Source organism: Fulmarus glacialis, unplaced genomic scaffold (genome assembly GCF_000690835.1).
Source record: "Fulmarus glacialis isolate BGI_N327 unplaced genomic scaffold, ASM69083v1 scaffold747, whole genome shotgun sequence".
NCBI classification, from domain to species: domain Eukaryota; kingdom Metazoa; phylum Chordata; class Aves; order Procellariiformes; family Procellariidae; genus Fulmarus; species Fulmarus glacialis.
The window spans coordinates 7,639-69,629 of record NW_009224843.1 but is presented as its reverse complement, the minus strand read 5'-3'; the positions used below and the strand labels follow the sequence as shown (position 1 = coordinate 69,629).

Below are 61,991 nucleotides of genomic sequence, written 5' to 3'. Positions count from 1 at the left end.
GGCAGGGTTGTTGGACTAGATGACCTTTAAAGGTCCCTTCCAACCCAAACTGTTCTATGATTCTATGATTCTAACATCAGGGAGAGGATGTTAGAGGAGATAACGGGTGAAATATGCTCATTTGACCCAAGCATTTATTTTTTCAAATTTACTATCCCACCTTTAAATAGTCAAAAGTTTTGCCATTTTCCTGAAATGCTCTCTGTATTCTAGAAATAACAATGCTATTTTTGACCAAAGCAAATGCCTAACAATTTTTTTTATTAATTAGTTTTTAATAAATAAATAATAGATACAGATGCAAAAGAAACTTATAAATATGCAGAGTTTGGAGGAGGAAGAGAACAGTTAGGCTGCTCACTGTAGGTTGGTCGGAGATGGATCCTGGAAAGACAACAGGCTTTAAATTCTATTTTAAGTTTTATTACATACAAAGGAACATTAAAAATTGAGCATTTAAAAGTTAGGAAATGCTTTATTTATGGCTGCTGTGGCATACTTAATTTTATCCTTGCGTGCTAACATCCTGCATGCTAAATGAGGTAAAAGTGCTATGAAAAAGATTATATGGGATGATGTAGTTGCTGACTGTATCATGTTGCACACACACAATACAATATAGTTAAGGATCTGGCATTTCTTAATTATTTATTGTGAGACATGCTTTGAAACCAAATAGTATTAGTTTAATAATATTTAGTATTAAGTTCTGTTAATGCTATTTAAATAATATTACTCACAATTTGCATATGATGGCCTCTGATTTTGAAAAGGAAACAACAAATTTTTATATGCTTTTCTGCAACATTTCGTTATAGCTTCTTATGATATGCTGAACTTAAGCCCTTGAAAACTGAGCTACATATCAGCTGTTAAGCCTGAGCCTTCCCATCCATTTTCCTCAGCAATAACAGTCGCTGGTTTCAATAGAGAAGGATCCAGTTTTCCACCAAAGCACAGAGAGTTCCTCTTCCACGTGGAGCAATACGGGGAGAATGTCTGAGGAACGATCGCGTGATTACCGAGGGAGCCAGACCCATGTGGCTTGCCCTGTCTGTGGCTGTTCCTGCGTGTGTGGTGGTGGGCAGGGGGCTGCTGCCGGTGGGCAGTGCATGGCACGGTACTACAACGTCCAATGATTATTTCTGAAGCAACCTCCTTTTGATGTAAATGGATAAAATGAAAACACATTTTTTCCAAAGTTTATCCCCCTGTAAAATTTGAACTTTCCTGGGGTGGACATGAAACTCTGTCCTAGCTGGAAAGTGTTTGTACTTAGTCGTGGCACTGTGCTAGAAACAATGGAGGAATTAGGATTTCTTAGGGGAAGGAAAAAAAACCAAACCCCACAGTCTTAGAGAATGAAAAGTATTAGATAATGTAGCATAGAGTGTTGCTGCCAGCTCTGCCTGTATGCAGTGAGTAGTAGTAAGCTTGACATAGATGTTTACATAATAAATTGTATTAAGGCTGTTATTTTTTTTTCAGAGCGAGCTAGACTCTTTTCAGTGGTACCCAGTGACAGGACATGAGGCAACAGGCACAAACTGAAACACAGGAGGTTCCCTCCTTTACTGTGGGGGTGACAGAGCACTGCCACAGGAGGCCCAGAGAGGTTGTGGAGTCTCCATCCTCGGAGATACTCAAAAGCCGTCTGAGTACAGTCCTGGGCAGCCTGCTCTAGGTGGCCCTGCTTTAGCAGAGGGATTGGACCAGGTAATTTCCAGAGGTCCCTTCCAAACTCAGCCATCCTGTGATTCTGTATTTTTTTTTTTTCTGACAAACTAATAGGGAGTTAGTTCCCCAATGGGAGAACTGAACGGCACTGGTTCTGATGGAAGGGAACTAGGTATATGACACACTACGTATATGCACAAAATCAGGACTGTGATGGAGTTTGGGCAAGGACACATATAAAAACTTGGTCCATGAACCATGAATCTTTATTTTAATATCAGTTCCTATTTATCACAGTTCTTCTCTGAAGGTAGCATTAGGAAAGAAAGAACAAGGGTGCCCGGATGCTATCTTAAATTCATGATGAGTCATTATAGGAGAATGATTTGTGTATCCAGGTGCAGGCTCATGGGAAACTAAGACAGGTAGTCTGGCAGAGGGGTAAGAAGAAACTGTGTAATGCCTTCAGCTTTCGAAAGCTCCCATTCAGGCAATGATAATCTACCAAGGATACCGATCATGTCTGATAAAGGCACATTGGTTGGGTCAGGCTCAACGGTAATACTATCATCATTTCCTCCATCTAGAATTAATCTCTTTCTGTATGCTGAGCAAAGGAATAGCAATCCTTGAACCCATTTTTAAACTAGCTAGTCACAGCCTGTGTTTTCTCTGGTGAACCAACCTAATGTCAAAAATGAGTGTGAAAAATGCTTTTCTCCTTTGAGAAATCAGTCACAATTCACACATGGAGTTCAGAACCTCATTTCGCCGATACCGCTTTTTAATCCTCAAGTTTCCATTTTAGATTTAAGACTAATTAGAACTAGTTGGAAAATGAGTTGGAAGATTGGGCTTTTGAAATTGTTTTCCCATTTTCATCAGTTTTTCTTGACAAATTACCTAACTTATTTGACAAGCCCAAAAATTAATAATTAAAACCCTTGCAGCTAGGAGAAACCCGGTAGCTGAGAAGAAAATTAGCATGATATAAAGCTGAAGGAAAGAAGAATATCTTTTTAGTGTTTTTCTAACTATAATTAGTTCTGTTTTTTAATGTTTGAAGGATTTCAAATATATCAAATAAGCCTGAACAGGAAATGTAATGATACCCATTATGTTTCCTCAGTTAATAGGGAAAGGTAGGATGTAATTTAAGCATGAAATTGCAAGATGGAATTTACTTCCTAACTCTGAATTTCACTTGCAGGCCCTGGAAAGTGAGTTTGTATCATGTCAACTTCATCAGTGGATTGACCTTATATTTGGCTACAAGCAACGAGGACCAGAAGCAGTGCGTGCACTCAACGTTTTCCACTACCTAACATATGAAGGCTCTGTGAACCTGGACAGTATCACTGATCCTGTCCTCAGGGAGGTAGGTGTTTACTGCCATTTCATTCTAAAAACTGCTGTCATCTCACAAGAAATGATACTTTTTCCATCTTTCACTGCTGGAGAAAATTGTTGTGTGTGACTTGATTCAGAACTTAGGCCCTAGATGACTTCAGAAGCAAGTATTAATAAACTAGCAATGTCCCAAAGTATTTTGTTTGCTTGAAGTTACTAATATATTTAATGGTCAGTTATGATATGGGAAATTATAATGTAATGTATATTCTGTATATATATTCTGCTACTTTTTATAATTTACATTTATTAAGTTCACTTAGTAGAACTGAAAAGCTGAAAGAAAAAACTGCATCATAGTCATAGGGAAAACAATCTAAACTTTTCAGTCAGATAATGTTGGTGAGAATATGTATCTAAAAAAGAATATATTTGCTAGAGTGACAGTAGCAATTATTCAGATTACTTTTGTGTTAATCACGTAAAGTATAAGCAAACTGTTACCAAAATAGAAAATGTTTGCTATTTGTTGTGCATACAAGTATTTATGTTTGTATATATGTATGCATGAAATATGTATACATGCACATATATACAAGTGAGTGTTTTGAATTTATCAGTAAATTTTAAAAAATTTGTACTAGCTATCCTGATACATGTTTCCTTCCAGTAACTGTATTTGTTTTTAGTAAGACTATTAATTTGAATGATCATTTTCTAATATCATCCATTCGTTGGCTAAAACAATTGAAATTTGGTGAAAAGTGTGAAGAAGCAACAGCTGCTAGATGAGTACCGCTGTGATGAAGCTGTACACGCAAGCTTCCATTCCCCCAGATAACTGCCATCTGCTGTATGCAAAACAGTAATAATTTATACATTGCCAGGCAATGGGTTTTTGTTTGTTTGTTTGTTTTCCAATCTTGGAGACAGAAATCTACAGATTTTAGAAAGAAATAGATTGTAGAAAGCATTAGTATTCAGCTAAATATTGGGTTTGGCATGTTGTTTTTTAGTAGTGCATTGTTGCATCTTGTTACATTTGGTGCTTTTTGAGGAGCAGAACTAAAAAAACATTCAGACCCCTAGCTTCCTGGAGCTGGATTTTCACACCATGCACTGCAAAGCTTATATTTTGTAAACAGTTAGTATTTGCTTAGTTTTAAGAATGGCCAGAATTGCTTTGGTTCTACTGCCTCAAATATTTAATGTTAACATCTACATAATGGTTTTCTGGATTTAAAACTTTGAGCATGAGAAGAGTCAGTAAGGTACAAAACTGGAGATACTAAGGAGCAATGCTTTTTAAAGTATAAAACAGGTGTCAAGCATCATGAATACAAGGGATTTGCATGGCTTAGGGTCCTGATTTGCATGGGCAGACTCCTACGTCTTGACTTTAAGGGTCTACTCCCACAGGGTAGCTTGTAGGATTGAGGTTGGTCTGTCTGTCTGTGCACCTTATTTAACATCCTATGACATGATGAGACTCTTCACTCTCCTGTGGCTCTACTTACATGCATAACTTGTCATCGGAAATTTCAAGAAATTCATGGAGATGTTTTTGTTCACTCGCTTGTACGTCTAACCCATGCCCTGTCAGTCAATAGCATATAAATCTCTTCTTAGGCTATTTACACTGTGTAAATTTCTAAAAGCACAATTTTATCTTCATTGCCACAAGTCAGATTAGTAAATAAAATTAATTGTTAGCAATGAGAAGGCAACATGTCTAGAAAAGAATGAATCCTCCTAATTTTTGTTACATGTAAATACATAAAGTTATATGCATGCATTTAAAAACAGTATGCTTTCTCCTCCAAGAGATCTCAGACATTGGTGATCTGTGGTTTGTCATAAAAAGGTTAAAAATTACTTTTTATTCATTTTTAATCAGAAATTACAATACATGTGAAAATATAGACAGATTTCGAGCTTTCTTCTGTTTCCCTGCGTTCTATATATGAAACTAGCAGACGTTCTATGGCCAGTAATAAAGCATTTCACATCTGGATGATCTAGTAGATCAGGTATTTGGATGTCGTGTTTCTGTTACAAGTATATATGTTCTATATATATTGTTTTGTTGGCTTTTTTTTTTACTTTATTCTGCCTTTTACTAGATATTCCAGAAAATAAATTAAAAGCAAAAAGATCTTTTAAAAGCCTCTGAAAACTACTTATAAATACAGAAATGTGAGGATAGGAACACTAACACCTTTAAAAATAGTGATAACAATTGTTTAGTATGTTTTACAGTGGCAGGTGGTGGTGTCTGGCATCTTAACTTAGAAACGCTGCAATTTAAAATTAATTGAGCTTTGCAGTTATCCAGGAAAATGCATCTCTCAGTATCCAAATGCTCTTGATGTTTATTTTCTAAATAAACTGAAACATTTTTGTTCTGTCACATAGAAGATGGTGAATGGTCTCAATAAATGTCTGTAAAATAAGCCAACCAATACAACCTTATTGGCAGGAGCCGTTATCAAACCCCTTTATTGGCACCAGCCGTTATCAGACCAATGGGCTCGAATACGGCAGTAGCCTCCTCAAACTGTGGCCGTAACTGATTTCATATTGAGCTGAGTCCCAGCAGAACCTGCTCAGTGAAATGAGGCTCCAAATACAAAACCTTCCCATCTAGGTCTGAGCTGATTGAAAGACATCATTTAATAAGGCAGATCCCTGTGACCTGTTCATGCTATACCTTGGCCCTTTCACATTCACCCTTTGCCTGAGCACCTCACTTAACAACTGAGGATTATGTTGTTCTTAGCTCTCTGTGAAGAATGATAAAGGAGTCACTTCAGTAGCCTTCTAGCTGGAGCAAAAATATATTCAATGGTGGGATAACTCATCCCTGCCATTCCTTACATCTTTCTCACGTGCATGGGGGAGCCCTCGAAGAACTCTCTACTGTTTAACACTGGAAAAATGGCCATACTGTGCTTTTGTTCTGTTTGGACCTATTTAGTAGAAGACTCTCCATCTGGCTTACTTTCTTCGTTTTCTATTTTGCAAATTCACAATGGGTGAAACCGGAAAGCTGGGATAGCATTAAATTTTAGATTACTAAAGTCTATGAAACACATATATCTGCCTCTGTAATAAGTGTTTGGCAACTTAAGATCTGCACTGGATGGGTAAAATATACTGATTTCATTTAAAGATACTGATTTTGATTTTTCAAACAACTGTAATTTTCTGATACCACAAAAGATATTTGATCACTATAATTTATTTCAAGTAGTGATGAGGACAACATGAAAGTCCTGACTGAAATGCTCCACAGAATGTATAAAATTGAATTTTGTTGTTTAGATTTTTTTTTATTAGAAATTGGGAAATTCTCCAGTCCTATCAGTTCTAATGGTCTCTCTTATTCTCCACATTGCAAAATTGTTTTCATGTTGTAATATGGAGGAGAAAAAATGTGTAACAAAATAAACATTTTTAAGGCCCCAAATTATTCTTTTGTTTGTTGTTTTTTTTTTTTTTATTATTGCAACCTTTTGTATTCTATTTGTAAATTTTTCCTTTTTTAAAGTAAAAGCAGTGAAGTGAAAGCTAAAACTTGAAGAACAGCTTAAGGATATTGATTCATTCTTACTTGACAGGTGAAATCATGGTTGCAGCACTAACCACAGCAATTACAGCATTAAAATGTCAAGAAATTAGAGGTCAGAATAACAGATAATTTTCTTCCTTTTGTCAGATTAAAAACTGACATTCTTTGACAGCACAAGATCTCTGGCTGAGAAAATTATGACAGCTTAACTCATCTTGTACTTGTAAAGCAGTAATTGATAATGAACTTTACCATGACAGTTTTCTCCTGTGGAGAAACATGACAGAACATCCCTGGTACAAAGCCTGTATCTCTTTTTAATATGTAAACAGTAGTTATATTGGACATTAGATGTTATTTGGAATTGTCTTTACTGTTAGTTTACATCATAATCCAAATCCTTTCCACTGGACAGATTTGGCTGACTTCAGGGGGTTGATGCTGAGAATGCTAATGTGTAAAGAACAATATTGGAAACGTAGTTTATTTGTGGTGCTTTGATATTATTGGTTCATTTCTTCAGGAAAATATAGTTCCTCCCCTGGTTTCTCCCAGAATGTTTATAGATTTTAGGAGCCTCATTTCTCCCAAACACCTGGAAATTTGGACACTCAGAAATCAATAGAGTTGTGGGTTTTTCAAGTTAGGAACTTGTCTCTGTATGACACAAAGTGTTGTGGCTGAACAGCACAGTTATACTGGTCATTAGAAAATGCAACAGAAGAAGAGCTAAAATTATTTTCAGTACTACCACGTAGATTAAACACAAAATAATTAAGAGGGCAGTTGGTGCGTAATAGATTAATTACATGTAGTACTGAAAGCACATCTAGTGTGCAGAAAAGTACTATTTCAGGTTTTCTGTTTATTTGTTTAAAATCATAGCCAGATCTCTATTTACTTTTTTTTAGACCTCCAGCTTGTTTGTGATTAGAAATGTTTTGAAAAATCAAGTGAAACATTATATTACACAGCTATTGGTCTGCACTAGGCTTTAGGCTAACTTTGTGTCATCCTTGTGTTGTACGTGAGCTGCAAATAGAGCTTAGCAGCGCAGTACAGTGACTTTCCTGCAACTGCTGCATCTTCACCAAACACTTGCGTCCCCCCAATCCGACAGGAATTGCAAGCGCGTAGGAAAGCAGGGCGGTGTGAAGCTACTGGGCTCAGATATTTGTTCCGAGCAGCCACCTGTCAAAATACCTGAGCATACTCGCAACTCACACAGCAAATTGAAAAATGATTAAAATTGCTAGTGTTTGACAGGCAGTTGCTGCGCCTGTAAACTAATCCTAGTAGGACAGTTTTGCTGGCAGCTAACAGAGCATATGGCCTATGCAATATTTATTTCTTTGGTGGTGACTTGATATTTAGCATATTTAAATAATTTGAAAAGTCGTAATGATGCAGTAGTCTTGCAGTGCTTTTCAGTTACCCTCATTTCTGGGTTTTATTTTTCCTCTTATATTTTCTTCTGTTATCTCTTTCTTTGATCTGACAGGAATAACAAAGCATCCCTCCGGATCTGCTATAGTGAAATATGCCCACAGGAAGCAGAATAGATCACATCAGTTTTCACTTCTTTTTTTTTCTCCCTTCCTTTTTTTCCCCCTCCTTGCTGAAACACTCTTTGCTACTACAGAGGGCTGACATGATAGGGCTGTCAAGGCTCAGCAAGATAGATATATCTTTAACAAAGGGAGCTGGAATGCTAGCCTTTCCCTGGTGGCTGAACCTGGCAAATTTATGAGGAAAAAATTAACACGCTATTCTAATAGCACTGTATAATGCTTTCAAGGTAATGCCAGCCCTTGCAACCACATCCTTGTTCTTGCTTTCACTCAGAGTTATTCTTATTTATTCTGATTTCATTTTTAACTTGTTAGATCTTTTTCTTCTGGCTGCCGTTTCTTTGATGTGACAGGAATATCAAAACCACCCCTATGGATCTGCTTGATTGAATTGTACCCACAGCACTGGCCACTTACATGTTCAGTTGTGCTTAATTGCCTCCATACAAGGGAGGGTCTTTGCTTCCTTTCTAGGAGCAGTCCTGCTTAGGCATGAATACAGATAGTGGTGAAATAAGTAGGAAGCTGCAAGTGGATATCAATATCCACTTTTTTCGAAGTTAATTGAAGGAATCTGTATAGCAAGAACAGTTATTCAAATAAAAGCCATCATCAAAGTGGAGTTTATTTTCTTATATGCAAAGGGCTCTGTTCTTCTCTGAGAAATGTGTACTTGTGTTCTGTTGATTTTTGTCGAGAAGTCTACATCTCTTTCACTCCCAAATACTGTGTTTCCCAGACATACAAAACAGGGAATTTTTTTCCAAATTTATACTGTTTTTGGGAAAAACACCTTGATTATTTTATAGTATCTTTGGTTTGTGAGTCTGCTCTGTATGCATTAAGAGATTATCAACAGAAAATTAAATGGATTTTTATGTTTCACCCTGCAAGCATCTATGGACATAATAATTTTTATGTCTTTCCAGTGAGTTTCAGAGCTCAGTATCCTCTTCTGTAAATGGGAAAGGAAGAGTTTTTACTTGCTGTCACTTTGTTATGGTATCTCTCTGTAGATGAAGAAGAAAAACACAGGGATTTTTTGAGGCTAAGATATTTATTTCTGTAGGTAAAGATTCCTGCAGAAGACACTGAATGTAGAAGGAGTCACCTTAAATCAGAATATTCAATAAGGAATTAGTGTAAATTGCATGAGGTCAGTTGCCACACAGTAATTGCCCAAAGTATAGGCTTTTATTTTGAAATTAATGTGTGCTCTTTTACTTGTGTCTTGTTCAGGGGAAAGGGCTTTCAGAAGGTGTTTACTGCAGAAAAACTGAAACATTTTAACTTATGCATCCAATTTTACTATGAAATAACTCTTCGGGAGCACCTACCCCAAGTAACACAAGCCATTTATGACAAGGAGTCAGAAATCATAATCTGATCCATAGGATTCCAAATTAAAAACATCCTCCTACCATTGCTTAAAACAATTATCTACAGTTAGATTAATTATTGATCATGATATCTCCAGTTAATTAATGTATTAGGGATGATCACATAGTCAGTATTTTAGTGAATCTGTGCTGATCTGAATTCATGGCCTTTCCTGGATCGTGCTGTTATGTGTTTATGGGAATTCAGAATCTTTTCATAGTCAAGAAAATACACAGTTCCTGGAAGTAAAACAAATTTTGGCGTACAGGTGGGTTTGGGTCCAAAATAGCATACTAGAAATTCTGGGATTTGTTTATTATTAATTGTACTTGTGATTAAAAAGCTCAGCATCCAGACAGAGCTAAGCACTGCCACTCAATGTACATCACCAATCATACACCAAGTTTTCAAACTGAAAAACTGCCGATCACTTATTTAGATGATGAGACTTCAACCAACCTATTTGATAAATACTTCAGATAATTCATTCATCAAAGGAATATTAGGGTGAGTTTGTGAATAACTCATAGCCCAGAAAACGTCTCGATCTACCTTGAGTATTATTTGGAATAAATTTTTTGGCCAGTTCTCATCTACGTTAAAATTTCATATGCATTTTTGTCAGAACATCCTGGAGTCTTACCCAAACTGAGTTTAATGTTTTGTCAATATAAAAAGAACATCATTAACTGCAATTGCTCTCTTTTATTGCAGAAATATATAACATATAAGTCTTACCCATGAAAATTTCTTCTTTATTGTCTGGTTATTTTGTTTTTCTCCATATGGATGACAGGTACCAATTATTGATTTTTAGAATTAGCAACAAGCATTTTAACATAAATTTAAAGTAATATTTTATGTGAGAGAGACAGAGAGAGAGAGAGATGGGGTGAAAATTACTGCAGCTGATTGTAACAGAAATAGCTGGAAGGGGCTTATTTTTTCCTATTAGCACAGATTTCAGTTATATTACGCTGTCATTACTTCAGCATAAATTAACTATTATTCAAAACATTTCACACACAGCAGTTTATTGGAACAGATATTACTCAGTCTAAGTATCTAGTCATTCACTTAGAAGGATGCAAAGCTGAGCTTTCTAAATGTTTTAAACATATTGATAATGTGCCTCTTTAACGCCATTTTGAAGCCTGCGTACAGTATATCTATATTATTGTTTTCAATTTATGTCAAGAACAAAGTGAAGTTTTGAAGAATGCGTTCTGGGAAATAATCCAAACAGAATTATTTCTTTATAAGCTAAAATATACACTGAAGCTTCATGAATACTATATGCGACACCTTTCAGTATGTATGTTTTACCTACTTCCCTGTCAGTCCGTTTTCAGCTTTTAGTTTTGAAGGTTTGCCTGTTCTCTGAGATACTTCTTGTATCCTGCAGTGGATAAATTGAAGGCTGGCAGATGGTTGGAACCTCGTCATAACCACAATTTGTAGTAAAGGGAATGCACTTTGCAAATCTCAGAGCACCTTCTTAGGGTGGGAACAAGGCAGAGGATTTGTGATAGAAAGATGAAGGTGAGAGCAAAGAGATAAGCCAGCATGTACTTTCCATTCAGATAAAAAAGAAAACCACTAATGTTATATTACCACATTCTTGACTTAATGCATTTTATTTCATTAATAAGGAAAGATTTTACTCATGAGTTTTGCTATTTTTATTTACAAAGCAGAAGTAGAACATGAAGTCACACTTAATTTTGTATAGTTTTATATTTATAAAACAGGAACAAAATATGCATAGTAGATACTTCGGTTACCGAGTCTGTTCTGCATTCCAAGCATTCAAAAAAATGTCTTCAGTGATCATGTTTTATTTCAATAATAAACCAGAAGAAAAAAAGTCACAGCTAAAATGCATTCTTTAATGATTAAGTACCCTTTCCTCTTTTATTACTGCAAGCTTTCAGAAGGTCTGTTCTGTTGTTTGCTTCCCTGTTTTCCTCATTTTCTTTTGTGTTTTCCTACAGGGGATGTTCTTAATTGTAAAATAAGTAGAAATAAATATGATGTGTATGTTCTGTGTAATGGGTTTCTGAAACATGTGTAAGTTATCCTTCTGGCAGTAAAGATTACTCATTAGTTTAGCTATTAATAATGTTTATTTTCCACGACAATGATATTCTCTAGACTTGATTCTATACCTTCATTTATTTACTTCTACATCAAAAGATGTCAATGTCCCAGTAGTTGGAAAGACTACCTGCTTATGATCATCTGAATTCCTGTCAACTACTGGCCAAATTGCCATGGGGTATGAACAGTCACTAATAGACCCTCTTTCTCGCATGTTTTGGTTGAATTTCCTCATGAGTATAGCGTGTTACTCTATATGCTGGCTTACCAGAAAGATTTGAGAGAGTTCAGAAAAGAGCATCCTAGTGATGAGAGGACAGAGAAGACTGATTTATGAACAAGATTTCAAGAGCTTGACAGGAAATAATGGAGTGAAAGGGGACGTGTAGCAGAAAGGCAGGAATATGGAGAGTTGCTCATGCCAACTGAGATAGGGATATTACTTGGTCTGATACCAGATTAACTAGCAGTTACAGGATCAGATTCAGACAGGGAAGTTCAGGCTTAAAGGCAGAAGTTTCCTAAGGTCTATAGGCTGTAATTTGACTATACAAATCTTGCAAGGGAAATTCTAGAAGCCTCATTAAATGGGTCATTTCAAACTGGAATGAGCAAACACTGTAAAAATGCATTGTTAGGAAGAATGTACGCTATGGGCACGTAGAAAAATTGGGACTTTTTCATCTGTATCTTTTATTCTGCTGTGTTCTGTTATGGCAATAGCCGTGAGCATAACGTGAACCCAACTACTTTGTCAGTAACTGCATTAGTCTGTGCCTCTTATGATTACATTAACTTCCATCATAAGTCATTGCATCTTTTTTGTTTTAATTCAGGATTATTTTTGTAAGTTTTTAATTTTTGATAAATTAATGGTTAATGTAGAAATTAGTTTTTAAAATTGCTACATTATGGGTGGAAATTTTTCAAAACAGTCAGTTTAGCTCTTTGGAGTTCTTCATTGTTTAAACCCCTCTGTCTGAGGGGTTGGTCCTTTGCTGACTTACGGAGACTAAAGTCAACAGGTTGAAAAAGTATGGTCAGTAGATGGCCTGAGCACCTACCATATATAGATTGCTATCCAGAGTCATAGTTTACCACACTTCCTACAACCAAACCCAGTTGCATGATATTTACACCAAGTCACAGAAATTAAATACTCTCCTAAATATTCACATTCCCTTTTTTATTTCTTATATTGCCAATTTTGTCAGAATGTTACATAAAATGTATAAATGTGTAGTATTTTTACAGAATACAATGCAAATGTATGAGCATTTCCTAAGGTAGAAAGAGGACACTATTGAGGAGGGAAATGTAATTGACGTGGAAGAAGAGTAAGGAAATAACTTGAGACATTTTTCTTAAAAAAGGGATAAATTCAGTTGATATTGCCAGAAAAATAATGAAAGAGGTGGGAGAATTTAAGAATTTTTGTTCTTTAAAAAACCATTCCCTCCCGAAATAAACTTGTCATGCAGAAACTTTACATACATCTATTGTTGATTTTAAAAAGTTTAACTGTGAATTTTTAAAGCTCACAATTTAGCCTTTAAAATAAAAAGCATAGTTAAAACCAGCTGTAAGCATGCACTGTTAAAACTCTTAGTCACAAAAAAAAAAAATTAATTAGAAAAGAGTGGATGAAGTTTCAAAGTTTCAGTGAAACCTCCTGCTGATATTAGTGTTGCATTTTTATGGATAGGATGCCTATGCTTAAAGGCCTCTGTGCTCCTAAAAATGACAATTAAAAACATATATGGTGTCTTAAACAAAACTAAAGGCAAGGGGAGCTAATAAATAGTATTAAACCTGATGTGGTCCCCAACAAATTCTCCCTTCTAACGGCACGGAGTAAAATTTCGCTATGTGTAAGATGCAGTGCACTATTCAGATGACATCAGCCTCCCTGAAAACCATGGGAAGTAGCATTGGCTCCGCTCCCAATTACTCCCCAAAGCACTTAACAAGTCTAGGGTACTTGTATTTTATTCTTATCCCGGTTAGTGTTTCCCTTTGTTCCGGCAGCTGTGTCGGTACCAGCAAAGCCAGGATCTTTCTGCTTCTGTGACCTTTCCTGGCTAGCAGAAATCATGAGCCATTTGGTCACCCAGCTTGAAAGTCCTTCAGAAATATTCACTCCCCCAGTTTCCGCAAAAATAACACTGCTTTTTTCGCTTGATGCATTGGCCTGTTGAGAGCTGTGAGTGGAGGTCAGGTTGACGGCCTCTGCTTTCCAGACCAGGCTATGGAATAAGGACAGAGGTGCTCAGATTTGCTGTTTTGTCCAGATTAGAGATTGCTCCATGTCTCTTTCCCCAGGAGATATTCATGAACTGTAGAAGTTTCTTCTTTATCCTGCCTCAATGGAGAGGAAAATTAACAAGAGGTTTTTCACAAGTACCTTCTCTGTTTTGTAGCATTTCTACTCTTGGACGATATCTGGAGCTTTATTATTGCAGGAATATAAAGGTATAATAATACCACTGTCTTCATTGCCACAGAATAGCTAGCTTCTGCTTTCAGCTCAGCATTCTGGTTAGTATAAATGGTGATGGATCAGTGTCATGTGACTTTGAATTTTTTTAAAAATTATTTTTAAATAATAGGAAAACTTCCAATTTTTGTCCAGAATAAAGCCCTACATGTGCTATAGTGTTTAACTGAACAGGTCAGGGTGAGCAGCTTCTCTTCATGTCTGAAGAAAAGAAATAAAAATGAGGGATCAAGGAGGGGAAATGGAACTGCATGTGAAGATGGGCATTCACACAAATCCTGTCTTCTTGAGGGAGGGAGAAAGAGGCCAAGGTACAGTGGGAGCATGAGAAGCTAGGTGAACAACAAAGAGGGGAAAAGGACAGAAAGGACATTTGGAGCTCTTGATGCAGAGGAGGAGGAAGGGAAAGGATTAGGAAAGCAGTCCTTGGGAGCCTTATAGAGGCGGTGAAGGAATTACCATAGGAACAGAGAGCTCTTGGTATGGTGAAGCAGAGAAATGATGTTTGCAACCTTCCCAGAGCTTTATGGGATTTTTTAGTCTTGGCCTTTGGGACTTCTTTTTTCCTTAGTGAATTCATTGAGATATTGTATAATATAATCTAGTTAGGCATTTCTAAACAAAAAAGACTTTATTTTAAGTACTTTTGACTTGTAAAATTTAGCAGGTTTCATAATGCAGTTGTTGGTGTTAGGAAAAATACTACTGGCAATTTTTAGCCTAACACAACTGGAACTTCAGGCTTTCTGGCTGTTTCTCACTGCTTTTCACATGTGGAAACAATTGTAGCATCCCAGGCAGCAGCAGTGTTTTTTTAAAATGCCTGTAAATTTTAGTGACTGCCAACTAAGGGATGCTAATGACAGTTTTCATATAATTTTTTTATTCCTTCACTTCCTCTTTTTAGACTGAAAATCTCTAGTGGTTTCAGCCAGAAGAGAAGGTACATTTAAAAATGCAGAGAATTTTTTGTTTCTTACTCAAGGAAATGTAACAAATTTATTTCTGCTTTAGAAAAGCTTTGAAATAACTTTTCATTATTGGAGAAAATGTGCTTGGAATCCTAGAAACCTTTTCAGAAAAGAATGTTTGTGTCATAAGTTTGCTCTGTTTCAAAAAAAAAAAAATTCCATCCCAAAGATCTCAAAACATAAATTAAGATTTCACCATCCTGGCTTGTATTTCATATGCAAAAGAGAAAAATAAATTACTTAAAGGATAACATAAATGAGAGGAAAGGAAACACTTGGCTTAAAAGCAGAAACTCTTGAGTAGGAGTGTCAAAAGTGAGAGGTATGACAAACCTAAGACTGTAATGGTAGAATTAAAAAAAAAAAAAAGAAAACGGAAAGTTGTAGGCAAGGATATCTTCAAGAGGAGTTTTGGTAATAACAAGAACTTGAATTTCTTGGAACTTCAAACTGGCAATACAAACTCAGGAAGAAAGAAACAGTTTGGCCAGAATAGAAGATGATGCTCTGAGCAAGATCTTGCTAAGACCTAAAAGTGAGGACTGTCTCTTAGTAACAGGATTTATGCAACAGGAGGCACATTGAGGCAACGGAACTGGTTTGGTTTGGTTTGGTTGGCAAATACCAGCTAGGACACATCTGCAATTCTGCATGTTGTGATGCTTTGATTACCGTCGCACAAAGGAGTAATACAAAGGAGTAGTATCAACAGGGAAATTCTATGTTGCAGGTGTACATTTTAGTAATTTGCATTGCAGAATCAAGATGTCAAAGAGAAGCTTGTTCCATAGACCTAAACACCAGATGGGAAAGATCATCTAGATTGGCCTCTCACCCAACAAATCACATAGAGCTTTTGTCCATGTAACCTTTTGAATGTAATCATAAGTATTGGTGTCTGAATAACGAAAAGAGGATATGGAAGTGTCTCCTTATATAGGTAGAGTTTAGGTGATGAGAAATTATTTCAGTCAGTCACCTTAAATGTTTATAATCCAAAAACAATACGAGGGAATGTCTTCAGACAGGATAAAATTGCCTGTCAGATCGAGAGGAATCCTTGTTTCTGAGGTTGTCCATTACCTAACAATAGGAAAATGATTTCAGGGCAATTATCGGTCATCTAAAAATAAAAAATCCTGATTGCCAAGGTTTCAAAACCTTACCTATTTATGGGATGAAGTTACATATTTAATGAATTATTGTATCATGCTATTACATCTCTCACAAAAGTAACTTAGCAGTAAAATCTTTTCTAATGTATGTACTCAGTAACTTAATGATCAAAGAAAGCAACATTTTCTTTTATAAACTTAATACAGATTTGGGAGAATGATGACAGAGCAATGATTTCATTTGGCATGACATCAATGAACACACAAGAGTTTCAGTAAATGTTACCAGTCTGTATGGGACAGGAATTATTACAAACGTGAACATAAGAAATACAATAGTTCACCTGAAGAAAATAATGGCATGAAGTGAGTCTTTATATGAGGGGCGACCTCATCGCTCTCTGCAGCTTTTTGAGGAGGGGAAGTGGAGAGGGAGGTGCTGGATATCCAGTGACTGGATGCGTGGGAATGGTTCAAAGCTGCACCAGGGATGTTTAGACTCGACATTAGGAAGCATTTCTTTACCAAGAGGGTGGTCAAACACTGGAACAGGCTTCCTAGAGAGGTGGTCAATGCCCCAAGCCTGTCAGTGTTTAAGAGACATTTGGTCAATGCCCTTAACAACATGCTTTAACTTTTGGTCAGCCCTGAAATGGTCAGGCAGTTGGACTAGATGATCTTTGTAAGTCCCTTCCAACTGAAATATTCTATTCTATTCTATTCTATTCTATTCTATTCTATTCTATTCTATTCTATTCTATTTGAAAGAGAAAAAAGATAAAATAATTTTGAATGCAATTGTAAACAAAACTATAGAAAAATGTATGACTTTCTTCAGTTCCAGCCTATGTTTAGAGTTTGCACAGCATTGATTCTACAAGCAAAGGGATGGTCCCTGTCTGACTTGTATACAGGCAAACAGTGGGGAAGAAAAGGCAGCGAAATTGCCACAGGCTGGGAGCAAAACCTGCAGTTTTAAAGATTATCACAACTATAAAAACAAAGTGATGAACTGAGCAGTGTGGCCTGAGGAGTCCCTGTAACAGCATAGACCTTGTCAGAGGAATTGGGAGTTAAAGCTATTTGCTTTAGAGCATAATAGAGTTTGCTATAGTTTTTAGTGTAATTTAATGAGAGAATTTCATTATATCAGTGGTAAACTCCTTTGTTCCAGGCAGAGTTGGAAGGATGCAAGAAAGAGAAAAACTATAGAAAATTGTTTTTTTTCCTTCTGGTATAGTTAGGAAGGGAGGGGAGCATTTCACTCCTTGACATCAGCCTTTTTCAGTGCAGGGAAGTTTTTAATGATTTTCAGGGGGATAGGCTGCTAGAGAGGAAAAGGAAGTATTTGTGATCAGGCACACAGGAACCTCGCACATGAGAGTATGCCTGAAAGAGTAAGGGAGACTCAGCTAAACCTGCCCTGGCTGCAGGACATCCATCTTTATGGTATTTTTGCTTTATCTTCTCTGTTTCTGTTTGTGAGATGTATTGAATTTATTTCCCATTTGCAGTGCATTAACCAAATGCTTGCTTAAGCTGGCAGAGTGTTTAAAATATTTTTCTGTCATGAGAGGCATATTGGGCTACCAGGGGCAAGAATGGGAGAACTATAAAGGTGAAAGAGGGAAGAACTAGGTATCACAATTAGTAGCTTAATGAGGTAAATGTGAAAGCTAAAAGGCAGCGCTGCCCAAGACAAATAAGGTCACCGATGTGACTCATGCCTGTAAAGAGAATGGGAGATCTTACCTTTCACATTTTCATTCCTTTCGTAGTACTATTTCCTTTCACAGGGGAATGAGGAAGAAGTTCAGGGGTGGACTGACTCTGGGAGGAGGCTGAAGGTCAGCTCTGAGCTATTGGTCTTCTGCTGGGGAGCCATTTAATTGCGCATTGGATCCAATGAGATACCTCCTGTGAAGGGAAGGATCTTAAGGTTACCCCCTCTCCATTGTTAAATTAATAAAGTAGTGACCTGCAGAGAAAATCCATTTCTGTGCCCATCTTTCAGTCCCTTGAGTATCCTGATTAAATAACCGATTGTATCGAAGCCTCCAGACTAGTTGAGTCATTCCTTGTCTTTAAACTACAGCACTTCTTTGCTCCAAACGTACAATAATAAAATGGAAATCAATACTCTTAACCTAACTTGTCAAAAGTCCTGAAGATATCGATGCTGTTTAACATAAAAAAGCAGTATCTCACACCACTCATACAAACCAGTAATATTTTCAAGCTGCTTATGCTACCCACCAAAAGGCTGTCAATCATGTTTGCTCTGAAGAAGACGGTGCTTGGGGGCTGTTGAGTGTGCTGGCTGCATGGGTGGGAGAGCATATAAAGGATTCCTCAGTTCACTTGGATGCAAAAATGAAATAAACTTTCAGGAAAGGCAAAGATGGATGACTCTTGCTGTGGTGCATATTTCTCAAATGCCTACGGATTTTGGCTCTTCATTAGGCTTAGTCCCCCTGCACAGGGGAAAAGGGATTGTAGAAAAACCTGAACGTGGTACATAAGAGGAACAAAACACACCAGAATTATGAGAATTAGAAATAAAAAGACTGAGTATGTAAAAAAAGTAGTAAAATCATAGAGAAACTAAGCTAATACATATTTTAGAAAGTTTAACTGGTTATGGTAATAATCAGTGAAGATTAATAAAACAAGGCTACTTCACATAAGAATAAATAATGTATTAATGTCTGCAGTGCAGTCTGGTTTTAGGAATTTCTTTCTTCCCTCCACGATTCAAAGTAAAAGTGCTCACGCTTTTATATTTCTTGTGTTATGTAGTCACCATACAGCTCTCTCAGCAAAGGGGAGTTTCCAAATGAGATGGACAATTAATATCTTCTTTGGTGATTTTACCTGCATTTCTAACGACCTTTTTTAGAGAAAAAGTATGGTAAAAATAAAAACTGCTTCATGACTTACCCTTTTTGCAAACGTATGACAAAGAGCAAACAAAACCTTCACTTTTGTGGTATTTTGGATGAATCAATTCTAGCATTTTCATTTAGATTAGGACTGTGCTTCTGAAATAAATCTGCAGGTCATCCCTATTTGCCATGCTTTCGGTCACACTGCAGAGCAGTTTTGAAGTGTGTGAACTGGCCTCTAAGCTACAGAAGCAGAGTGTTCCAGGGATGCAGCTAGTAGAGCTCAGCTGATGGAGGTCTGCAGCCCATGCTGGAGCCAGCCTGGTGGGAAAACCCTGCAGTGGGCAGGTTTCAGCATGAGTTCCTCAAAACCAACTCTTTTGCTCTGCAGCTCTGCTCCTATTGGGTTTTACACTGCTTGCTGTTGGAGACATTGCCTTTGACCACTAAAATAGTTCTTATACCTAAAGAAACAGATTGCTTGAATTCTTTAATGCAGATTTGTGTTTCTTTCAACCAGAATTAAGAAATAAAAAACAAATAATTTGGTAGGCTGCATAACGAGCAAAGCAAATGTATTGAACCCACCATTCCACAAGAAGCTGACACTAAGGACTGATCCTCCAAGTTGCAGAGGAGCATCCCAGTATCCTTGTGAATGTACAGTCTGCCTTTAAGCATAAAAATTGGAACCTAATAATTTATTTCCTTTGAGCAAAACATATTTAGGCTATCAGTTATTGTAACTAAGATTAGCATCATTCATAAGATTGTATGATTTTATGTATTGATTTCTTGGCAAAAAATGTATGTAAACATATAATATGAATCTCTCTATATTGTTAGATGGCCAATATTAAGTGCTGTGAAGTTGTATTTTGCTTGATTGCATAAATTAGGATGTGTGGGATCAACTCATTTTAAACTTTGAATTGCCAGCAAGTTTGCAGATATTTTTTCTTTCCTTGTTCTGACCTACGATTATAAAATAATAGGCTAGACCCATTTTACCTTCTGCAATACATGATCATATCCTAACAGATATGAACTCCTTGAAGTGTCTGGAGTACAAATCTCATTTTATGTGTCTAAAAACAGTAGGGAATCTCAAATCAGCTCACTAAATAGCTTTTCTGCAACACCTTATTAAGAAAGTGAAAACTAATATAATTGCCATTTTGCTGTTCCAAAAGCGTTAAATCTGGCAGCCGTTGAATTCCAAGCTTATACTGTTTCTACAGGAAGGACATTTGAAGGTGAAATGAGAATAAACTTTATTTTATTAAAATCTGTATTAAATTGACTAGAATGTGTGTCTCAGGGAGTGGTGTAGCACTTTGCACACAGTACTCAAAATCTGATGGGAGAAAAGGAATTGCTTATTTAGAATGAAATGTTTAAGACCATTAAATAAATCTAAAGTTTGATGATTTACAGTTCAAGAAAAACTGCGGTGTACACTTACCAGTTTACAGATTAGTTTCAGATACAGCCAGAGTTCTCTTGTAAACAAATCAATGTATTACATTATTATTCACAGATCTGTTCTGTACCTGCTTTTCATTTTGTGTCAAGTGATCTGATAGGAGGCAGCATTAGGAATACCCTTGGGCCAGTCACTTTATCTCTGTATGCTTATGTTTATCTTCTGTGTAAGTTTTGACAAGGTTTTTCTGTCCTTTTTAAGTGTTGTGAGCTCTAGAGAGGAATACCAGTTGTAGCTGTGTACAGCTGTGGTGTTGTGCAGACTATAGTCTCAGTGCAGTAGTTGAATATTACGGGTATTTCTAAAGAAACATTGTTTAGATGCTTTAACACTTCTAAGAGTTGTCAGTTTTACAAATGGTAATTTTGAAAGAAAAGGATAACATTACTATCCATGGGGTGGGGGAAAGGCAGTTGTCTTTGTAAGTGCAAGCCAGCAAAAATATTCAATATTCCCTGAATATCAAGGTCTTGATTCTGCATTAGTTCTGGTTACGGAAGGACTTGACATTAACTTAAATGTTTTAAAATTATGTATGTGAAACACGTAAAGTGTGTGAGTATTTACCAGGACATCTTCAGCTGTAAAATAACAGTTGCTTTTGACAGTTATGTTTTAAGTGTCCGTTCCTCATAATCTGAAAAATTCATGCTGGTTTATTATCATATTCTGCTTCTCTTTCTCTTCCCCTGTTACTATCATAAATCTATCTGAACTGGGAGGCAAAGCCAGCAAAGTTTATGTGTGCAGAATTTATAGCCAAACAACCAGAATTTGCCAAGACTGGACAACATGAAAGTAAATGTGTAAATTAGAATTGGGCTGCACTGAAAAAAAAAAATTAATAATTCATTTCAGTATGCCTGCGAGAGAACAGAAGTATTATTTAAGGGATCACTATAAAGGGTGGGAGAGGAAGAGCTGGGTTTTGTTCAGTAGTGCTGCCAAATACAATTCACACTCTTATTTCAACACAGAATTCTTTCAAAAATTAAAATTAAATTAACCTTGATAATTATTTGAAAAAAAAAGAAAAATGGAAATTACTTTTCTCAAAATACTATTGACAGATCTGCATGGAATCATGCAGCGCCTGATATTCTTGATATTAGTCTTTGTCATTTTGAAAATGAAATTCACAAACAAGTATAATTTCCTTCCCTTCTCTCCGCCAACCAAATCAGTTATAAGTACTAAATGTAATAGAAAATACTACATTTGATTTGACTTGAAGTGAATATGCCTGTATAAAAAGTGTCTGCATGAATGAAGGTATCTACACAGCATGTAAAGAGATACTGTTTATATGCTACATATAGATAGCTGCTCTATAGACTTGTACACGCATGCACCCACACAACTGCATTGGTTTTGTATAAAATTACACTATGATTTTAAAATAATTAATCATTAAATGATGTTAATAAAACCCGAGATGCTCACCAGTTCCCCGGAAACACTCTGTGCCTTGGAGACTAAAGTCCACTCTGAATTAGTCAACAAGCAAGAAATCACCTGTGCTGGGATAATTACAGCATCAAATGTGCTAAGGCTAGAATCCATTGAAAGTCCTTCAGCCGCTTGACTGGACTTTGCATTAAGTTTCTTTTTTGGCAAATGTTTGTTTGTGGTATTCCATTATATACCTGTCAATCTAGGGCATCAAGAGTGGTAGACATTAGTGACCTGTTAGGAAATCTCTCTCTAACATCTGTTCTTGCATCTATGCTGTGAAGTGGAGGAAAACACAGATTGGCTTGTAGGAATTACAAAATATGTAGATTAAAAGGATTCTTCTGTATCATGAAGTATTTATTATACTTCTTACCATTTTATGTCTGAAAGAAATAACGTAATTTACCAAGATAGTAATGTTTTTGGTGGTTTTTTCATGTTCTTTGTATGGTAGTGAATGAAAAATTCATAAAGCTCGCAAGAAAAATATTAAGGGTCAGTAGTGCAGGGTACAGTATATATATAGGTACATAATGCACAGTGCATTTCAGAATCTGCCAGTTTAGTTTTCTATGAACGCTTTATTCTCGATTTCACAAAGTCAGATAAAATAGTACCTGTCTATCTGAAAAATAAGGAGTGTTCTTTAACAGTATTGCTTTTACAAGCATCAATCTTTTGCCAAAGTTTTAAGAATATATCTTAAATGTATTTTTGTTTGAATGAACTGTTTGAGTAGTGGAAACATCTCAGTATACGGGCTGTATTCTACTCCCTATCAAATTACTCCAGATTTATTCTGAAAGTAGAATTTAGTCTTGAAGAATGCATTGAAATTGCTAAGTTTTCATTTCGAACCTGTGAAGCCTGAAAGCCCATGAAACAGTGCGATGAAATTAGGCATGAAATAAATATTCAGTGAATGTATGCAACTTGGAGAGATTTTTACATTAGTGTGAATGTGCCTGGCAAGATTTGTTTCTGGCATTTTTTTGTTTTAACCTACTAATGTTGTTGTTGAAATAGTAATTATTTTGTTTTTATTATATTTTATACATGAATTTTGTTTCTCAGTTTGCTTTTCTTTCCCCTCATTTAAGATTCCAGAGGCTTATTTTATTAGAGATCCTCATACTTTCCTCCTTACAAAGGACTTTATTAAGGTATATATGTTCTTTTTAGTGCAAAAAAAAGCTCTCTCAAGACCTGAACTGCATGTCCTCACAGGTTAACATTTTCACATATAACGTCAGTTACTGGAAATGAGAATGGTTAGTTGGTTAACTGAAGCATGCTTGAAAGGAGAAACAAAGCTTGTCTACAAAATACTAACACTTGGATGAGTCTGCAGCCTGGGAGGAGAGCACCGGGTGAATTTTCTGGACTTTTTTCATGGCTGACTTGGGATATGCCTGCATTGTCACACAGTGTGTTGACCTCTCTCCTTGACGCATATTGCTCATGACAGTCCCTCTCCCTTGCCCGCAGGCCATGGAGGTGCAGATACAGAACTTTGGACAGACGCCATCGCAGTTGCTCATTGAGCCCCATCCACCTCGGAGCTCTGCCATGCACCTGGTGAGACATAACTGCTGGCCGGGAATGCATTCCCTTTGAACCTGAGGATCCTTTGTAGGTCACAAAGTACCCATTTAAGCAACACTTTTAATGCCCTCCGTTGCCCATGCAGCTGTACTTTCTCCTGGCAGAAACGGCTCGCAGTGCTCTAGTACAGCAAGGTGGAGGTTTGAATAGCTTTAGCTTCCTATAGTCCTGGCTTTTCCTGTCTAATATTGTATAAAAAGGCCCTATCTTTATAAATATACGCTTGATAAACACATATTTACATTCTTATTTCTGCAAGTAGTGGGAATGACTGTAGGCTTTTCTTAGAGTGAGCATGTTGTTTTGTTTTGTTTTAAAGGATGCATTGTTAGGGGCTGATTTATGAACAATGCCTGCTTGAAAAAAATGAAGTATTGGAGTTCAAATTGTACTGGAATCCTCCCGCCTGTTCCCCCGGGAGAATACAATGTATATTTCGAATTTCAATTTGAACTCCCAAAATTCATTCCCAACGCATTCTTCTCTCTGCTTCTTGCAAAGATTTTTATATGAAATAGCCAGACTGAATGAGACAGATCTCTGTGCCCCTCAGTGCCTTTGATTAAATGCTTAGAGCTAGATATTTTCTTTTAGGTTTTGTAAATCTACAGTAATACGTGCAGTAGTTTCAATCATTTTATCTATCTACAAGGAAATCACTCTATCTAGTTGGACACTGTGGAAGTGGGAATTGATCTGGAAGTGTTAGCTGCGTTAAGTAATGTGTAGATGTCAAATGAACATAATATTTATTTTATATTCTTAAGATATGGATAATATATTTTCAAAAATAATTTAAAGCAATAAGTAGAAAGGATTATTTGAAATTCTAGAAATAATTCTGTTTGTTATAGCAGTGATTGAAAAAAAAAATTAAAAACAGTATTTAATAACAGCATTGTTGTCCATGTACAAAAAACTGTGTCACTTGTAGAATCATCAGACTCCTTAATAAGTATATGCTTTATATAGAATTAAATTGTCTATGTTTGGAAGTGCTGTATGTAAAGAATTCTTTCATATAAAGAATTCATTAAGGAAAATTAAATATCTGGGAGTTTTTGAGTCTCTCTTAAAATTTCTTTTTTCAACCGTTGTAGTTTATAGCATTTATATTTATGATGTATTAATTGATAAACTATTTTATTTGACTTGTATCTCTATTGTATTGATATTATAATTTTACATTTTCCTGTATATTAATTAATGCCAATGGTCATTTTGCACCCTGTAACGATAACCCTTACCATACCTATTCTCTACTTGTCCTCGTGTAATGATCCGATAATAGCTTCTGGTCTTGCTCTCCTCCATCACTAGTGTAGATGCGCAGGTAGCGTTGTTTTCCCTCTATGTGCACGTGCTTGCCTGCTCTTTTTTAACCTCGTTTTCCCTCAGACCTCCTCACTAATTGTGTTATCCCTTCTGTTTTCTTCTGCTCTCTTCTCCTTTCTACTCAACAGTGTTTCCTTCCACAGAGCCCCCTCATGTTTAAAGATCAGATGCAGCAGGATGTCATCATGGTGCTGAAGTTCCCGTCAAATTCCCCTGTCACACACGTGGCAGCCAACACGCTGCCCCACCTGACCATTCCTGCCGTGGTGACCGTCACCTGCAGCAGGCTGTTTGCAGTCAATCGGTGGCACAACACAGTGGGTAGGTTCTCATGGGCACATTTCCTTCAAATTTGAAGACCTTAACAGTACAGCTTTAATTTTGAGTGCAATTTAGCTAGATGTGGGCTAATCTCACTCACCTGCCTGTGCACAAAAATTTACTGTTTTTTCAGGTTTGTGTCAAATAATCAAAGCTTGTGTTTCCTCTGGTGTCATTCCTAGAAACACTTTCCCTAACAGCAGCACATCACCATGGCAGCCAATCGATTTGTGGTTACATCAGGATCAGCCTTTGATATAATGCTTTTCAGGAGAGTGCCGCTGTTCTTGACACAGCCGATATTAGTATGTCCCAGGTTTCAGGAATAATACCGGCATGCTAGAGAGTGTACATCACTGTCTGCTGCTTGAGAGAGATTTCAGGTCTGTCCAGGAGCTTGTCATAAGCCTTCACCTGGGTCACCGTTAGATAATGTGGGACCCTAAGCAAGCCTAAGCAGCTGGACACTGAACTATTCTGAAGAGAAGTTTCCTTATTCCCTCCCAAAAGCCCGTTCAATGAGGTCATCCCAAAATTCCCTTCCAGCCCCTCTGCTCACCTCTCCATATTGCTGCTAGAACTGTCCTGTCTCCTCACCTGGACATGTAGATTCTGAGGTTGTCCCAGGGATTGCTAAATAGGCAGTGGGGCCATGAGCTACTGCCCTGCTTGGGAATGAACAGATTTCAAAGGTGGCTTCCTGCTGTGATAGCTCTTATGTTGCAGCATCTGGAAACTTTTGAAGGTTTCTTACCACCTGGGAGAAACAAGAAGGTACCTGGTGTTTGAGAGTGTGACTCAGCAGCTGACTCAGGAACTTTGTAGGGACTAGGCAAAAAAAGAAAAATCCTCCCCTCTTTGCAGAACAGGAGGACCCCCTGGACAAAATATGTCCTTCTGCAGAGGGATTTGTGAGATTTAGCTTAGATGTCTACCTCCAATAGACTTAAATGTAAACATCTCCTAATAATCCAAGTCAGGTGAAATAGATCCCACCTCTTATGCACAAGGCTGTCCGAAGACGGGTGTTACAAGCAATAATTAGAAGAATGAATGAGAATTCCCTTATAGGCATGCATTAGAGGAACTGTCAGAGAAAGTAAAGGTAATACCATTCTGAATTCTTGAATAGTAATATAAGTTTTAATGTGACTTTTATTCTGAATGTTTAAATAATGTTAGCATGAATATTAAAATTTCACATGTATTCAGAATGTTCCTGTTCTCTGTTTACAAACAAACAGACAGGATAGGTTAATCTACAGGAATGTACACACAGAGGACTTTTACCGTTGTGGGATGTATGTAGAGCTTTATGTTTAAGGGTTTATACACAGTGAAAGGCATTTACAAAGCCATCTCACAGTAGAATCAAATGAATCTAAGTTAATTCTAGTAAAGATCTGTCCCAAACTGGTTTGATTTTGAAAGAAGAGAAAAAAAGGAGGGAAGGAGAGGTTCTCAGAGCAGTGGTTTTCCGAAGCTGGCAGGGCCAGCTGTAGCTTGTGTTTTCTTTCACATCCTCCAGTTGTCTATTGCAGTAGTAGAAAATAACAATTATTACTGAATACAAGGGTTATTAGTGGAGAGTTCTTTATGTGTAATATAAGGCAGAAACATTGAAACTAGTAAAAGCTGCGCTCATGGGAGTTCTTGTTCAGCGTAGTCAGGAAACTATGCACTTTTCTAACCTGGATTAGGATTTAACCACTCAAGTGCCCTCTAACTGCAGTTCCTTCTAACTGGGGATCAAGATAGACATCATATAAAATACAGCACTTCACCACATCTTCAAGCCTGCATCATTATCTTTGATCTACTGAAAACAGTAGAGTTAGAAATATGAACTAAGCCAGACAAGGCCCAAGAACATAACAATCTCCGTCATCAGTTTGCACTCAGAGTTTATTCTCCAGAACTCTGTATCTCTTATGGAGGATACTCTTGTGCAACATGGCACTTCCTGACAAAAATTGTGTTTTCAGTAGCAGCCATTGTGATTTATGATAGGGAAGGTGCTCAGAAGAGCCAAAGCAATGCTATCCGTGCATGAGAGCAGATAACACTAAATATGGAGCCACTGATGAACAGCTTAAGGACTGCTCAAGTTAGAAGTAATAAGAATAATTGTGGCAAATTTACTGTAGACCACACTTTCCCAGCTAAAAACTCTAGATAAGTCCATGAAAAGGTCCAAGTTTCTGTCACTTACAGGTTTCCTATATAAGAAACTCATAACTATGTTTACTCCAATTATTTTTCTTTTCTGTGCTATTATTAGATCTCACCCAGTGCTCAAATATAAAAAAATTCTCTGTTACACTGTTTTAAATGAGTTATTTAATGGATGTTTGTGGCTGGAGAAATCGTGATGAAATTAGTGCTCATACATTTATACTTACTATTACATAACTGAAGAATTAACAAATGCATATTTCTGTAGCACAGAGGAAGGAATCTTAAAAGCTTCATAGAACAAGTAATAGTAAGAAGTTACTTTTTTATATATATAATAATCCTATAATGCAATTTTAAACCTAGAAAAATCACATAAAAATTTAGACCAGAAGATTCCTGTGTGCTTTATTCTTCCTTTCATGTTTAGGCCTTCGGGGAGCCCCAGGATATTCTTTGGATCAAGCCCACCATCTTCCAATCGAAATGGATCCATTGATTGGTATGTCAAGATGAAAATGTAGCGATATATTTGAAAACGGCATTTTCAAGAATTATTGATTAAGCTATATTTTTATATTATGCTTCATTTAACATGGAAGATAGGAAAATATTTATTCTTGTCAGTCCTGGAGAACTAAAAGCATTAGCTATTGATGCTGAATGAATTACATGAGTGCTATTTGTTATTAACATCACCAGCAATTGGTATTTAAGAAACAACCAATTAAGTCAGTTACATTGTCAGCCCATATCTATAATTCTGTTCTCTTATCAGGTCACATTAGGAAAATAAAATGTGAAGGTCTGGTAGAGTTCACATATTTTCATTTCTTACAGCCAGCACTGTGTATATCAGTGAAGATCCATTTCTTTTCATTCAATTTATAATTAGGCTTGTTTTAGTTGGCATTACTAAATTAATAAAGAAAAGGTTGGATTTTAAAAATTGATACATGATTGTATTTTTTAAATCCAAAAATATTTGAGAAAGTGAAGTATTTTGAGAAACAGCATCTGCTTAAACTGTTAGAGAGATTGCAGGACTTGTATCCCTAACAGTCGTTATTTCTCTTTAATTGCAACTATTTGCTTTGTGGTTGTTTGGGGTTTTTTTTTGCAGGAGGTATATTTTTGAGACAGAAATTGTGGATAGGGAAGATTCTTAGAGCCTATTTTGCAGCATCAGTGAGAAAAAAATACTTTTTTAAACATCTCCAGATGAAAAGTTCCTTTTTCGTCTGTGTCAATATTCGCGGTTGAAAGATTTATGTCACAAGTAGCTCAGGAGAGTTAGCTTTCTCATTTTGTATGCTTCATTTGCTTATATAATGACAATGGTTTTCTCTTCAGATTTTCCTCTCAAAAGCTAGGGCACAACTATTGTGCCCACCTGTTCTGGAAATTTGAGTAATTTGTTATTCATTATCTTTCAGTGGATGGACATAGAGGATCTGGTAATTTAAATATGTGTTCTTGGAATGTACACAAACATGGTATTAACTTTCACAAGCAAATTTAAAATAGGGGTTTTTTTTGGTTGAGTCTCTTATTTCATGCAGTTGTGAGCAATTTAACTAGAAAAACCAAAAATAGGGACAAAAGAAATTTCACAATATTATCTGCATTAAGTCGTGTTCCTATGGTAGGAGAAACATGTCTCTCAGAGTGAGTTTTATCTCACCTAACTTCAGTTATCTGAAGTTAGTTGTCAAGATTCCCTTCATAGCTACTGTAGGAAGAGAAACTGTCCTCTGGAGTTGTCTAGCACTTGGACAGCTATTACAGCATGAGGTGACTTGCCATGTGAAGTGATGTCTCTCTCTCCAGGGAGTATAGAGGGAGCATAGATAATTAACTTAGATTACATACTGAACTTTTAGAAAGTTAATATTAGGTGAGAGGGAACACACCTTCATTGTATTGCCAAATCCTGTCTGTTGTGTGTCATGGGAACTGAATAGCACATTAGGTCCGTCTGACAGTGGGGGTGGTGGGATTCTGCATGAACCATTCCTTTTCCCTCTATCTGGGGGAATTTCCAGGTGGCATTGCCTCTTTTAACATTACTGCCCGTGGCTCCCTGCTTGAGGAGTAGATGAGAAGTCAGTGTTAAAAAAAACACACTCAATTTAAATTGCTTCATTGGTTGAATCCTTACGTCTGTGATCCGGTTAAGCTTCTGCAGGTATGGGGGATGTCAAGGTCACACAACACAAGCTGGGATATTTTCTGTAGGAGAGGTACCAACCAGCAAGGATTGACTTTCCGCAGTATTGTTAGTGTTGACTTGGGATTTTAAATGGACTTCCATCACTTCCCCCTAGTTCAGTTTGATTTTGGAGTGTACTTCAGCAGAGCACTTAAAATATTACCATGTATTATGCAGTGCATCAGGCAGTTTATAAGAAATTGCCATCTCCTGTAAAATCTTTTGTCTTATTCAAAGGGGAACCAGAAATCTCACAATAATTTTGTATTTCTGACACCCATATAGACAGCTCTAAATGTTCATATTCAAAATGCTTACTCAACAACAAAATCACAGTTCATTGAAAGTTAAATGTATTCATTTTCTCCTGTAAGTGGATGACAGCAAGGTGTTGGAATGGCTTACTTGTAAAATGTGTTTTGCATTTTGTTACAGCCAATAACTCTGGTGTGAACAAACGGCAGATCACAGACCTTGTGGATCAGAGCATCCAGATCAATGCACATTGCTTCGTAGTCACGGCAGATAACCGCTACATTCTCATCTGTGGTTTCTGGGACAAGAGCTTTCGAGTTTACTCTACGGAAACAGGTGACCTTAAATACAACCACCTGTTTCTTTTTAGGTCTCAAAGTGGACAGTTGTCTTAATGCTACCATATCTAATGCCTGTGCTTACCCCTCAATAAATGATAAAAGGCAGTTTATAAAATCCTTCATTATAGTTTAAGCATAATAGCTTTAAGATGCTCTTTTTTAGGAAGATAAAGGATGTAAAAGGAAATGGAAAGGCATACAATTTTGTTAGTGGTAACTTTTGAAAACCATAGTTATATTCAGGGAATCAATCACACCAAAAGAATTAACCAAAATTTTTGTTACAATATTTTCATGGCTGTATTGTTTCTGTCTCTATTTATTTCATGTAATAAGGAAGTAGGCTGCATAGCCTGCTACCGGGAACTAGTATTTTGTTTCTTTGTCTGATTAGCCTAATATAATTCAGTATAGTGTTAAAAACTGATTGCAATAATAGAAAGAAGGAGGTGATGATCATAGTAAACCTTAGTTTGACATTAACGTAGAACAAACACACATTTTTAATATAATAATGTAGCACCATTATGGAAAAGTTCATGTGCTGTCTTATGCATATCATTCATGAAATTCACAAACAGTGTTCTAACACCATTGCTTAAATACTGATGGAGCAGTAGCTCCACTTAATATTCAATGACTGCAGCACTGACTTGATTTTCAGAGATAAAGGTTAGGCTATGGATTGACACAGAGCACAGCCTTCAATAGGAACATAAAAAGAGAAAAAAAAAATTTAATCTTTTTGTAGCATGTAGTGAACTCTAATTAAGGGACATAAGGCAAAAATTACATTTGAAGTGAAAATTTGCTAATGATTTAGTTAATGATTTCTAAATGCTGCAAGTACTTAAAAAACCTGAATTTGTATTGCTTTGCACTTCCACCAGGAAAATTAACTCAGATTGTGTTTGGCCACTGGGATGTCGTGACTTGCCTTGCCAGATCAGAGTCCTATATCGGTGGTGATTGCTACATCGTGTCTGGGTCTCGTGATGCTACATTGCTGCTTTGGTACTGGAGTGGCCGACATCATATTATAGGTGACAATCCAAACAGCAGTAAGTATATCCTGTAAAAAATACCTTCCTGAGAGGTCCTCTGTCACACCTATTCATTTTTAGCATTCCTTCCATCAGCTTCAGAAGGTATTACCAAATGTATCGATTACTTCACTTCCAGGTTGAAAGTTGGTATAAGAAGAGCACCACACGCTAAGCAATTCATTGAGTACTAGCCAAAAAAATGTTTAAACACTCTGTGCGTGGTAACAGATAATAGTATGGGAGTAAGTCATAATTGCCTTTATCACTTATAACATCATGTCATCATAAACTAGAACAAGATGGTTATGGCCTTTAAGTGACAGGATGTATATCACTATATTTTGAGTTTTCTTTCCCCGGAAATATTTTTTGGCATTTTAACATATTACTTTTGAGCTATATCAGCTGCTCGCCTTTTCAAAAATGGAATGTCTCACATGCCATGGAATTAAATGAGTTTCTTTCAGAAAGGTCTTTCTGTAGCAAGCAAACCTTTGGAGAAGCAATGTGACTGAATAAAAATAGAAAAAGATAAAATGTCAGGAAGAGTTTACATTTCATTTGCAAGGGACTAACTATCAGTGCTTTGCAGAGTGAAGGGGACACAATAATAATAATATTAATTTATATAGGAGGGTGCTTAAAGTGCACTACTAATTTACAAGGTCCCTTCACTGAAGCCAGAAATGTGACCACAGCTAAAGACAAGAGCAACTTTTATCCATATGCTAGAGCTGTTTTGTACAACACTAAATCCATGCACATTTTCATTTAAAGCAGGTTCTGAATTCTGATTATTATTTTCAGCACAAGGATATTGCCTCTTTAGATAAACATCACTATCAGTTTTGATCTCTGGTTCAAGTACTGACTGGAGGCAGTTGTAGACCTGTCAGCTACAGACATCTAAGTGAAAGTATTACTTCAACTGAATGTCTCGTAGAAAAGTGTTTTATATGTTACAAAGTACATATTTTGTTAATTTCACAGCAGCAGCTTTTTTATTATGTTTTAATTTTCTTCCATTTGTCTGTAAGCAGAGCAAAGGGGAGACACATAAAAACCTCACTTTTCACCTGGCGTTCTTTTGCTTTTATAACACAGAGAGGGGAAAAAAATATTAAATTGTATTCCCATAACATTTTTTTCTAATTTTTATGTATATTCCATGGCTTTTTTAGCACTTAATTCTCAGATAGGGGGAAATTCAGTCTGAAAGGGAATTTCATTTCAGGGCACTCTGTTTAGCTTATTTGAATGTTTTGCTTATTTGAATGCCTGTGTGATTCATATCAAGTATTAGTAATTTCTGTGCTGAGAGTCAGAAAAAAGTAAGAGCTTGCTCCTTTCATTGAATTAAAAATGTGAGACTTTTCCTTTACTTCCTTTGATTATGTGGGGCTTGGACAGCCTTGCCATTAGCATCTCCCAACTGGCTGGTACAAAAGGCTCCACTTCTTTTGCAGATAAATGTATTTTAGTTCTGATACCTTCTTCTCATCATGAACATACCTGAATGCAAGGAAGTAGTACTTTTTGGAATCTCAGGTTTAATATCTCAGCTGTGTAACTTTGGAAGTGTCTGCTTTGGATAACTTTAATTTTATGAAAAGAAAGGATATCAGTCAGCTGACAGAAGTCAATGAAAACAAAAACCAATCCTATGATTTGCTCTCTATCTCTACCTCTATATGGATAAGGCACTGTTTTTCTGAAGAAAAGGACTTACAGTCAGATTGATGGGAAAGTCTGCTGCAGATGGTCATGTCCAGGCAAATGTAATCTCGCAGGCACAGATAGCAACACCCAGGAAGATGAAATAGCTAAGTCCGCTGTGCTAGCTTCCAAATATATTGATCAGATTTCTTACTACTCATGTTGAAGACATATTGAAGACTCATGTCAAGAAGAGTGATGTCATCACTATTCTTGCTATCTCTACTCATTGGATTAAGTTAACATGGATATGCTAATTATTTACTGGTACTGTAGTATAACTAGAACTTCATGTGTTGTAAACATATCCTTATTAACAGCTACTTTGACTTTTCATGAACATACATCAGTAAGGATAGATCACACTAGTGATGATATGCCTGAAGGACCTACTTCTACAATTACTAAATCTTTCTGCTGAAGTACTGACTACTAGATTCTGTTCCCTACCATGAACAGACATGATAGCTTGTTGATGACTGATTCCCTGTATACTAATATTCAGGAGTGAAACATTCTCAACAATCCTTATAAACACACCTTTGAAGTTTTACATAGTTTAAGCCACCGAAGCAGTGAGGAAATATTTCCTAATCTACTCTTCTAGACTTACTGGTAGAAGATTAGGATTCACCCTGTAGGAAAAATGAAAGTGAGATGTTCACTGTAGGTCAAATCCAATTAGTTAACATCTTTGGAATGAATTTCCAGAAAGATGTAGATGATATTTTCAGGGAAAAAAAGGGGGATTAGTTTTTTGAAAGCTGTCATCTGGAGACACAGATAAGGTATTTTATATCACAGACTGTAAGAAGGTGAAGAATTCAAAGAAAAATGTCAGGTATAGTAATTATCTGGGTTAGGTTAGATGCTTGACTTTATAATGATCTTTTAAGCTGAAAGACAGTTAATTATCAATTTCAGCTTCAATGCATCCAATTACCAAAAGGAACTTTAGTTGTTTCAGAAAATGTTAAGGGGGGGAAAAAGCAGGCCCCCAGTCCTAAACAGTTTATGTAGTTTAACATTTGTATAGAAAAATGTAGATACTATTTCATTAGAAAACAGAGCAATCACAATTATTTATTGTGAAATACTCTGGGGCAAAAGACTGTCAGAACAAACTCCTTACCAATTCTGCTAAAAGTCCATATTCCAGAATCCATGAGTTAGATAAAATCTTTATTAAACAACAGATACGTCAATAACCTAACCTGTTGGACTTACATAGAGCCTTCTGCTCTATGTGCGGGCATGTGCTCAGAGGGTGACCTCAGCTGGGAAATACAGAATCAGCTCTGGTTCAGAGAGGAGAATGGAGAAAAACTGAGTCTTGGATGAGACTCTTGCAAGTGGCTGCACTAGCTCAGTAGCTGAAAACTTGCCTATGAGAGCATGCTGAGCTTCCTTTTATAATTTTAAAATAATTTTTCCAATCAATGTGTTCATTAAGTTATCACTTTTATTCTACAATAAGTATCAAAAAGGAGTTTCTGGTTCATTTTGCACTTGTCACAATGTCTTGACACTTTTCACAATTGTTGTGAGAAGACTGAAAATTTACCAGATTTTAAATACAATGTTTTCCATGGAGTAGCTTTCAAAATTAGCTTGCAAAAACCCTTCTGGTTAGTATGTTTGTCCATGAAGTGGGAGACTAAGTTCTTGGCCTCCAGAGACTCAGTGAATTCAAACCCACATTCCCATATTCACAAGCATATGCTGACTTTCAGGCTATAAATTAATGTGGGAGGGCCCCCCTGTGAACCTCCAGCTTTGGTGGAAAGCAAAATTCTTTTCTCTGCTCCTGTTTATCGATCTTATATGGCATGATGATTGGATAAAAATAGAGATAAACCAAGAAATCAGGAACCAAAAGTGCATACCTTCAACAGCAGTATGTAGGGCAAATTGTCTCCCTGCTTGTACTTTCTCTGGTCCAACAAAAATTGGTTTCATGGCTATGCAATGGCTAAGCTCCAATAGCGGTGATAGAACATGTCCTTTTCCAGCCTAGACTAGAGGCTGGTGCCTGCGGATGCTCCTGGAAAGTGGGAGATGTGGCATGAATTCCTTTAGGCTGAAGGGGAGTTGAATGCAGGTTTTTGTGTTTTAATGTACATTTGAGCTTCCCTTTATTTCTTTATCCTTGCTTAAATAAGTTCCACCTTTGGGTGGTACACTGGACTGAATGAAGCTTAGTCATCTTGCCAGGGTCAGACACCTACTTTCTAAGAATTGCCCATCTGAAATAGGTAATCTGAATCTGCACCTTATTAAGTTGATGACCACATTATAAATCTGCTGCAGTTGAGAGAACAGTGAAAGGAGTCTGTTTTCTCTTAGGAAGACACGGCACATGTAGAGGACATAGTTTGCTTATTTTAATTCTTTGAAGTGATCTGGCAAATGTAAATCTTTGCAGTTCTAAGAGATTGAATAGAAAAATTATTGTGATAGAATTTGACAATTTGGGTTGTGATTTTTTTTCTCTTATGATACATAGGGATTTGTTTTAGCTGAGTGCTAATTTGTATACAAATTTCTTCTCACATAGCAACTGTATTAGTCATCACAAAAAGGAGCGAAGAGAGTACATGATATGCCCTGGAGTTCAACATGTATCGTTATAGTTGTTTTATTTTTATATTTTATGATTGCTTTATTGAATGTCTCTTTCAAACAAGTGACTTTGAAAATGAGAATTATCTCCGAGTCTTTGAACAGATACCAAAGTGGATGATAGAATTGCAGAAAAGTGAGGGACAGATGCTTTCATCTGAAACAGACACAAATTCAGAAACTAATTTGGAAGTGATAAAAATTAATTTGCACACTTTAATTGGAATCAGACTCCTGCATGAAAGAAAGGAAGGGTAGGCAGCTTGTGCTAAAAGCTGATTGAATTTTTTGTCAGGTAAGTATGTTGGACTTGGCCGCTTATCCTCTTGAGCCTCTCTGTGCAATATATTACATTCACCCTCTGACTGGTGTTCTTTAAAAGGATCAATGCTATTCCTGTTTTGTCCCTAGAGCCTGAAATTTCATTGATCTTGGGACTTGACATTTCTCATTACCTATTGTAGTTTCCACGAGGATGGTCACAAGAGGTGTGAGAGTTAACCCTGCTTTTTCCAATGGGAACTGTGCTGACCATTGGAAAATACCGTGTCTATCAGCCCTAAGCTGGGTTTGTTTAGCATTATAACATAATCCTCAGAGGTGCTAGCAATTCACCCTATCCTAGTGTATTCTGTATGTACCTGAAAGGGAGGGTAGGTGCTACCATACAGGATCTCTGTCAAGTTAACCTGCACTTTTTTTTAAGTCTATCATGAAGTATTCTTTTATTTGTTCGTTTTGCATAACATATTTTTTGAAACAATTTAAAATTGTGAACATCGCAGGTTTTGTGAGTTTGTATCTTGAAAGAGTGGTTATTCTGAACTTATTCTTTTATATCCCTCCACATTTTAATACCCTATAACATGCCCTAGTTTAACCTTGAAAGAGCAGCAGTTTAAAAATAGCCACCAGTGTGTTCTCTACCAAGTGGATTGAATGGCTGTCCGAAGGTCCTGTGCAAGCACGTTGGCAAACATGCAATCTGCTTTGCATGTTTAAAGAGCTATTGCAGTACTTATATGTTTGTACAATTTAGGTATTAATTTTTAAAGTAAACTATCTTCACACTATTCTGCCAGAGTAGAAGCTCTTTGAAAACCAGCGTGTAATTTTTACTGGCACTGTCTCTACTCTGGTAGCTGAAGACATCTCTCTCTTAAGACTGCTAAGCAAAGGTAAATGAGCCAATGGCACACCTGAACTAATGCAGTTATATCTAGCATTTTATCAACAGATGTCTGTGCCCATGTTTTGCTGCATACCCAATGGGAGCTGTACAGCACAGGGCAGTTCAGCGACTTGCCAAAGTTCTCAAAGCAATTTAGTGGAAAAAATAGGAAGAGAAGCTGCAAATCCTTACTCTCCTCTCCTCCACTCCATTATTCCTTTTGGGGTCTGGATAGTTGCAAGATATCTGAAAGTCCGCTCACCTTGGTGAGTTGTTTGTAGATATATACAATGCTGCTCAGATTCCTCAACAAATAAATCTGTTCTGTCAGAGGTGAGAATATTTTGAATATATGAATATTTTTCTGTCAGCAATCTTTCTTTTACAACCATTGCTCCCTCATGTTGTGGAGATTGTTATTAGCTATTTGCTATTTTGAAATATTCCTTTTTATTGGTTGTAGCCTCATTTTTTCATCAAACTCCAGGATGTTTTTTTCTGACAGTAAAAATTCAAGAAGGCTATTGCATTTTCACTTCCATGAAAGCCATAGTATTTTCTAAGATTTTTTTTCTGAAGAGTATCCCCTCAAAAGTGCTAATAGTAAAGTAAGTAGTAAAGTAAATTATTTTTGACAAATAATTCAGCTATAGCCTTGTACTTGCTTCTGTCAAAGTCAGAGATGAAATGGAAGCTGGAATTTGCCTTGTCCTCTCATGCTTCTTTATACAGAAGACTCCTAGATGTGTCCCCATAGCAATCTGTACATAATTCCTGGAAAAGGACAATATGAGTGAAATAGTAACAATGTCTGTTCTCTTTCTTTTCTTCTTCTTTTTTTTCCTTACCATATGAGAGCACCATTTGTTCCAGAAGAACCTTACAATAGCATTAAACATTATATTTTTCAGAGAGAAGGGAAGATGTATTTTATTTTAGACTTTGTAGAAAATCTTACTTGTTTGGAAATACAAAACAAATTTTTTTTTTCCTTCTGCCCTCTAGTAATTCTGTTCAAAGGTGCTCCTTTGGGGAAATGACAGAGAGTTTACAGTGATGGTATCTCAGTTCATAGATAGGATATTTTCACCTGCAATTCCCTCAGAGCTGCAGCCTTTGACCTCTGGCTGTATCTATCAGTGGTGATGTGACAGTGACAGAATATTTTGCTAGATTTTGAATGATTCCTGGAGTTCACAACTTCTGTCCTTAGCAATAAAATGTAATATGACTGAGGTTCTCTTCCCCATGCCTCAGCTTTTCCTGTAGAAGTATCACTGAATAATTTTTCTTTGAGCCCTAAGGGGAAAAATCCCATTTTCAATTACTGTCGGACTGTTACTCCTAATAATGATATTCTGTTATTAATTTGTATTTACTGAAAAACAGGACTCAAAGATCTATGTTTCAGGGCAGTTGTTTCTTATAAGCATTTTTCCTTTATAAATCAAGAAGTCAATTAAATATGCTCATTTTTCATATTCTGACATTTTACGGTTTCATGATATTACAGTGTTTTACTAGGAAACACTGAGGAAAATGTCCTTTTGCAAATTGTATTATTTCTTTTCCCTTAAAAAATTTCTAACCATCTAATAATTTCAGTCATTCACCCTTGCAGTCTGATGACGCTACTGTATACACCTCTGTAATCAGAGCTTAAGCCAAGATGACCCTTGAGCATAAATCCTCTTTTTTCCGGGAGGACATACAGAAGGAAAAAAAAAAGTGGAAAATTCTGAATTTAGTTGAATTGCTTTTTTTTTTTCACTTTTCTGTTACGCACTTGGAGAAAAGAAAACCTCAAAAGGAGGTGATCTTTGATGAGATGCACAAAGCATCTTTCTCTGTTTTTTCCAACATCCATCCTTCCCTAGCAGTAAAGCCCAGTTTTCAGTTCACATCTTCAGTTTCCAGACAGAAAGATTCTTTTCTTGCAGGCTAGATTAAAGATTGGGAAACTAGGATTTATTGGGGTAGCTGTTTTCATTAGAGATAGGAAAGTGTTAATATGCCTGTACAATGCAATAAGACCAGGTAGATTGACCCACTCTGTACTATTGGGTCCAAAACTAAAGTCTCTAAATCCGTGGTTGGTAGCTCTCAGCTGGCTCAGAAAGGTAGTAAAATACGTGGTATTATTATTAAAATTTTGATGACAGCAGGTGTTAGGGTTTGGCAAGAAATACTGTAGATTTACCCTAAAATTTCAAGAACTATTGTTATATACAGTTCTGGCTACCCAAATTTTAAGAAAGAACTTGGAGCTAGACAGGCAGAGACAGTTACTACGATGACTAAAAAATGGCAAGCCTGTCACTTCAAAGGAGTTTTTAAGAGTTTGGTTTGTTTAATAGAGTCAAAAGGAAAGCTGAGAGGGCTGATTTCTTCTGTAAGTATGCGACTGGGGAAAATACAAGAGAGGGGGAAGACCTGAAGCTAAAGGACGGTGCTGACATAAGAACAAAGAGGTACAAGGTAGACAGGAATAAATTCAGACTGAAAATCAGAATACTTCTCTCCTTTGGAGTAGGAAAGGTCTGGAACATCCTTCCAAGTCACATACCCAGATAGCCATTTCACTAATTTATTAGCAGGTTTATATGATGTGAGTGTCTGCAATAAAAAAGACTACATTCATTGACCCACAAAGTCTATCCAAGCCTCCATTCCTAAAGCGTATCTTTCAGAAACCCATGCAATATTGCTTAGCTACTCCAGTAGTTCCCTTGTTAATTTGTTTTAGGGTTTAACTGTTTTTCCAGTTAGGAAACTGCATTTTATTGCAGAGTTGAAATGTGTGCAGCCATTCACCCATTGGACCTCACTGTGCCATTAGCTGCAAGATAAATTTCTGGGCTATTGGACATCTTTTCCGCCTGTGACTCCCAGCTACGGTGGTCAAGTCACTGCTTTGCTGCCTGTGCAGTGACGAGAGAAAACACTTTAAACACTGTGCAGCCTCCTGTCTTATTCTCTATATCAGTTGTGTGACCCTCCTTTAAGCTCATTTCTGTAAATGTGGGCACAAGACTTTAATCTTTCTGGCCTACAGTGCCAAGATATCTCTCGACTCCTATTTGCTATTCTAGGGTATTGCATTGAAAGTTGATGTTGAGGGAGTTTTTCTTTCTGGCTCCATAAATCCTTCTCTGTCTCACTGCCTTCCAGAACAGAATCTCCTCTCCAGTGAGCAGAGCTTGTGCTTGTCCAGGAGCGTCAACCTTCCACCTGGCTGCATTCAAAATAAATAAAATAAATAAAACACATCTTGCTACTTTTTAATTTAACTAGGCAATGCAGAGAATGTTATAATAATGACTTTCTCTCTTCATTATACAGTTGTCCATGAATCTTTGTATCAGTTTTATATAAACCATATCTTATCAGCAAAGGTTTTCTATTTTCCTGTAGATAACATTATTGGTTAGTATTCAATCAAGAATCAATTCCCAGCTCCTAATTGGACACCCTAATTTCCAATATCCTAATATGTAGCTCATAGTAGATACCTTTCCATGGACAAAAAATTTTAAGATCTGTCACCAACTTCTGTGCCATCTATGTTGTCCACAGTCAGTTCCATATAAAACAGGTTTAAATCAAAACATTGATTAGCAAGACAAATATCTTGAAAAAAATACATTTTAACATAGCCATCTTTATCAACTACACCTGTCATCCTGTCAAAAACAGATAAGAAGCTTGCTTGACAATACTGCCATTCCGGTACAGCATGGTGACCGGCATTAATGAGATTTTTGCTTCCAATTCTTTGTTGACAGAACCGTGGATTAACCGTTTGTTATTTTGCATAGGATTAATGTTACAGTAATTCACCTGTAGTACCCTAAGTAATTTCTTTTATCCTTTTTAAGTATTTGAACTACACTGGCAGTCCTTTGGAATTTCCCAATTTTCTGTATTTCATTTGTACAGAGTAAATACAACCAGATGAAAACTCTTTCATCTAGCAAGTTGCTAATTTTTTGTTACTGATTAACTTTCTTTGCCTGGCAAAGCAATATCAAATACTGAGCAATTCTTTACTGCATATAGGAGTTTCACTGTTAGGATGTCAACATCTGTTATTATTAGAAACAACAGAAATGTTGCTATTTGTCATATAAACACTCCATAAATGCCCACTTGTTCAAACCCAAAATAAAATACTTTTCACTCCTGAATATAAAAAATAAATATTTAGGGAGTAGTTTATCCTACTCTTCAATAAATTAAATGTGATAAAAATGGCATAGGTATCCATAGTGCTATATAAAAAATGATGTGTACCCATAACCATTTTTAGGTATGCTTTTAATCTATAAGCATTCAGTGAATTAATAATGCCTATGCAACAGTAGTACCTTTCTAGTACAGTGCTGTTCCTTCTCTCTTCTTTTCCTACCCCCAGTTTCAGGAAACAAATTATGATCATTAATATAGGAACATCCTCAACTCATGCTATTCTTTATGTTCCTAGCAGAAGTCTAGCGACATATATGTTCAATAGCAGATCTTTACATTACAGCTGCTTTTAATACCACTACACTTTGTGTTCTTTATCTGAAATATACATTTTCAGTATTTTTAGGTCATAAAACAGCGATGTATCATTATCATTTGTGTATTGTAAACAGCACGCAGTCCATAATTTCTAAACCAAAGAAATTTGCTTTTTGTTAATGTATGAAATAATGCATTGGGAAGCTGTGCTTATGAAACTTTATGATATCTGAATGTGTTTTGTTCAGAAACCTAAGTATGAGATATTTAAGCACACTGCACCTCTCTTTGATGCTTACTGATTTAAGGCAAATTACAGCAAAGTTCTTTTGTTGATAAAATAGGTCTGGTTTGGCATTCCTCTGATGTTTCCTTTTTTTTCTTTTTCTTCTTGTGTTTTTTTTAACAGGTGATTATCCAGCTCCTCGGGCTGTTCTAACTGGTCATGACCATGAAGTTGTCTGCGTGTCGGTCTGTGCAGAGCTGGGACTCGTTATCAGTGGTGCTAAAGGTCAGAAATGTTTTTATGATTTAAGTCTTAACATTTTTAGAGCCTTTTTAGTGGTACTTCTCAGTCTTCCCTCAAGCCACATATACTTTAATTATCCAAAGTCTTCTCTACTAAGATGTGTTGTAATTCTGGGGGAATCTGCAGCAGCTTACTCTGAACGTTATTACTTACTATCTGGACTGACTAGGTTTAGACACAAATTAAGTTGATCATTCCTTCCAACTGTCAGCCTGTGCTACTATTCCTCCCAGATCTGGAAGAGTAGTTGATAAAAATGTATACAATGATTCATCATGACATCTACTGATTTTGAAGAAACCTGTTGATAGAGACCTGTGTTTAGGGCAGGGCCAGCTCCAAGTTCTCCACCCTGATCTTAATTGAATGGCAGTTTGTAGGACTGACCTCGGTCTCCTCGGCAGGGTCAATTTGCTTAGTTTTGGATCTGTGGACAGCATTTCATCCACTAGTTTTTTTGGTAGTGGACTCCAAATAATGAAGAGTCTGAGAGTTTGTTGTTACCTCTCTTCTATTAAACTTTTTGAGCCATCTGTTCACACTTTCTCCCTGTTACTTATCTATGGAATCCAGAGTATCCAACAATTGCTAATACAAATGTTCAAAATACCTTTCGAAACGTGCAGCAGTCTCCTGTATAACTGGTAATCAACGTAAATAAAGCATCTGCCTCGATGAGTGTTTGCTTCATCTTTCCTTATTCGGTTTCTCTTTCATTTGTTCCATTTCACTTGTTCTGCCCACCTTCTCCTTTTCCCCTTAATTCCGTGCCCACTTTTCTTCCCCCACTGCCCTCTCTCGTTCAGCTTCTTTTCTTAACTTGGCAAACTGCATGCCTTTTTCTCTTTTCCTTTCCTATTTGCCTCCTCTTCCTCCCCCTTCTCTTACTTTCTTTTGTGCTACATTATCTCTTCTCCCTTTTTATTTCCTTTCTTTACATTATCCTTGTTCTTCCTTAAGGTTCTTCTTCCTTATATCTCTTTCTATCTCATTTCCACTCCACTCCTACATCCACATCCAGCTACTTGCTTTCTCTGTCTACAGTGATGCCTGTTTTATTCATCCCGGTGGATATCCTTGTACTCCTTTTTAAAAAGTTTGCTGCTTCTGAGGGTAAGAAGGATGTGATGCTTGTTCTGCCCGCTTTTGCTCACAGCTGAGCTCCTGGGTTATCGTCTTTTATACTGCCTCAGAGCTCAACATTTATTTTCAAAGCTGGGTGTGAAACTTCTGAGTAAAGGCATTTTTAACAGGAAATCCTAATGGGTCATTAACTCTCGTAATGACATACTTACATAACAGTTGTAGGCGAAGTCAAGACATTTATGAAAAAAATGTACAGTGATGCTGAACCTGAAGTTTTTTCTTGCAGCACTGCTATTTCTTATCTTTTAAGGCAGCTATATATACTCTTACTGCCATAATAGGGTACCCTTTCCAGCTATCTTTTTGCAAATTTCCTCTTATTAAAATAGAATCATAGAATTCATAGAATTTTTTTGGCTCTTATTAAAATAGCTGGAATCTGTACTCAGTTATCTTTTGCTTCATTAAGTATGTGATGCTTTGGTAACTATATATTTTTAGAGGTAAAGGCTGCTGGACAACCAAAGACTTTTATATCAAATCCAGAATATATTTGTAATTGATCCAGAGAAATGGAAGCCCAGTCTGTCCCCTGAGTTACTCTTCTCCTGTTCTTCCTTTTCAAACTCTCTTCTATATATAAATGGAGAGAGAAAATCCCTTTTTTATTGCTGTTTTCCAGCAGATGCCTGTTTTAAAGCTTCCTTTTCAGTTTCTGTCCTTCCCGGTCCCTTCCCAGTTTCTTAGATTGCATTTCACGGCAGTGCTGCATTGCTCTGCCTTCCTGCCTGGGCGCTGCCTGTGCTCCCTCGTGGGGAGGCTGCCCCTCCGGAGCTGGCTGTGGCATTGCCATAACACACGCAGCGTGCCAGAGAACCTGCTGAGGCAGGGAGACAGCACATTTAGGACTCCTCTGAGAAAAATCCTGTGCATCAGGTTGATGTTTGCATGTTCTTATCCAGCAAACCCAAAAAAGAGCGGTCAGTCTGTATGTCTTTGCAGAAGCATCCTAAATCAGAGGATTTTCTTTGTGTCTTTTCATGTCCTTGACCAATCAGCTAGCCAAGGTAGTGGGAGTTTGTCAGTGAGCTTAAATATGAAGGTATTACACTTGTGAAAAATCTAACGTGGTAATTACTCTAAAGGTGGAGGCATCACTTCTTATAACATTCTGGCACTTCAGTATTTCCAAAGCCAATACTCAACTATTTGAGAAAATCAGTTAATTCCGTTGCAGTTGTATCCCAGGGAGCCAGTCAGGTTTGGGGTCTCTCTGCATAAGGCTTTATGCAAACAGAGATAAAAACCTGTACCGGAGGCCTCACAGGCAAATGTGCTGATGCTGTGATTCATTCTACCTGGGCAAACCCAGGTGCTGTGTGATTTTCAGAGAAGTTAGAAGGGCTTAACGTGAGGTGGCTGAGTCTGCCAGTATGAATTTACTTTCAGGGTCATGAGCCAGTTGTATAAGGAAGAGATTACTGTGCTGTTCAGGAGTATCCTGTGATTCATAAAAGAAAACATTTAGTATTTACCGTGACTCATTACATTTATCACAGAAGAGACTCTCTTTCTTAGTAGGAATACAGATCTCACTTTCAAAAGAGCTTTTCTCATAGATCTTGAAATGAAAATAGCCTAGTGTTGCATCTTAAAATGTACATTGTAGATTTCATAGCTGGTTTTTTCTTTCATAAGCAGTAATAAAAAAACATTAAAATCTCACATTAAAATCTCTCTGGAGTAAATGCAGTTATAGTGTAGTCTCCTAAAAGCTCTTACCATCCAGATATCATAGTAACTCTGTTGGCTGTCAGATGACACCCATTGTTAAAACAATTCAGGACTGAAATCTGTGCATATAACACATTCATTGGGGGAGAGGACCTACAGGAACTGCCATTGTCTATAGGAAAAATATGCAGTGATACGATTCTATGCCTTCTGGGAGTTGCTCCTACTAGTCACTGATAGGGCCCCATCTGTTTAATGTGAATGGGCAGGCTAAAGAGAGTTCATGTTGTTGGAGGAAAGGAGTAAGACTGAGGCTTCCGAATGCTTGGAAAGAGGAAAGCAGATTTTAGAAGACAGATCAATGAAAACTCCTACCATTTTAAGTAAATAATAAACTACTACTTTTAGGCATGTTGTATCTATTTTCTTAATATGCTAGCTCTTGCATTTCCTTTTCTGTTGCATACTTTAAATTCTTTAAGCAAACATTGCATCTTCTTATATCTGTGCAGGACTAAAGTGATCTAAAGTGTATTATGCATTGCCTCTGTGCACAGTGTGTATAGTTTGTATAAGCAGCAAATATACGATGTATTATGTTTTCATATACAGAAGGTCCTTGTCTGGTACACACAATTACTGGAGATTTGCTGAGAGCCCTGGAAGGAACAGAAAACTGCTTGTATCCTCGCTTAATTTCAGTGTCTAGTGAAGGTCACTGCATCATCTACTATGAACGAGGACGGGTCAGCAATTTCAGCATTAATGGCAAACTCTTAGCTCAGATGGAGATCAATGATTCAACCAGGGTAAATCTAAATTTACCTATCAATGATTCAACCAGGGTAAATCTAAATGCAAACAAACATTTGTTGTGTCTCGCCTTTATTTATTAAAATAAATTGAATTTATTTGCAGTGTTGTTTAAAGGAAATCACATATGTAAAATTGCCGCCTCCTGGATAAGTCATATGCAAACACAAACCCTCTCATCTCCATCTCCACTCCAAATGCGTTAATGCACTTGAGCTTTTCCAGAATAAATAAGAACAAATTGTTTATGATCCCACACGATTCCTGGAATTTTTGTTTGGAATTAAATTTTGGTGGGAAATACATCTTTAAAACAAAATGTTCTGAAAAGAGTCCATTCTTCATTTATTAGCCAAGACATGAATTTGTGCCTTTAGGGCTCTGCTCTGTCACCAGCACTTGAAGCAGCATTAGGAATGCAGATCGCTGCTCTGCTTTAAGTGTTAGTGATGGCACTGAGTATTGTAGGACAAACATCGAAATGTTATGTGCTGAACTCAAGTCTTGGCAGATTCAGTTAAAGAGCTTTTTGGTTATGTATCGTGTTTAAAACCACACAATTGTTTTATTTAAAATTTGGAGATCCAAAATTTGTTGGTTTCCTTTTTGATTGGGGAGAAAGAGGAGTGGGACCCTTTTTCTTCAAATTTAAACTGGGCAGAGCAAAAGAAATGCTTATAAGTTGATTAAATTTTTGTAATATTGACCCGCTTCCAAAAGCTAACTGCGTGCTTGGGTTTTGTCTTTTTCTCCTGAAGGCCATCCTCCTGAGCAGCGATGGGCAGAACCTGGTAACAGGGGGAGACAACGGTGTAGTGGAAGTATGGCAGGCCTGTGACTTCAAGCAGCTCTATATTTACCCTGGCTGTGATGCTGGCATAAGAGCTATGGATCTGTCTCATGATCAGAGGTGAGTTTGTCATTAGTATTTCTATGTAAATGGTAAAATTATGCAAGGTATACATCTCCATGAACTTTAAGGTATGAATTTATTGTATGCACTCGTTAACAGGATATGTTACAAAACCATTACCCTAGTTGTTACCTTGTTGATTTATCTGACTCAGCATTTTTTCTGATTCTTGAGTCTCATAGCGCAAGCGCTTAACATTAAGGTGAGGTCTTATATCAATAAAGTCAGTGAGCCACAGACTCAGCTAGCAAAATATGAGTAAAATTACATCAACTTAAGAACATAGGAACAGTGCAGTAGTGCCTGTTAACCAATACCTGAAAACAAATTACAAAAGTTTGTGGTACATTTCTGATTTTCAGCTATGTAGAGCTCGAGAACTTCTTGGGGCTGCATCTAGACTGTAATGTGTAATATTATCAGTGGCTCTATCCAGGAGCGAGTGTGGTCCTTTCCTTTGATCTTCTTGAGCAATGGAGATGCAGTGTACAAGCTTAGATTTTTGCAGTCACTGCTGTGGCACTAAAATGCACACTGTAAATGTAAAAGATATATGAACCTGGTCCCTCAGTCTTCTATTGTAATGTGATTATAATGTAAGCCTGTATGTTGCATTTATGCAGGGTTATGAGTGGATTTGCTGTTTACGTCATGCATCAGTCTTGTATTTCTTATTAATGTACAAACTCATGAGATGCAACGAATTCATAGGGTATTAGAAAAATCATACAGCATTCATTTCAGTTTATTTTTCTTACACTTTTCAGCATTGCTATGCTATGTACCCATTTTGTAAAGCAACAAAAATACCTATGAACAAAATACGTACCTAATTTACTCATGTCTGAGTGGATCACTTGAAACAAGTTTTTTGTCTCAAACTAGTCTAATTGAAACTAACTTACTGGAAGAGGCCTATTCGCTTCTGGAGCTTTGCCAGTTTATGCATACAGTACTGTGCTCTGTTTGAAGAGATTTATTGACACTGCAAAAAATTTCAGGTAGCCTATTTTCTCTATCCCTGATTGTAATACCAGTCTGGGAAGCCCCAGCTGTGCAAAGTACTTTAAGTACCTGCTTAGCTTTAGTCACATAATGAATCAGAGAATGGCTTTTGTATGATTTGATAGAAGTGGTGATAGATATCTAATCCAATTTTAAAACTCAGCTACCAGAATTAGAACATATGTGATAACTGGAAAATCACCTCAACTATTGCCACCAGAAAAATGTAAATATGGGGCTACATTTCAATATGAAGCTTTTTAGGAGTACCAAGGTGTGATCAGCTTATGATTAGGGGATCAGTTCAGTTATTTTCGCAGAGGCATCTTATTCTGTCTGGAAGGCCCTAGGATATCCAGCTGATCCCAGCTGCAGCCCCAAGTGCAGAGTGGTCCACAGGTCCTCTGTCCCAGCCAATGTAGACATGTCAGCCATCCTGGGGCACCTCCAGTGGCACGAGGTGCCTAAAATTAGGCAGCTGGGTTCTAAAACACCTGAATGAAAGTGTTTTGGCATAGATGTCTTCATGTGATCTACGGGAATAAGCTCCCATAATAACCGTGGCAATTTCCTTGCTACAGCCTGTGGAGTCTAAAGAAAAATTAAGCTCACCCTGAAGTACATACACAGTGACCTGTAGAGAGTTGGTCTCAGGCTGCACTGAGGGTGCTGATTAGGGCCTAATTCGGTTGCCTACCCATAGCCAGTTAGTACTGTTTGAGATACCTCAGAGGTCTGAGTACCTGGGGTGGCACATATGACAAAGGACCTAGTGAAGACCCACAGCCTTCTGGAGAGGCAGCTGGAGGCAAAGGAGGATATGCGAGAGCATCTCAAATGGCATGGTGCTTTTACCTATGTGAAGGCGACTGAATGGATCTCTAGATCTCCCTTGACCATAATGGGAACATGGACACATAGGTGTCATATGTCGACACCTAAACGTAGTGTCCCCATTGCAAACGGAATCCCACCCATGAGCTTAATCTTCAGACAGTGTTGCAAACAGTGTGTCATTCTTTTAGCTTTTTTACTGTTTATGATAAACCGTTGCTTGAGAAGGTAAAAGAGGATTAACAGGACCATCTTTTCTATCTTCTTCAGAACTCTGATTACTGGCATGGCTTCTGGCAGCATCGTAGCTTTTAATATAGATTTTAACCGGTGGCATTATGAACATCAGAACAGATACTGAAGCGGAATGAAGAACTGAAAGCCCAGGTAAAGCTGAGAGCACAAGTGCTGCAATGAAAGGTGTAGTCTCTGGTGGAAAACCACGTCTGCATTGACCTCCGTTGTACATTCCATTACACCCAGCAATAGCTGTACATTGTAGTCAGCAACCATTTTACTTTGTGTGTTTTTTCACAACTGAACACCAGCTGCTGAAAAGCAAGCTTGTATCATGTAAATTATATGAATTAGGAGATGTTTTGGTAATTATTTCATATATCTTTGTTTATTGAGAAAAGGTAGTAGGATGCGCCACAAGAGACTTTTGAAAATTCTGGGGAACCTTGTGTCCAGTTGTTTCAATGTTTAGGCTTTGAACCTAACATGCATCCCATCTCCAGCCTCTTTTCAAGCTGAGATAAAAAAAATACGTTTGATACTTTGTACATCAGATGCACATCTTAACTTTAAAGGGATACTTTTGTAAAAGTAAAACCTTGTATAAAGAACAAAACTGTTTCTTAATTTTATTGTGGAGTTACAACTTGCATGTACTTTAAACCTGATGTCTTGAAGGAACAGGTGGTGCATTCACACAAATCAAACTGGAGATCTGCCTAAGGGTACAGCTTGTGTTAAAGGGTTGAATTTGGGCGCAAACAGTAATTTTGACATTTCCACCAACACATGTTTTTCACTTTTTGAATCTAAACTTTACCCCTCTTAAGTGGAGTTCTGGTCATGAAGTATTTGGATAAAAAGCCATCATTTGCCATGTTTATACTTTATACGACAGAAATTAAATTCCTTCCTTTTAAATTCAAAGACTAGATAGAAAGGAAACAAAGAGGGAAGTTCAGTTTAATGCTTTGTAATGCTTAATGACTCCCAATACAGACAAAGTGCTATACTTCTGGATTATTAACATTTGCCATACAAATCATGGGCAAGGGAGCCCCCAGTGATTTTTTCCCTTATTTTTCCTCTGAGCAGCTTGGTTTATTTGACAGCCTTAGCTTCATTGTAAAGGTGACTGAGGTTATTCTTTTTGGTTCTTCTGAAAATCTCACTGAAGCCACTCAGACTAAGGCACTTCATGTTTTTCAATACTGCAATGATAACTATCATCGGAATAATTTTTCTGCACATTGTACTGATCAAATTACACACCCAGGGGTATATACACTTTAATTCATGTTTCTTCTTTGTATATTTGGTGACTGTATTGTCATAGATGTACATATTGTGTCGGTAGGGCTATGAGGCATGTAACAGGAATGTAATTTTCTCAGAATTTACACTCACTTGCAGTCATTTATTTAAAAAGATAATGGATTCTTTGTATTGGCACTTTGCACCAGAAACATATCATTATTTATTGATGTGATTACTTATTTGTTATCCACCTTGTATTAGTAAGTTTAGCACTGAATTTCCTTCTTCATTGATGTTTGTATTTATAAGATTCTGAATCATGGGGATCAACGTAATGATTAAGTTATTCATCACCCGTCTGTAAGCAATATCTTGAGTTTGTAGCTTAGAATTGGGAGACTATTGAACATCTGGAAGACAAGTTCATTTCATCTTGAGATCATGGTGAAATATTTTGGATATATAAATTCCTTAAGCTATTGTAACCATGTTTTATTGCAAAGATGTAAAATATGCCAGATGTGTGTGAGTTGGAAATCAAAAAGAAAAATAAAATATGCAAAGAATTCAGTGATTGTTCTTCATTTCAATGAACTTTTCATCAAAACATTCACATTATCAGTAGGAACAATTATTTTAAGAAATCCTCTCTTACACGCTATATATATGCCAAAAATTATGCATGCCTGGGTGGTTATATTTCCTGGGGTCTCAGGAAATAAAACAGAGGTTACAGAGTGTGTTTTGCAACTCTTTTGATTGTCAGTACATGAAGAGAAGCAACTAAAGATACTTTGATCAGCAGAAGTGAAAAATCAAAGCCTTTAAGGGATGTTTAGGATCCTTGTGAACAGGCAATAATGTTGTATAATAGACGTCGCAGAAAGCAAAGATCTGATGAGAGCCATTATGGGTATCTCTCAATATCTGATAAGATGGAATTAATTTCATCTTATTTTGGACATTGAAAGTTAGATATCTACACTCCTGCATAGCAGAACAAAACAGGTGGGATAAATTGCCTTTTGGAAATGCTGAGGTCCCTACAAAGATTATAGCAAGTAAGTGGAGATAGATAGTTATCTAAATGTCAGATGTCTAATTTAAGGTAGCAATGGTAAGCAAAATACTTTCCTCATAATTAGAAAACTCCCGATTGATTAAAAAGCAGAATAACAGCCAACACTTCAATTTGTTGCCCCACTCATTGTTCTTTAAACGATTATCAAAATGAACTATAGCCAATATTTGAGAACCTTACTAGAATACAGTATACATTTTAGCAGATATCTATTTATATCAATCAGCTTTTGAAGTGGATAGCCTAACTTGATTGTTTTGGGGCTGGAGGAGGGATGGAGGAGGAGATGAGGGGATTGGTATGTTAATAGTGGCATGTGAAACAGTTCATTGATATGTCGCAACCTCCATTCCATTATTATACAAATATCACCCCTAATTTCATATTTTATTCAACAAAACAAAAAAAATGCACCATTGCAGTTAAACCAAAAATTAGTATTACTATTATCTTAATTAATACTGTTGTTTGCATGAAGTCTCTCAACATTATGTGGAGTACAATTTAGTCACAAATCAGAAGTTTTTGTGCCCAAAAAAATTTGTATTGGATGTATTGGGATGTATGTATTGTACATATGTTGTACATATGTATGATGTATGTATGTATGTGTGTACATGTATGTATGTATGTATTGTATGTATGCAATACAAATATGTATTGCATTCATAGGTAGAGGTATCCAAACAAGTCAGACTCATAACAGTAGTAGCAGTAGTAGTAGTAGTAGTAGTAGTAGTAGTAGTAGTAATGTGCCATCTTCATTATGGTTTAAGTTATAAAAATGGATTTTCCACAAAGGCCCAGGACAAGGAGAATGTATTAACAGGCTGGTGTAGTCACATAGACCAGCTTGATATAGTTTTTGTGGTGAAACACCACTGTTGCCTTTTACTCTCTATTTAATTCATATTTTTTAAGAAAAAAAAAGTTATGATTGCACCAGGATATTTAAATTCCTTTGTTGTTTTTGTTGATTTGTGTTAATTACATTAGTATGCATCTATCTATCTGTTGCAGGGTCTCTTAATGTAAAAAGACAGTATACACAGCTCTCCAATTTATGTCACAAGATTTTTCCAAAGCTTCAACTGCCCCATTTCTGTCACACAGTAAAGCTGGGCTGACTCGCCTTTCTTCTGTATAGAAATGAGAGTTACTGATTCCAGGAGTCTCTGAGAGCTGCCTGTGGAAAATGAAGCAGCTTTGACCAAACCAGTTAAAAGCGACCAATCTCTCAGCTGAGGGAGATGCAGCATTAAGGATACAACTGTGTCACTAAAATATACCTACAATGAAAATAATGCACAGTTATTGGCTGTGCTCCTGCCTAGGCAGTCCTACTTTAAGAATCGGACTATAAGCTAACGTCATACTGGAAGGATGATGCAACAGCTATGAGGCTTATTCCTTGACCAGATCCTACCACTGTTGAGGAGGATGCTGCTTTCTCTATAAGAGCAACAATAAAAGACAGGCTGCTGCATTTTAACCTAAGGGAAGACTGGTTAGGCTCAATTTACTGGAAGAGCCTCGGATAAATAATGATTATGTTGATAGAGAATCTCATGGGCTGTGCTTGTAGAGCTAAAAATGCTGCCTCTGAACAACAGTTGTGACGAATACTTGTTATAATATAGTGCATCAACCCTGCTGACAAGCAAGCAGGATGTTTGAAGCAAGCCTTGTGCTGCCAGGGATAAAAGCATTTGAAGCAGACACAGGGAGCGAAGGGCTGACTTCTGATAACAGCAAGAGAACCAACTCCTGATACAACATGTCTAGTACATACAAATATTTATTTTGGAGACTTCTAGCTGGAGTTTATGCTCACATTTTCCAAGGGTTTAGTTGTGGACTGGTTTTATTTAGGCTTGTGTGTGTGTGTGTGCATTACTTGCAAACACTAAAGATGCATGGACTAAAACTTAAGCTGGTATTTAAAGAAGGAAAGAAGTACTGGAAATTTATATGACTATGCAATACAGTACAGTTTATAGACTCTCTAACCCTGGTGATTAGTTTTGCAATATCTACAGTTAAGTTGCAAGATCTGCAACCGACAAGAAAAACAAGTCTGGAGATTGCTTTCTTGTAAAATTTATAAGCTGTGGCCATATAATTAGTTTACAGAGAGATTTACTTAGATGAAAATCTGCCAAACAGCTGACTCAGTTTATGGGTCCCTCTATGGTGACATCATGCCTTAACAGCACTACAGCTCCGCATCATTAGTTAGAAGTAAGTCCTTTCTCAATTGCACCCCATTTGCACAAATAAGGACCTGGGTAGCTAACGTGGGTACCTACGTGCAAAATTCGGAGCCTGGACTGTTTTTTATTCATGAAAGGATTGGCATAAGGGCTCTGTGTGCCTAAGGGTGCCACAAATGCCAAGCTACCTTCAGCCTAGCGTTCCTAACATCAAGCAGAGAACATGCTTTTATGTACAAAACTAGATAGGAAAAGAAAATCTCCTCTGGTGCCAGAAGATTACAGGCAACTAAAAGCTATCAGCAACAGTGGATTTGACTTAAAAGTTTCATGTCTGTTTATACTTTGAAAAGACTTAGTCTTGGCAGGATGCTGCAATGACCAAGCCCTGTGGCAAAGCTAATCCCAGTATCATAGCTGTGCAAATTTAAGAATGATGGATGCACTTAGTTTCCCTCACTGTGTAGCAGAACTAGTGATTGCCAGAAAAGGCAGCAGAACAATTGAAAGTGGTCTTTCAGTCTCGCTGTAACATATAAATCCCATGCCCATGGCTGTTCAGATACATTAGTTTGTACAGAGCTATCAAATAGGAAATAAAATAGTGCCTGGTGGCTGGTGTCCCTGCACGCACATCTTTTCAAATAATAGTAATAGAAAAAAGAAACTGCTTCAGTAGGAAAGCAGCAGGACTCTGGGAAGGGGCCATGGGCTTGGAGAAAAGTCAGAGGGGGACAGATTTCCTCTTCAACAAAACGCTTGGTCCATTTCTTCCGAACAAGCAGATTGTCCCAGCTCCGCTCTTGCAATGTCCCTTCCTTCTCCTTTTCCTCTGCTAAACCCTTCTGTCCTCCTTGTTTTAACTTGCCATGAAGAGCAGGCTGTAAGTTGGACTTTTCTCTATCCTGCAACCATGTCCCTCCTGGTACCCATCACGTGCCCTCACTCCCCCTAACTGCCAGGGAGAACTAAAGCAGATTCAACGTAAAGCACATGCATGTGAGGCTCCAGAAGACCCATACAAATCTCTTCACCAAGCTCCTTGCTGTCCCAGTGTGAGTTGCAGGAGGTAAAAACCTGAAATGAAAAGGGGATCCTATCTTTCAGCTGTCTATTCGAGCAGAACCAGTGGTCATATGGGAGTATTATTCTCCTAGTAATTAACACAGGTCAGGGCCCTTCTCTGACCCAAAAGTAAGTGGCATGACAGCCTCTAGCCATGCCTCCAGACTCCCTGGGACCAGCCCTTAACCCATCTTAGCCCATGCACACTGCACAGCATTGTTCAGAGAGTGATAGGTTAAAGGCGTGCCAGTGACACTGTGCAGATGAGCACAGCACAGTATCCAAGCCTCCACCTTTCATTGCTCAAGTCGCTAGATGTAGCCAAGACACCTACAAGGAGTCCCTTGGGCTCCATGATCATCAGCCTATCAACGATATCACACAGTCATGACAGATGGGGCTTGGGACTCAGTAATAACTCCCAGCCACAAATTTATGCACAAGACCACTCTATCCTGTTTGAGCACTACACCTTAAGACTACAGCTTTTGGATCACTGACTACAGCTATTGCAATAACTTACATGAAAGGTGCTGCACTATACCAGCTACTAGGAGGAAAATCAGCTCTATCCCAGCTGAAATCAGGACAGGTGCTCAGCTCATTAAGACCTTAATGCTTTTTGGCACGCTCAGACTCACGTTCTCCTTGCATGCTGCCTTATGTATACCTTTACATGAGGGAACATCAATATTTCCTGGAAAGAGCATCTGCTTGCTCTGTAGCCCTTAAGAGGTATGTGGTAGGGCTTCTCCTTGGCCATTCCTCCATGAAGCTCAGTGACACCAGCTTCAGATCCATAAAACCAGGTACCTTGGAAAGAGGTAATAAACTACCATCACCGTTGCTATAGCTTCCTCTGTTGCCAGAACCTCATTACAGAGGCTTATGCCCTAACTTGATAAGTCCCTCAATGGTAAGAACTTATCTTGTGGGAGATAAGCCTGCTATCCAGACACCTACTGCAACACTTATGAATGTCAGGTGGGAAGGATTCAGCTGGGACATGAAACTCCAGACCTGTAATGAATGAATATGGATCTTGTGCAGAAGCTGGCTACAGATAGCGTACTCACGTACACCTCATTCCATGCAGGCTGGGATTTGTGTCCCAAGGGGTGCTGATCCTTCTTCACTGATGGATGATCTGGCCAGTACACTAGTCAGGAATACCATCTGAGTTCCATGTCAGTCCATAATGAATGTGATGAGGCAACACATACACAACTAGAGAGCTCAAAGGTTATGGTTTTCTGCAAACTGCAATCATCTGCTAATTGAGGGAAGGGTGAAAGGATGGGTTTTGAATGTACATAAGGATAAAAACTTGATGAAAGATTGCTTGCCTGTAATTTTTCTTCAAAATAAGCTGTCCATAGGGACATTTTTAACCTATTGTTCAACCCCTCTCTCCCAAGTCCCTTCCTGTTTCTGGGGTTTCTGGGATCCCTTTTGTCACCATGTGTTTGCCACGGGGAGGGAAGGGACCTCTGTGCCTTTCATGCACTCGCAGCATGAGTATGCATGCATGCATGCTTGTGTGCAAGGCAGGTCAATTATGGATCAGTCTTTTTGCTACTTAGGGAACGTCCTAGCAAAAAACAGGCCAAAACAAAACAAAGCAACCACTAAATTGCAAGGTTAAATGGTACCAAGGAGGAGAAAGGAAATGGTGGAAATTCAAGTCAAGGAATCTGGCAGGACCTGGGCTAGGGGGTTAAGGGAGAAAATAGGTGCCCAAGCCCAAGTCCATTTCTTTTATCTAAGGCAAACACTTAGAAAGAAATAAGGCATCTCCGCTAACAATCCTAGAAAAGACTGGGGATGTGCATAGGAACCTTTCCAGATTAACAGATACAGCCGTTCACAAACCAGGGTTTGAAGGTTAAAACACTTGTATTTATATTGCCACTACTTAAATTATACTCAAAACTTGTTTTAAGAATCTCTCTATGTCTGGCCCATAGAGAATCATGCTAGGGGACTGCAACTCCCAGAAATGTCCGTTTCTAGGAATTTAATGTGGATTTACTTAGAAGTGCATAAAACCTCTAGTCCTTCTTGAAGATTGTTTTTCTTTTCAGACATCAGTGTTTGCAGTAATTTCCTTTAAGCATATTTTCAGTTAAAGTCTTCCTCCTCCTCCTTAATAATCCTCTTTTCCACAACACTTAGCTGAAAAGATTTCTGTACTTTCCATAAAAATTAGCTCTCAAATACAAACTATGCATGTTTCAGAGGATAAATGGTTAAGACAATAGGGAAACTTTAAGCAAGCATTAACATAAGTGGAAAGTAGACCCACTGAAAGGCTTTTCCAGAAGAAAACATTTGAAATCCCAAATCAACAAAAAGTTTACGAACTCAGAAACAAACCCATTTTTGACAGATAAAATGAAAAAATGGGATTCAGCCTTGGGCAAATGTGGGATAATGAGAGTGTCCTTTTGCTGTATCATCCATTGCTTTTGGCCTTTGGAAGGAGGTTTCTAACGGAAAAAAGTTTCTGCAAGATTCCAGCAGAAACAACTACATTTTGGACACTGGAAACAACTACGTTTTGAGATACTGACATGGATGTGACTGTTATTTCTTGATCGAAATATTATGCAATATTGGTCAAATGCCTTTTATGAAAGCGTTGCTATTCCTTTTAACACATTTGTAATCTCATCAAAACCATATCAAGTCTGTCTATTTTTCACAAATTATTGTGATGGCAAATTATCTCGTTATTTTAAGTTATCTGTAAATTCCTTATTAACTACTGCTTTTCATGGGATCCTGTCAGGATGACAGGTCTGTCATAATTTGATTCATTTTTCTCTTTAATGTACTGGCAAGGGTTTTTGTGTTTTCATCCATTTCTCAAAAAACAAACAAACAAACAAACAAACAAAACCCAAAGCAAAAATCAATAATCCAAAAACCACCTCATCCAGACCCCTTAAACTCTTGGAGGTAAGTTGCAGAATACATTACCTTGAGACATCTTACGTTAGCAGAATATTTAATCTCAAGCACATGGAAATTAAGTAGTCTTTATTATTTAATTTATTATTTTTCACTGAGAGACACTTGTAGTGTTAAAACCAATATGATTTTTTTCATTAAGAACTCCTAGAAGGATATAGTGCCACCTTTACAGTCCCCAGGTCATTACTTTGCCTTGTGTAACAACCCCAGGGTAGAGGGATTTCTACCAGAAATCCTCAGCTCCCTTGTCATGTCAGAGGATCAAAATGCCACCACCCAGTGGGGAGACCAGACCCACTTTGCCCTGGAGCTGAAGCACTAATGTCTTTCTCTGGTGTGGATAATTTGAGGATGGGTGGGACTTAGCTCGACTGATTCATGAAGCTCTTGTGAGACTTTCAAACAAGGCTCTTGGAGGGGAAAAGGTGATCCCCTGCATATTAGCTGAGATAGGGTTTTCTCCCATAGAGACTACTTGCCTTTCACTACATTTCCTAAACTAAAGAAATGGGAGGAAAAACAATGTTGGCAGGAAACCTGTTCTTACAAAAAGGGGCAGAGATGGCAGCCAGGGCAATATCAAATGGCACCATATCTTAAGTGGACAAAGCAGCTACACAGGGCTGTCTTCTGACACCCCAGGTTTTGTTTCTATATGTTTTATTGATACAGCATGGAAAACAGGAGTTGCTAAAGTCAAACCGAAGCACTTTTTCCTCCTCAGAGATAGTGGGTTGTTTACGCCGAATCCTGTCAATCTACAGTGTAGAGACATCCAGACCAGTTACCTTCTGCTAGCAAACCTGAAGACGTCCCATCTCTCTGAGATGTCGCTCATCATGACAATGTGGTAAAAGGGTTTTTTTAGAAATCTGGGAAAGGATTACCTGTAGAGCAAAATGCTTGTTTTATTAAACCAAAGCCAAGAATATGCAAATATTGGATGAGAGGAGACAGAAGGTTTATATCAGACAGGCTGGAAGTCTAGAAAACATTGACAAACGTATTACAAGGACTGATTTCACATTTGCGTCCCAAACACGCTCAGTTTCCAGGCTGAAGTGAGGACTCCTCCGGTTCCTGACTCGCTCCCAGGCTCCGTGCTTGGAGCGTCAGTCCGAACCACCTTCCACATCGCCAAGAATAACAGTGCTGCAGGGCCAAATTAGGTGCTCAGTTACACCTGTGCTCCCCCAGGCCGCAGATTAGGCTGGCGGTGATAGGGGTGTAATCCCCGCGCGCTGGCGGGGCCGGGCGGGTGTCGCTGCCTGAACTCATTACACGATTATGTTGATGACGCGTGAGCGGCACCAGCTGCTCCCCGCTGAGGTGCAGCACCGGCTGCCCTCGTGCGCGGTGGCTGTGGCAATAAGGTTTGGAGCCAGAACACCCGAGCTAAATCAAATTACTTTACTGACACCCTCTCTGCTCCTTCATTTCCATCTGGTTATTAATCCCGTAGCTGTTTCAAGCCAACAGCGTGAGAGAATAGGGGAAGAGGAGCTGGACCTTCAAACCCCTCCTGCGAGGGAGCCACGTGCCCACTCAAGGCAGGAAGAGAACAGTAATTCTGAGCATATGGTGAGGAAATTTCATATAAAAAGGTGTGTTTCTTGTGCATTGGACACTTCCTGGGGCAGACAGGGGCAGGCGTGGGACACTACCTACGGTCCACCTAACCTTCCTTTGGAGCTGGCCCTTGTTGGACTAAAGCAGTTACGCATGTTACAGTATAGGCTGGCCTTTCAACCACGTACGACAATAAATAATAAAAAGTGACTTTCATGGATTTACAGGCAGCTAGCTAGCTCTTATAATAAAAAATAAAGGACTCATAGGAACATACTTAGTGGTTGACTGGAAAATAAGTGACTGGGGAGAAAACCATGAAGGTATAAAAGGCAATCTTATAAATGTCACCGCAGTTGAATACACAACAACATTTTAGACAGCAGAGTTGTTACTCCAAAAAAGATGATGTCTTCCAGTTTAATGAGTGTCCTAAGTGCCAGCGATGATATATACGCACCAGAGATCTTTTGCATATGTTCTCGGATTGTCCAGAGTAACACAAGATTGGCAACAGACACTAATAAGCAAATGCATACAACCCCTTTGCAGCCTGAAGTAGAACTTGTTTGCAAGACTGGTTCAGGAGGCGCTATGCTCGCTCCTCTCTAACACCTTCTTCTCAGTCAACTTGAGAATACTTCACCTTTAGTTTTTCAGTCTGATATTGATCTCAATGCCTTTTGACGTTTGGAGGGAAGAGACTTTATATAAAACCTGGATTTTGAAATACATCTAATACAATGTTAAATAATGAGATCAACATTATGTGGTAATAAGTGTAGTAAACGTCATTTTCTGTAATAGAGTGGATCTCCTATAAATGAAAAAAATTTTAAATGTAAAAAAATACTTTTACATATAAAGTGACTTCTGAGAAGACTCCATGGAACTTAAGGAGGATTTTACAGAAATATCCACTATTCATGTACAGACAACAGCTAAATAAGGATTAGAGTGACAACAGCAAAAATACAGAGATGATTAGCAACTATTTTTTCCATTTACCATTTACCGATTTGTGTGCTATCTAGAATTCTTCTATCACTTAGGTCTAAGTCCATATGTGCAAACTATATCTAGATGTGCAAAGTATGTCAAACACAGGATCCTCACCGTTCTGTATTCCCCAACAGTGTTCAAGCAACTCCAATAGCCAATTTTAGCTCAAAACCACGTTTTTGGTGAAGCAAGTTTTAACCTCAAGCTCATTTTAAATTCTGCCTTTCTTTCTATTTACATATGTTTTGTGCAATCTCATTTATAACTATATAATATATATTATATAATGCAGCAAAAAAGAAACAAAGCAGTTACACTATATCCTAAGGTTATTATTGGTTAAAATAGTTATTACTAGACAGACTATATCTAATTGTACCTAATAGGTGTAACCCAAATTTCAGAAACAAAAGCAACTATTTGAAAAAGTTGTCTAGATTTGGCAAGCAACACATACTATTGAAAATACTTCAGATCATGGTCTCAATTTTTAATAGCCCTGCACCCACAGCTGCTAGGGTGCACTTAGTATAAAAATTGCTATGAAACAAGTACGTTTAAATGGTACCATCATAAGCAACTTTTTGGAGCCAAGATCACTCAAATGTTATGAGATCAGTAAGTCTACCTTCATGACTGGCAGTTGCCTAAGGAAAAACCTGTGTAATCTTATTGGTTTTATCATGGAATTGCAGCTGTGATCAAATACTGCAAAATTTGCATGCAGCTTTTTTGTACAATCTTTTAAAATTATTTTCTGCTGGTGATGATAATGGACTGGACAAATAAGAGGAGCAACTTTACCAACAAACTACTCAGCAAGGACTGTCAGGCATCAGGCAGGTAGTTTATATAGCTCTGATTTCCAAAAGACACTTCCCAAGAAGGCTAGATGTGCCAGCAGCACTGGGTCATATCAGACAGAACTTGAGGAACTGGAAGCACACAACTAGGTGCTTCAACAACCCCATTTTTCCCATGGGATAATGAGAAGGGACAACTCACACCCTGGCACGTGTTTCCAAAGCTTTGCTAAAAGCACCATATCGTCCTCTTTTCAAAGCAGAGGAACCAAGCTGCCCTGCAGAAATCAGACAAAACACTGCTGCTCAACATGTTGTTCCCTAAAGTAGGAATATCTGGATGAAAGAAACTGGGAGCAGCACCACCATCGTCTGAGTAACACAAGTGCCCCCAGCTTCTTAACAAGTAAAGCCATGTTGCTGACAAGCACCCTATTAGCTCTGTCTTTCAAAGCCTTATCTAGGGAGACTGCTGTGAAATCAGGGAAGAAAATACGAATACAGCTGTCATAACACCCTGAGTGAATCACCTGAGTGAACTCTCTATCTTCAGAAACCAGTCACTGTAACCGCAAAGCAGAGCTGGAGAGCCCACATTTGCGCTGGTTCCAGCTGATATGTAGAAAGTGACACTTGGTAATGCTAGGCTAAACGCTTCTCAGAAAGTCCATATCTGAATTAAGGAAAGACTAGATGTTTTCCTTGATTTCACTAACAAGTTCACTTTTCCTTATCTATCCACTACACTAAAAATCAATGTGTAATTGAGAATGCAGAGGCTAAAGGGACTCAAGACACTTATTACACAAGACACTTAAGCTCAGTGCTGTTTACAGTAGAAAACTACACTTGCCTTCAAATTAGTTGTGAGAAAATGTTTTTTGAAATTTAAAACTGTTTCATAAGTTTAAAAAAATTTTAATCACACAGATCTCATGCAAAAGACAACTGACAGGTATTTAGATACAGAAGGAAGACATTTTGAATTTACTTTACCACTACTAAATCTAGGTTACAGTGATACACTGGCTTATAGGCCTGGTTAAATTCCAGAGAAACACACTTCATGGCAACATTTATCTGTATATTACACTTGACACTTAATTTATCATAGTTTTCTCTGTGTCTTCCAGGAGACAAGAGAACTAGGTTGAAGTCTGAATTTCTACCAAAAGTCTGGTGTGACCCCCTGAATTAAATATCTGATTCATTAGCATTTGAGGTGTAACATGTAAAAACATCTCCTGAAGACTGAGACTCAAAAGCTTACCGATTCTAGTCTAGTGTGTCCCCAGATGAACTGATTTCCACTGAGGCCAGTCAAGTAAGGAGACTGTACATATGCTCGTGTCATTTAGCTATTTACCAATATGCAGATGGGTTTCAAGTCCATTGGTTGGGACATGCTCAGCATGGAAATGCATCCACTAAACCCAGGATTTGTTTCACCGAATGCTTCAGCTGTCTAAGATCAGATATCTAAATCCATACCTGTCACCCCAGGATACCTT

General features: G+C 37.6%; 1 protein-coding gene across 1 annotated transcript; it reads left to right on the top strand.

Moving 5' to 3' along the window:
* The first annotated feature begins 2,196 nt into the window (after nt 1-2,196).
* Nucleotides 2,197-50,335, top strand: LOC104080009 (neurobeachin-like). Its single transcript, XM_009582256.1, has 11 exons — nt 2,197-2,235; nt 2,888-3,055; nt 23,547-23,636; nt 25,127-25,319; nt 27,925-27,996; nt 30,142-30,297; nt 31,193-31,363; nt 41,773-41,874; nt 45,325-45,521; nt 46,284-46,435; nt 48,548-50,335. The coding sequence occupies exons 1-11, from the start codon at nt 2,197-2,199 to the stop codon at nt 48,636-48,638; spliced, it is 1,431 nt and encodes a 476-aa protein (XP_009580551.1). The 3' UTR covers nt 48,639-50,335.
* The last annotated feature ends 11,656 nt before the right edge of the window (nt 50,336-61,991 follow it).

Excerpts from the sequence above, each read along its gene's own strand:
- LOC104080009 (XM_009582256.1), top strand. The coding sequence starts at position 2,197 with ATGTCTGATAAAGGCACATTGGTTGGGTCAGGCTCAACG. Across the intron at positions 3,056-23,546 it reads CTGATCCTGTCCTCAGGGAG|GCCATGGAGGTGCAGATACA; the intron begins GTAGGTGTTTAC and ends CCTTGCCCGCAG. Across the intron at positions 27,997-30,141 it reads CGAAATGGATCCATTGATTG|CCAATAACTCTGGTGTGAAC; the intron begins GTATGTCAAGAT and ends ATTTTGTTACAG.